At 38.6% G+C, this 63,782-nt stretch overlaps 4 protein-coding genes, 2 long non-coding RNA genes and 1 pseudogene across 12 annotated transcripts; 1 reads left to right on the top strand and 6 right to left on the bottom strand.

Moving 5' to 3' along the window:
• Nucleotides 1-4,213: 4,213 nt before the first annotated feature.
• Nucleotides 4,214-6,484, bottom strand: coa1 (cytochrome C oxidase assembly factor 1). Its single transcript, XM_067363708.1, has 5 exons — nucleotides 6,257-6,484; nucleotides 5,618-5,739; nucleotides 5,392-5,543; nucleotides 5,217-5,293; nucleotides 4,214-5,086 (listed from the first exon to the last, which is right to left on the bottom strand). Exons 2-5 carry the CDS (start codon nucleotides 5,709-5,711, stop codon nucleotides 5,005-5,007), a joined length of 405 nt encoding a protein of 134 aa, XP_067219809.1. The 5' UTR covers nucleotides 5,712-5,739; nucleotides 6,257-6,484; the 3' UTR covers nucleotides 4,214-5,004.
• A 124-nt stretch (nucleotides 6,485-6,608) lies between these two features.
• On the top strand, nucleotides 6,609-13,322 carry blvra (biliverdin reductase A). The gene is made up of 7 exons (XM_067363134.1): nucleotides 6,609-6,697; nucleotides 7,506-7,629; nucleotides 10,399-10,518; nucleotides 10,620-10,717; nucleotides 10,863-10,970; nucleotides 11,047-11,215; nucleotides 12,073-13,322. Exons 2-7 carry the CDS (start codon nucleotides 7,511-7,513, stop codon nucleotides 12,335-12,337), a joined length of 879 nt encoding a protein of 292 aa, XP_067219235.1. The 5' UTR covers nucleotides 6,609-6,697; nucleotides 7,506-7,510; the 3' UTR covers nucleotides 12,338-13,322.
• Nucleotides 13,323-13,451: 129 nt separating this feature from the next.
• Nucleotides 13,452-15,604, bottom strand: LOC137003099 (uncharacterized). Its single transcript, XR_010891944.1, has 2 exons — nucleotides 15,474-15,604; nucleotides 13,452-14,111 (listed from the first exon to the last, which is right to left on the bottom strand). It is a non-coding gene; the product is annotated as an uncharacterized lncRNA (long non-coding RNA).
• Nucleotides 15,605-16,086: 482 nt separating this feature from the next.
• wdr48b (WD repeat domain 48b) lies at nucleotides 16,087-25,501 on the bottom strand. Of its 4 annotated transcripts, XR_010891869.1 has the most exons (20): nucleotides 25,170-25,500; nucleotides 24,544-24,684; nucleotides 24,259-24,337; nucleotides 24,070-24,152; nucleotides 23,210-23,339; nucleotides 22,987-23,075; nucleotides 22,756-22,857; nucleotides 22,436-22,660; nucleotides 22,243-22,317; nucleotides 20,752-20,854; nucleotides 20,350-20,447; nucleotides 20,161-20,268; nucleotides 19,959-20,055; nucleotides 19,339-19,434; nucleotides 18,887-18,992; nucleotides 18,702-18,789; nucleotides 18,544-18,620; nucleotides 18,177-18,369; nucleotides 17,279-18,093; nucleotides 16,087-17,034 (listed from the first exon to the last, which is right to left on the bottom strand). XR_010891869.1 is itself a non-coding variant. In XM_067362159.1 (19 exons), exons 1-19 carry the CDS (start codon nucleotides 25,215-25,217, stop codon nucleotides 16,939-16,941), a joined length of 2,034 nt encoding a protein of 677 aa, XP_067218260.1. In that variant the 5' UTR covers nucleotides 25,218-25,499; the 3' UTR covers nucleotides 16,087-16,938. The 4 variants fall into 4 exon arrangements, 2 of the variants coding, with proteins under 2 accessions (XP_067218260.1, XP_067218261.1); XR_010891868.1 differs by having other exon boundaries at nucleotides 17,279-18,369; nucleotides 25,170-25,501; XM_067362159.1 differs by lacking the exon at nucleotides 17,279-18,093 and having other exon boundaries at nucleotides 25,170-25,499.
• Nucleotides 25,502-26,735: 1,234 nt separating this feature from the next.
• On the bottom strand, nucleotides 26,736-46,445 carry LOC137002651 (interferon-induced very large GTPase 1). 4 transcript variants are annotated; one of them, XM_067362431.1, is made up of 9 exons: nucleotides 45,948-46,444; nucleotides 44,846-44,940; nucleotides 44,305-44,444; nucleotides 43,089-43,418; nucleotides 35,674-36,013; nucleotides 35,029-35,137; nucleotides 34,331-34,921; nucleotides 33,796-33,884; nucleotides 26,736-31,553 (listed from the first exon to the last, which is right to left on the bottom strand). In XM_067362431.1, the coding sequence occupies exons 4-9, from the start codon at nucleotides 43,406-43,408 to the stop codon at nucleotides 26,757-26,759; spliced, it is 6,246 nt and encodes a 2,081-aa protein (XP_067218532.1). In that variant the 5' UTR covers nucleotides 43,409-43,418; nucleotides 44,305-44,444; nucleotides 44,846-44,940; nucleotides 45,948-46,444; the 3' UTR covers nucleotides 26,736-26,756. The 4 variants fall into 4 exon arrangements, with proteins under 4 accessions (XP_067218532.1, XP_067218530.1, XP_067218529.1 ...); XM_067362429.1 differs by lacking the exon at nucleotides 44,305-44,444 and having other exon boundaries at nucleotides 34,340-34,921; nucleotides 45,948-46,445; XM_067362428.1 differs by lacking the exon at nucleotides 44,305-44,444.
• A 2,926-nt stretch (nucleotides 46,446-49,371) lies between these two features.
• On the bottom strand, nucleotides 49,372-53,747 carry LOC137003738 (CD48 antigen-like; annotated as a pseudogene).
• Nucleotides 53,748-61,235: 7,488 nt separating this feature from the next.
• LOC137003531 (uncharacterized) lies at nucleotides 61,236-63,208 on the bottom strand. Its single transcript, XR_010891986.1, has 3 exons — nucleotides 62,570-63,208; nucleotides 62,106-62,159; nucleotides 61,236-61,522 (listed from the first exon to the last, which is right to left on the bottom strand). It is a non-coding gene; the product is annotated as an uncharacterized lncRNA (long non-coding RNA).
• Nucleotides 63,209-63,782: the final 574 nt, after the last annotated feature.

Raw genomic sequence — 63,782 nt, 5'->3', positions numbered from 1 at the left:
AATAAGTCCCGCCTTCTAAATAAGAGCCAATCGCCGACTGGTAAAGTCATCGCGTCACTTCAGCGGCCGTTAGAATCACCGGTTTCTATAGAAATAGTCAGATGTACGCGTCCGAAATACAGTTTTTTTTGTCATTGTTATGAGTCTGTTGTTGTCAGATTTCATTGGTGATTTCAAACATGAAATTTAATCGTAAGGTTGGCGAACAGTTTTGGAGAATTTGATGTTTCCCCATTCAAAGAGATTGCATGATGCCCAGGATGCCCGAGAGGCGTTTTAAAGATGGCTGCCGAGTGAAATGACTTGTCTTAAAGGGACTTTGCTGCTACTCTGAACGCTTCCATGATCACATGTAAACAAAGGTCGCACTTTTGACGTAGGTGCGAGTTCTGGCGCATACTGTGACGTTGGCTGCCTAAACACCCGTTTGTCACGGTTTACATGCAAAAGTGCAAACGAAGATTTTCAAAATCTCCTCTCTGGCCAGAGTTTTTAGAAAGACTCGTTTTCAGAGGCGAATTCTCCGTTTGCGTGTAAACGAACGGCGCAAACAAAGGGAAATGTCTCCGTTTTTCAAAATAACCATGTACATGTAAATGGGGCCTGAAGCTTGCTGGACCTGTTTGACTCACGGCCCTAGAGGCCTCTGAGAAATTTGAAAAAAATCGGGCGCCTTCGTGTGCGTAAATGTTTGTGTAATGCGCATACCACATGGTAGAACCCCCTTATTCTGAGAACCATTGCCTCTAGGACTGCCTCTGTCCACCAAATTGTTCGTTTAATATTGGAGATTTATTTCAAAACCAAGTTTGGCAACTAGTTCTAGGTTTTTGGCTCAACCATGATAATTGTTAAAAACCTTTTTATAAACCATAAATTTCCGATGGTAAATTGCCTTTATTGGCTGTAAATGGTCTTCTACTTCTATGATCTACAGTAAGTAGTTACATGCTTGCTAAATAAAACATAATACATTTTTACGCATGTGCTTAAAGGCCTTAAAGCGATTGAACCCCAATAATTGCTGCTCGCAGCTATATTTTATATGTCAATTTTCAAAAACCGATCATGTGGGCGTTAGTCTGCACTCTCATTGACAGTTGCCGCATCACATCGTGGCTCATTTGCATTTGATTAAATCTCTCACTGTCACTTAAAATTTACTTAGTATTTCTTGATGCCATGATATGCACTCATTTTCCCCTATATTTATAAAATGTATTATCTATTTATATGGTGTTTTTTATTACTTAAATTGGTGAGGGGTATGTAAGAAATGACAGACCAAACAGTAAAAGAATTTGTGCGCCACACCTCAGCTGTTTATCAGAGTGTTTCAGCTGTTTTTGCATCTAAGGTGAAAAGCAGTGAGGTGTTCTGAAAGTAATATATTTATTCAAAAAGGAAGTTGGTTTAAATGTCAGGAAACTTTTGAAAGGTCAGAGTGGTTCGTTCTGTGGGTCGATTTATTGACTATACTAGATTCCAGTGCTGAAGTTTTCATTATTGTTCATGTTTACATTTTAAAATAGTGTGAATGTGTGTATTATGCATTAAGATCATCATAAATCATCTTAACATGATGCCATTTAAAGGTGCATGTGTTTGTCTAATCCACATTTGATGAATCGGTCTTTTATTTTTATCTCCTAATATTTTCACAAAGGGATTGTTCACCCAAAAGTGCAACATGCAGACGATTTAATAGCTGAAATGGTTAATTTTCTTTCCTTCTTTTTTAGATAAAAGAAAAATCAGAATGGCATGAGGGTGATTTTTTTTTTTTTTCTTCAGTTTTCATTTTTGGGTGGACTGTCCCTTTTAAGTGGTGATGGAAAACTAAAGCAATCACGGCTTTGATCGTCTCTGAAATGTAATTCTCTCTGAAAGCAATTGCAGCTCAAAATGAAAAACACTTCCACTCAGCTTAAGATATTAGGAATGTAGAGAAAGTGCATTTGTATTATTTATCCCAATTAAGAAATTATAAAATGTCTGTATATCAAATGTGTACATATTTGCTTGAACAGTTTATGTAAAATCTACATTTTAAAATGTGATGAATCAATTCAACATTCAACAATTCATCTTTTTTTAAAAATCATGTCCTCCTATTACTATTTGCATAATGTTAGTTCAAAATGGTTTTCTCAGATGTATATTACTATGCATATTTGGTTGGAATTATAAGAAATGCTACTCTTTGGCGGTTGTGAAGGACGTTTCTTCATTTATCAAGCCCTGAAATGAAAATGTGAGAGAAATGAGAAGGTTCTGCAACAAACTGCCTTTCTATAAACATGGCATTCTGGGAAATGCAGAAAGAGTTGGCTCCTGCTTCAACCTCGGACATACACTAGCCTGCTTTTGTCTTTTTACACTTTTAATCTATCTGTATGGAAGAGAATAAGAGCGGAAATGTACAAATGTTTTGAATTGTGTATTGAGGTCACTTATAGCGCCTCTCTCAGGCTGAGCTCTGTAACTACAGCATTACACTGTTAACGAATGTCAATAAACAATCACTTTCTATCTCAACATGACTGTCGCTCGTGTGCGTAATCCATCGGATGTGGTCTGACATGCTGACTCTAGGAAATTGTACCATTTCTTAGTAACATTAGATAATAACACTATTCTGTGTGTATGCTGTTCTATAATCTTCTGGCTTCTCATACACTTTTTTTTTTTAGTTCCGTGATCAGTTAGAAATGTACCAAAACCACCCAGCACATTGCCCTGTGACCATAGTAATATGCAAAAATAAATAAATAAAAATATATACTAAAAACTTCATATCATTTAATGAAAGATTTATACATTTCATTGGCTAAAACACTGTGATATATAATATAAAATATATTGCAAAATCGGATCAAAACAGATTGGAGGAAGTATTCATATGCATGGATGTTTTGGCAGATGAAAGCGAGGACAGATGGTCCCCAGAGCTCTGTGGAATATGAGGATATTTCTGGAGCAGGGGCAGGGTGGTTTGGGGGGATAACAGTGGGATTTTTGAAGAGCTTGAGAGAAGAAGGAAAGTTTTAGACATGAAGCCTCAACTCGGTCTGGAACCGAGATTTAGTCAGATTCAAAACAGATTCAGAGAGATCTGAAGACTTGATGAACAGATCAATAGCGTACTGCTTACCGCACTGTACTGGATGTACTACTATGTTGTTGTTGTTATATTATTATTATTATAGCTTGAAGTGTTTCAAGATTCTTCGGTTTAACCAGCAGTTTTGGGCTCCTATGGTTCTCTGGCCTCAATCTTTGACAAAAAAGTAATGAGAAGATTTGGTTCAGATCAGAGTCGACAGGCCTCGGCTAAACTGGGTCACTGTGCTGCTGTGGATGAAATCTGCTCACTCCTGTGAATGATGATTTTTATGAACTGAGCATGGTATAAATTAATCAAATGAAAAAAGATAAGACGTACCATAGGAAATCTTATAGTACATGGCTCAAAAAATCAACAAATCATACTTCATGTCGTTTTATTTATAGTGAAAAAAAAAAAAAAATTAAAGGGTTAGTTCACCCAAAAATGAAAATAATGTAATTTATTACTGACCCTTAAGTTCCACACCCGTAAGACCTTCATTCATCTTCAGAACACAAATTAAGATATTTTTGATGAAATCCAATGGCTCCATATACAGCAAGATAATTCATGTACAAACGCCCAGAAAGCTACTAAAACATATTTAAAACAGTTCATGTGAGTACAGGTTCTACCTTAATATTATAAAGCGACGAGAGTAAAAAATAAATAAATAAATAAAAAATATAACGACTTTTCAACAATATCTAGTGATGGGCGATTTCAAAACATTGTTTCGAATCTCGATTCAGTGATTCGGATCGCGTGTCAAACTGCTGAAATAACGTGACTTTGGCGCTCCGAACCACAGATTCGAAACAAAAGATTCGAAGCAGTGTTTTGAAATCGCCCATCACTAGATATGGTTGAAAAGTCGTTGTTTTGTTTTTTGGTGCACAAAAATTATTCTTGTCGCTTTATAATATCAGGGTAAAACCACTGTACTCACATGAACTCTTTTAAATATGTTTTAATACCTTTCTGGGCGTTTGAAAGTGTAAATTAACTTGTTGGCAATAGAGGCCTCGTTGGATTTTATCAAAAATATCTTAATTTGTGTTCTGAAAATGAAGGTCTTACGGGTGTGGAACGACATAAGGGTGAGTCATAAATGGCATTATTTTCATTTTTGGGTGAACTAACCCTTTAAGAGAAATATTTTATTTTTTTATTTTTTAAATGGCACACAATTGTCTTACGTTTAATTTAACCGCATGACCTACATCACTTTGACAGAGTGCACTTGTTTTTCTGCATATATTGCAGCTTTTTAAATTTCTCAGAAAATGAATCAATTGTGATTTTTTAACAGGGTCATGAGAAACGTGATTCAAATGTCTGTAGTGACTGAGGCTTAATCTTTTACTGACACCTATTGGTAAGGTTTAGTAACTACAGTGGTACTAAACTAGTCGTGTCAATAGAATAAAGATCCCAGTGTAGGTAAACTGTATGAAAGGGTAGTATTTTTTTTTATGTAACTCTGCTTTTTCAATATGATCAGACATCTGCTGTTACTACATAAACATGTTCAACAAAATAGTTCGATTAAATTTTGTCTCATAAAATTGAGTGGATAATTTAGTGGAATTGTTAATTATTATATATATAAAGATGACAAAATGCATAAGATTACAGCGTATGACATCATCCATCTTTAATGATGCACATAAAACAGCAAAAAACTACTAAACTAATCACAATTTCTCCAAGCTGCCCCATAAAAAAGTGCATCATATGACACAGCTTCCATACATGCCAAATAAATATATATCAACATATATATAAATGCCATAATCACAGGTGCTTAAAAAAAATGCTGTCAATCATCTGTTGTACAGGAACCCTCTCTCTCTTGTCTGAGTTTAACACTGATGCAATGTTTCTGTGTGACGTTACTCCTCATTTTCTGTCCTGTTGAAAATCTCTATGGTCTCTCCTTCCCTCAGCTTCAGGAACACTTGCTGGAGGTGCCATCTAGTGACAAAAGAGGACAAAAGATAATTATATAATGTAACAACACATATCAGCATACACAAGGTTGCTTATCAAACCCATGCAGACACATTTCTCTATTCTGGGGTCTTTAGAAGTGAAAACATGGTACCTGTTCATGAGAGTGTCTCTGGTGGACGTTGTGTAGAGATAACCTCCATTCTTTGACCCGGTAACTGGGATCTTCAGCTGAAAAATTATTAATATATTGCTGACCAGTAGTAGAGCGAGTATTTCTCATGTACTGCGTGGAGGATGGTTTATGGTGAGGCTGTAGAGCTGCTGACCTGAGCGCTGCTGTGGTCCATACGGTTGTGTCGGTCAGATAAGTGAATGTTGTGGATCTTTAGAGGAGGAGCCCCCAGACTGGCCATGGCGGTGGAATTATTGTTCAGTTGTTCAAGGGCCAGACGGTAGTACTCTGCTTTTGCAAAATTTTCTGAAAGAAAAAGGATACGATTGTTTAAAAGTTTTTTTAACAGATAACATAAGCTTTAATTAACAATGACTTACTCTGCATGAGGTAATACATCATAGCACAGCCGCCGCCAGTCACTACAGTGATGAATATGGTCATCTGCTGCAGGAGGCTGGTTGATCGACTCATCCTTCCTCACTTCAGCTGGAGGAACACTCTATACAATAGTAATGATCATATAAACATAACTGAATTTATTTCCTTAAAGGATTCTTCAGAGCTTGAAATTAGTTTCATACATAAATGTAAATTGTGCCTCTCTCTAGTTTGATTTTCGTCATTTTTGGTCACTACTTATTGTCATACTGCCATTTGTTATTTCAGATTTAGTTCGGCTTTACTGTTCTAAATGGGTATTTACATGGTACTTCAGTGTCCTTAAAAGAGTCTTAGCATGGAATATTGTCAAAATAAAAATGTGTGTGTGTATATATATATATATATATAAATTAACGTAAACAGTATGATACAATATGCTACAATAGTACATTTTGTTAGTAGCCTATGAGACATTTAATTTACAAATATCTGCCTTCGTTTTAAAGAACGATACTTTAGTAAGATATGGATTAATATTGTTTAAAAACGTCCATGAATTTCAGAGAACTGAGTCGTAATTTTGTCCATTCCTGCATCGATTTCAAGGTACGGTCATAATAATAATAATAACTCACCGTCACATCGATTATTTTTATAAGACACTATCAGGAGCGCGCTATGGGCGCGGCCATGTTCGTTTTTCTTTGAAAAACTTTATTCAAACATTGATGTATATAATCTGATTAAACGCACGGTAAACATTCAGTTTTGCGATTTTTTTTTTTTTTTTTTTTTTTTTTTTTTGTCATATACAGGATAAAGTAAATGTGTTCGTACTCCGTAAAGCTTCAACTCTTGATTTTTAAGATAGATAGCCTGTTTATTTTCTGTAGCCTATTATTTGTCGACAACAGGAGCACGTGTGGCTGGAGCGCGTGACGTATGACGCATGCGCGGTTACGAAAAAAGAGTTATGAAAGTTCTTTCCTGAGTCACAGGAGAATGTCATTCACCCCTCTGATTTCCCTGCAGATGCGTTAGAGTTCCACACCAAAGGCTCTTCGGGACATTCAGAGGTGAGGACATTTATCTCTTGCTCTTGTACTTGTGCATAGAGAAGAATTAACATTATCTGTTGTGTAATCATTACTCACTTGAGCGCGATGCAGGTGCGTTTCGTTAATGTGACGCTTTGGTGATTTCATTAACGCGCATTGAAGCGTGTTAATAAACCGATTTCTTTTCAGTATGTCAATATACGATTTCTAGCATTTGAGAAAATAGCCATGTATGGACTATTTTAATATCCAAATTCCTGCTCTCAGTATTTTCTACATGCTGCTGCTGCCTGCTGGTTAGTTTTATAAACCCTGTTACATGACAATTAAGCTCAAATGAATTATATATATTATATATAAGTAGTTTTTACACAAGTTTTTATTGTGTCATTTATACTATACTTTACTACTATAACCAATATGTTTTTCCTTATGCAATCCAATTGGGAGTCCAAGTCAATTCTCAAGTAACTTTTTTTTGTAAATGTTGCACGACTCGATCTCTGGTTACTGCTTAAACAAGCCCTTATCAGACAAACACACATGCAGACACACAATTTCAGCAAACACTCTTCTCAAACCAGTTTCTCAGAAATGTGCTGCTCTGTCAGATCTTTGCATCGACTTGTTTTAATAGGATGACAAGGTCAGTGTAGATTAGGATTGATCCACTCCACGCTTGTTTAAACCTTTTCCACAGATGTTGCATTTATGTTTTTTCGTTATCATGCAGAATTTAAATCAAGTTCAGAACAAACTCAGTTGTATTCCTCTCCTATAAGCACACTTGTAACACTTAGCTGATTTTCTTCTTGTGTTCCTGCAGGAATCATGTTGGGATCAGTGGTTGTAGGTGTAGGCATTGCAGGATGTGTGAGAATGAGAGATTTACTCGCTCCTCTTCCGTCCAGCGCTGCAGAGAAGCTCAGCATCAAAGGCTTTGTGTCCAGGTCAGTGCATCATCCAGACATTCATACAGACACTTGATTTGTTTCACACATTGAGCCTGATTGGCTTAAAGCAAGTAGCATATATATATTATTTTTTTATTTTTTTATTTTTTTATCACATAGAACACAAGATAAGCTCTCTGTAACCATGTAATATAATATAGCAAATATTTACTGTTCTGTCTGTGGTGTGCAGTTGATAGACCTTGCTGATGTCTGCACTTTAAACGTGTTTTTGACTCATCATCCTGAAAGGTTCATTTTGAAAGTTTCACACAGACCAGTATTAGTTCTTGACTTTGACTTTGTATGTGTGTGTATGAATGTATATGTGTGTGTATATATATATATATATATATATATATATATATATATATATATATATATATATATATAATATATAATATATATATATATAAATATAAATATAAATATAAATATAAATATAAATAGATAAATAAATATAAATAAAATTAGGGGTGTTACGGTTTCGGTACAGTTCAGTATGTGCGATGTTCAGTAAAAAATAGGACAATTTCAAATAAAGAAAATAAAAATAAATAATCTAATTACAAGAAACAGAACAAATAAATACATGAGAGCTAAAATACAAATAAAATAAACAATGCTTTACAGGTTTTTCAGGTATATAACGGCTTTCAGGTACAGAAATTGAATAAAGTAATCAAATATATAATAACACTTCATATAAACTTCTTTTAATAATTGAATATAGTTGAAACATTATAGAAGTTACAAAAAGCTATTCAGTCAAGAGTAGGGTTGCAAAGGGGCGGAACGTTTCCGGTAAATTTCCGGAAACTTTCCACGGGAACTTAACCTAGGGAATTTTGGAAATATTCCAATTTGGAAACTTAACAGGAATTTACATGAATTTATGGGAATTTACGGGAATTAAATGGAAATTTGGGGAAATGTATAATATTTATATAAAATGTATCATATAAAAAAATATAAACAGTTTGTTTGGTCATAACATGAAATAACAGTTATTTATTTTTCGCATTTAATTAATTTTCATTTAGTAAATATGTAAATTAAATATATTTTTATTGCAGCAATTATGTGTTATTTATTTCAGTGTCACATGTTCCTTCAGAAATCAGTATAATTTTGCTGATTTGTTTCCAACAATGATAATAACAAATGTTTTAGCATGTTAGAATGATATCTGAAGGATCATGTGACACTGAAGGATAGAGAAATGATGTTGAAAATTCAGCTTTGATCACAGAAATAAAATTATATATTTATGTATATAAATTATTATACCATTATTTTAAATTGTAGTTATGTTTCACAATATTAGTTATTTCCAGATTTTTGATCAAATGCGCATTTTTTGGACTGGGGGAAGCACATTGCATGCAGGGGGTATCAATAGTCCTGTAGTAAGTAGTGTGCTGTGTGAGGAATGTGAATGGTGAAAAATTTAACTAAAATTGCATTAAATATGGTTGTTTTTCAACCAAAATTATGTTGCAAGATGTTTTTTTCAATTACATTTAAGCACCCTGTTATAGGCTAACTTGTAATTTTGCAAATTCCCTGTAAATTCCCATATATTCCCATATATTCCTAGCCTGGTAATACCAGACTCTGCTACTTCACTTTGCTTCGTAGACAGAGTCTGGAATGGCATAATAGAGAAGTGTTTTCTCTCTCGCCAGGGGGCGCTTGTCTGAAGTTTAAAATCATTGGTTACCCGTAAGCCAATCAGATACGTTTAGTTATGAGGTATGTTATGTGCCTGTACAGCCGCATCGAAGCACAGACATCATGCATCGAACTCAAATCTATGATTGAACTTCCACTGTAAACCTGTTGTAAACACATGATAAAACAAATGTTTATCAAACACTCTTCTTGTTCTGGCTTCAGTTTGAAAAAGAGTTGAATGTTCTCCATAACAGAGCGAATTGCATCCCGTGTCTCGTTTCCCATTTCCGCGGTCGTTTCGGTTTTCGATTTCTCTAACCTACAATGTAAAACTCGGCGCTTAGCATCTACGTCACGGCTCTCAGCCCGCCCTCTGTTCGTTGATTGGCCCGGCTGTTTCCAGACCGGTGGTAAACAGAAAGCTCTGACGCTGTCTCAGACTGAGTACAGAAGCGAAATGAAATTGAGCGGAAGTAGGAAGTCTGACGTAGTCAGGCTAATATATTCCCGTTAATTCCCATGGAAATTTTTTTTTTTTTTTTTTTTTTTTTTTGTCCTTTGTCATTTGATTAACATTAAAAACACAGAGCAGGAATATTCGACTGCTGTCCCTTAATGAACCTTCAAATATCCAGTACACTGATACAAATACACATGCATTGTCTGTCTCGTTTTTCTCCTAAGCCATAGCCTATTATGTTTGTTAGGTTACTCACTAAGCTGGGCATGTTGACCAGTTTAGGTGCAAGGCTTGAAAGAGAATTTGAGCGAGAGTATTTGAATGTTTACACTGACAAGGTTTAAAAGATATATATATATATATATATATATATATATAAAAATATATATATATATATATATATAAATACCAACAACCCTTTGCTCAACTTATATGCTCAAGCCGTTGCGATATGCATATTGTGATGTACATTTGCGATATTTCAATAAATTGTGCAGCCCTATATTTTTCTCTCAGGATGTAGTAGTCATGTTTCTTTAAAAGATACATATGTAATAATATATTAGCATTTCTTTTGTTTAATATGAATTTGAATCTCTTGAATCTACTGGTGTTTTGTGTTTGTGTAGGAGGACTCTTGAAGATCAGCAGGGTGTGAAGCAGATCACGATGACGGAGGCGTTGAGCAGAAGTGACATCCATGTGGCATTTATATGCACAGAAAACACCAGCCATGAAGAGAGCATCAGGTATCACACAGTCCATAATCTCTTCTGATTGGCAGAAATGATCATGTGTTAGTGTCCTTCTTTTAATATGATGGTTTCTCCCCTGATCTGCTCAATCTCAGGCAGTTCCTGGAGGCAGGGAAGCATGTGTGCGTTGAGTATCCCATGACCCTCAGCTACACATCTGCAGTGGATCTCTGGAATCTGGCTCAACAGAAGGGTGAGCTGCTGTCTTCATTAACAGCTGTGGATGCATGTTTTCTTGAGTACATTTTTGAAACGGTAGAACGTTTGTCATAAAATTAGCTAAATAATATTTTTCTGCATCATACTTAAACGTTTTAACTTCTATATGGTATCTTCAGGGCTGGTGCTTCATGAAGAACACATTGAACTTCTCACTCCTGACTTTAAACAACTGAAAAAAGACATATCTGAGAAAACACTGGAGAAGGGAACGCTGCACTTCACAGGTATAATAGCACCCAGTTACTCTTCCTTTTAAAGGGTATCACTAGGGTTTATAGTGACAGTCAGTTTTCTTTTCAGGTGGACCCCTGAAGCCAAATTTTGGGTTCCCATCGTTCAGCGGCATTGCCAGAATGACCTGGTTGGTTGATCTATTCGGGGAGCTCACGGTTACTGCTGCATCTCTGGTGGAGGAGAAAGAGAACAAATACATGAAGATGACGGCCCACTTTCTGACCCAACAACAGAAGTGAGTACACTACAACCACAGAAGAAAAAGAAAAAGAAAACAAGAAAAACTTGTTAAATTTCAAGAAAAAAGTCGAGATAAAATGTTGAATAAACTCGTTAAATTACAAGAAAAATGTCGTTAATTTACAAGAACAAATTCGTTAAATTATGAGAAAAATGCTGTTAAATTATGAGGAAAAAAGTCGTTAAATTAAGAGAACGTTAAATTACGAGAACAAATTTGTTAAATTACTTGTTAAATAATTAACTGTTCTCAAATTAATTGTTCTCAAATTCGTAATTTCGTTAAATTATGAATTTGTTCTCATAACTTAACAACTTTTTTCTCGTAATTTATTCTCAACATTTTATCTCGACTTTTTTCTCGAAATTTAACAACTTTAATCTCGGGATGGTTTTATTTTTTTATTATTGCTTGGCCCTAATCCTCTTCCCTACAATTGAACGCATCTTTGCTAAATAAAAGTATTATTTTCCAGTATAAAAAACAATACTTATTGACCCCAAACTTTTGAATGGTAGTGGATGTATTTAGAAGGTGAAACTGGTCACCATTTCTTAAATGTTTTTCGGTATTTAATCACCTTTTTGCACTTGAATTGTGTTGCAGAGTGACGCATGAGTTTTTAAAAGTACTTTTGCTTTTCTGTGTAGCCTCTCAATAAATATGAGGTCATGAAACTGCAATCTCTATAACTAGATTTTATGGGTGGTGCTTGCATTGCTATGTGATTGCTAAGGGTGTTACAAAAGTCAAAGAATCCATGCCCAAAACTACATTAATTTATTTTATTTAATCTGTTTTATCATCCAACATGGAAAATCAGATGTTAATCAAAGTTGTTTCTGACACAGGCCTCTTACTTGGATTGAAGAACGAGGTCCAGGACTGGGCAGAGCCAAAACCATAGACTTTAACTTCCAGGACGGCACTATCACAGAGCTTCCTGCCGGTCAGCGGGAGCCAGTGGGGCTGTTCATGCAGGATCTGGTGCTGTTCGGCCGAAAGCTGCAGGGTGACGTGTCTGCCGCGGAGCTCCAGGCGGAGAGGAGCCGGATCTTACACTGTCTGGAGCTGGCGGACCGCATTCAGCAGCTCAGTGAAAACGCTCAGGCCTGAACCTGTCCTGAAAGCATTCTCACAGAATTAGCCACTATGGTATTTTCGCTCTCTTTTCCCAAATGTCCCATATGGAATTATGAGATATAGACTCTGGGATAGAGACAGACATCTGCAGTATAGAATAATATTATAATAAATATACTTTTTTTTTTTTTTTTGGTAGCACTTTACTTAAAGCCTTTATATATAATGCATTATAAAAAGTTTATGATCTCATTAATAATTATAACCACAGTTATAATAGTTTATGATGCATATCTAGTCATTAAACACACCTTTAGAAAGTATAATGCATTAAAATATAAGGCAAACAACCAATTTCTGATATACCAATACATTTTAACGTTAGTTATTTATGAAAATGCATTATAATGTACATTATGAATAGCTTTATAATGCATTATACAAAAAGGCTTTAGTGGGTAACACTTTACAGTAAGGTCTCATTTATTAACATTAGTTAATGCATTAACTAACATGACCTAACAATGAGCAATATATTTTAATGCCATTTATTAACCTTTGTTAATGTTAGTTAATAAAAATGTTTGTTCATGTTCGTTCACAGTGCATTAACTATGCTAACAGATACAACTTTGGATTATATTAATGCATTAGGAAAAGTTGAAATTAAAATGAAAAATTAATGAAAAATGCTTCTACAGCATTTATTAATCTTAGTTCATGTTAAACCTTATTGTAAAGTGTTACTGTAAAGGATAATACTTTTTTGGAACAGTGAAAAAGCGTATCTAATGAGTTGTTAAGCTCTAAAAAGGACAAAAAAGAACCACCATAAAAGTAGTGACTTCTATTATTCCCAAAAAAAATGACAACTTATGGTCTTTTTGTCCTTTTTGGACCTTGACGGCTATTTTTATGTAAAATATTTTTTAAAAATCAGTATTGGGAAATTGCAGTGATTTTAAAAATATATAACATATCCGCATAAAATCAAAACTCTTTGATTTGGGAATTAAACTAATAGTTTTGTGTTTAACTAGTGGGCCGCATCAGAATATGCAGTAACAGCACATTCTTTCATTGTATCGTGCAACTAAACTCAAGTTACTTTTTTATTATTCAACAAAAAGGGATGTTTCTTGCTGACTTCTTTTTTTTTTTTTTTTTTTACATTTTTTAAATCAGTTGGCATTTTGTACGTGACTGATGCAGTGGGTTGTGTGTTTGTGTAATGCATCTGCACCAAATTCAAATACACATTTCAGACAAATGAACCAGTGATTTTGGTCATTGGTGTTCATACAGGCTGGTGCATTGCAAAACACTCTTGTTTGCTTTGATATTTCTCTTTGTCATAGTACATACTTAAGTTGCTCTGTTGACATGCTGTAGTTTGTTCTGTGAAAACTGGAGGAGCTCTGTAGACATTCATACATGCTTGACGCAAAATCAAAGGTTCACTTATTCATGAAATGCTCAAAGATTTTCTTTAATCTGATCTATTTTCTTTATGAGGAGATTAAAGTGAGAAAGCACTGAATTGAGCAGATCATGGGCTCTACCAAGGATAAATAAGTGTAATGCACATATCATAAAGAGGAATGTTTAATTTTGTTTCTAACCAAAATGCATTGTTTACATTTGTCTTCATGTGTACATATTTGTGTTATTCAGTTATAAATAAATTGTGCCTGCTTTATGGAATTAGATATTGCAGCTGATTTTCCACACAACACATTTCAACTGTATAACCTGAAATCTTGAACTTTTATTTTGTATTATGATAATGAAGCCAATTTTTTTAACCCTTATGCGGTCTTCGTTTGGGAAGTACACTCAGGGTCTTCGGGGTCTCCACAGACCCCAGGCAACAAAATGCAATTTTGTAACAAAATACTTGTTTTTTTAAAAAACATTTAATTTTACTCTTTTTATTAATGTTTTTACTCCATGTTTGTACAGTTTTTGGAGGATTTATCATATTTTTTAAATTTATATAAATAAATTTAAAAATATTTTTTTAAAATAGGTTTTTATACAAAAACAGCTTTTTATGTAAAATTCACTTTATAAAAGACCCACATTTCTAAATTTCATTCATGGGGATAACATGGATAATTTGACATGGTTTAGTGTAAGATTTTTGCCCATCTTTTGGAAAATGCAGTTTTAAAAGTAAAAAAACTATCATTTTTACCAGTAGATGGCTGCAGAGCTCCACTATATGCTATGTGCTATCTGACTGACTGAAAGACATCTTTTCATAAGTTTTTTTCAGTTGGATTCATATCTAAATATTATGAAATCACAATTATAACAATAAAGGGTACTTTTTGTCAAAGTTTAGCATTTTTTGTAATGAAAAAAAAATAGTTTTTCAATATTGTTACATTATGATGAGACTCCACTGTGAAAATGGACAAAATTCATCCTCAAAATCAACATTTTGGAAAAATTAATTTTTTTCAGTACAAAAAATGCTAAACTTTGACAAAAAGTATTTTTTATTGTTATAATTGTGATTTCATAACATTTAGATATGAATCCAACAAAAAAAAACTTATGAAAAGATGTCTTTCAGTCAGTCAAATAGCACATAACAAATAGTGGAGCTCTGCAGCCATCTACTGGTAAAAGTGATTTTTTTTTACTTTTAAAACTGCATTTTTCAAAAGATGGGCAAAAATCTTACACTAAACCATGTCAAATTATCCATGTTATCCCCATGAATGAAAGTTAGAAATGTGGGTCTTTTATAAAGGGAATTTTACATAAAAAGCTGTTTTTGTAAAAATATTAATTTATTTATTTATTTATATAAATTTAAAAGATACGAGAAATCCTCCAAAAACTGCACAAATATGAAGTAAAAACATTAATAAACAGAGTAAAATTACATTTGTTTTTTAAAAAGCAGTTATTTTATAACAAAATTAAATTTTATTGCCTGGGGTCTGTGGAGACCCCGAAGACCCTGAGTGTGACCCTTTTTTTTACACTAACATAAAAACAAGATATCACTCCGATTTTTTTTTTTCTTTGTAGATCTAGAAAGTGTTAACAACGGTACAAAGTTTCATGTCATTTGGACAAAGAGAATATTTTTTTTTATTTGAGCAAACGTCGTTTGGGGTCTGTGCAGACCCCAAAGACCCTATAAGGGTTAAACACTTTTTTTTTTTACATTTTTTTTAAGCATGTCCATCACAATTTGTTAGTTGTAAAAAAATTAATAAAATCAAGTATTCTGTCTTGCACTTAAGTTCAATTCAGTTCACATGTATTTGTATTGCTTTTCACAATATATATTGTTTCAAAAATTCAGTAAAATGTTTTTGTATTCTTTCACATTGTTTTACACAATTATCATGGGTGCATATACTTAAAAAAAAGTTAATTTTCTTAATGCAAAATATTTTTCTGTTAACGCTGTTGTTATTCACTAATTAAAATATTAGTTATGAACTAACAGTGAACTAAATGTTCACAGCAAATATTAATCTAGACTAATTACTATGTATACATTTTAAAATTTTATGTTTTATACATTAACATCAGTTAATGTAAAAATTCATGTCTAATGCATTAACAACAGCAGAACCTCATTGTAGTAAGAATTTATCTTTTGCTTTTGAGATTAAATATGATCCAGACATGATTCATGAAACCCTACATTCCTTCCTCAAAAGTGAAATAATAAACATGTTCAAGTATTTATAAATCATAAATCATGTTCAGACACCAAGAGTGAAAAAAGTTTAAACTTTTATTCAAAAGACAAGTCAGTCCTAATGCCACATTAGTTAACAAGGGCAGGGCCATATTTTTCAGAAGCTGTGGTAAGATGATGCCAACACTGTCATGTGCTCAGATTCACACACACAAAAAAAAGAACAAACATTCAGATGAGACATTTCCCTTTGGAAAATGTCTGACAATAAACTGCATCTATACATTAAAAACAAGAACTTTTTTAATTTTTACTGGCTGCATTGCTGAAACGCAGTTTCTAGATCCTCATTGGACAGTTTCGATTTCTGATTGCGAAATTTGCTGAAACAGTTTCTAGATCCTCATTGGACAGTTTTGCTTTTCTGATTGCAAAGTTTGGTTGATACAAAAAAAGCCTCAAATAAATTACAACAGCATATTAACCCTAGAAAATAAAAGCTGTACTTTGTTTATTTGTGGAAGAAAACAAAACAAAATGGAGCTTTAAAGAGCAGCTGATTTCAGTTCAGGTTCTGGTCTAGTTGAAAAGTGTCTGGAATGTTTGAGAATGGAAGTACTTGTGTGCATCATCATCATCATCATCATCATCATCATCATCATCATGCTGGACAAACACAACAGTAATAAATATACAAAAAAAGTAATGAAATAATAGCAGAAAAAATACAAAGTCCTTGTTTACAGCACATCGCAACAGCATCAATCTGCAGTCGATCTTTAGTCTTTAACCTTCAGCTGTCGGTCAGGTCTTTCTGCTGGCTCTGTCACTTCAGCCGGTGCAAAGAGAATGAGAAGAAAAAACATTCCTCCTGGGTGACTAATCAGACCTGAGAAGAGCAGGGCATTCTGGGATGCTTCTTCTGGAAGTCAAAGTGATGTGGGCTGAAGGTGGTCGGAGGGGCTCACGTGGATTTCTGTTTATAATGAAGGGTCAGGTCTCCACCGCTCTTCCAGATAAAATGCTTAACAGTCCGAAGGTCCATGTTTGGATCCAAAACCTATGAAGACAGCAGACATTTTTAACAGTAGTCTAAAAAAAAAGCATTTCACAATTTTTACTATTTAAATCAGTTTACACAATGAACGATAATGATAAATATATTAGCATTCACACCAACCCATGATACTTCACAAACAAGGGTCAATTCAACGCTGGATTTGCACAAAAGATTAACATGACGGCACATGCTAGTCGATGAGTTGAATCAACTCCACAGCAACTACATAAATTTATCCACTAACCATTCAGAAACGTCCAGTTTCATTCTAAAAGTTGTAACTTCTTCCTCTCCATCAGTGTCGACTCCGGTTTGAACAAAGTAAGGCTGAACACCGTTACTGACAATCCTCATTTTGGCTGCGTGAGATTCTCCAGTTTTGTTGTTGTTGAGCAACCGAAGCGCGAGCTGTTAAAGCTCCGCCCTCTTCTGGAAAGGGGGCCGGGAGCAGCAGCTCATTTGCATTTAAAGGCACACACAAAATTTGCATGTTTTTGCTCACACCCAAATAGGGGCAAATTTGACAAGCTCTAATAAATAATCTGTGGGGGATTCTGAGCTGAAACTTCACAGACACATTCTGGAGACACCAGGGACTTATATTACATCTTGTGAAAGGGGCATTATAGGTCCCCTTTAAATTTAGAAAGATTTTTAAAACTACTTTATCATTGTGGTTATCATCCTTGGTGCGAACGAATCTTTAGGAAGACAAAGCAAATGGTAAAATCTCGCCTGAAATTTCAATAAAATACAGTGCAGTTGAGGATTAATGCATTGTAAGGATGAAAATTACATTAAAGCAGGGGAAAGCAACCGAAACTGTGAGGCAGTTAAGGATTTACTTATGTTTTAGTATCTGTAACTGGCTTTTCACACAGTTTAACTGGGGTTATAGCCACTTTTAACCCTGGGTTAATCAATGTTGCACACTTGTAATATTGTTATGAAGGGTTATCGATGTCACAAAAGCAGTGCTACTGGACTGTGCTGACAAAGGTCAGTTGCTTAGCAATCAAAACTAAATAATGGTCACCTCATTTACATTTGTTTCAGCATCTGAGGAAAATAAAATGTTGAAGAGCAAATAATGAGTATATTGGAGCACTGAGTGCAGTAAAGAATGTGATGGCAGGTCTAACCTGATCTAAACACATGAGCTCAATCTTCTCTTCGGCCATCACTGCCACGTCTTCTTCTTTCTCCTGCTCTCCTGGCTTGTCATTGGCTGAAGAGCTGGTGGTCTGTGACTCCGTGTCAAGGTTGATGATCTTCTCATAGACGTGTTCCATCACTTTCCGCACCTGAAGCATGTCACTCGCAGACAGACGGTCTCTGAAAACAACAGGCCGGGATGAAAAAAATCTTCAAAACATTGTTGCAAATTTAGTCAAGTATCACTTTTACAATTAAGATGCCTTTATCTTATGAGATGTCAAAAATATTCAATTAGACCAAGCATAATGATTATTAATTATTCTCGTCGTGTAACTTATAGACACAACATACTTTTTGAGTGTTTTGGCTCCAGATGATGAATGAGGTTGGAGGTAGAATGGGATCTTGTTGAATTTTGGCATATTTTTCTGAAGCAGAAAAGAAAGCAGTCAATATATAATCAAAAACATTATCCATATGATGATGATTGTGGGATTTTAAACACTCACATCTACAGTGATATCAATAACCCACTGAGGTACAGTTTCATTCAGTAACATCGACTCTGTCTCTCCCCCAGAATCACGGCATAATAACCTGGAATTGGAAGGAAATATGGCTTATAATGAAGACAAGATCCAGGAAGGATGGTGAGTTTAATCTCTTCATCAGTACTGGACTCTTTCATTCTGACCTAAACAACGTCCTTCCGCCTGCTTCACCAAAGATGACAGGAGTGTGTGGGGGAACCTGGAAGTAGCCGTTGCCCTTTTGAATTCGGCTCTCCTGTTCACCGTTTACTACAGAGAAACAAACACAGAAGATAATGAAGTCAGAGACCAAGTGCATATTTACATGTTGCAAAATATCAGATGTTTTATAAATATGTAATCTGAATTCAAGGAATTAGCTCAGAACCCAAAAAAACAAAGCTTTGTATAAATACAAAAATAATTGCATGCATCCTTTGCGGATAAGGAAAACTATACTTTGCAGCAAAATTTTCATCCAAGACGGCAGATAAGAGTCAAGGAAAATATTTTTCAGTACTGAAAAGTATTACTAGAAAAATAATTTCTCCTATAAAATGAAATTCTTATTTAATGTCCATTATTAAACGATTTGTTTTTACAAAAACACATCTACCATGATTGAGTTCATTTTCCTCCTCTTCCATTGGATTTATGTGAGTTCTGGGCCAGAATTCCAACAGGGCCTGCAGGAGCAGCCCACCCAGATTCACTGGAACAAAAGAATAAACACAAAGAATAGTTATGTTACATAATTCCCACTGCTGACTTAATGTTGTAAAGTTGAAAAAACAAACACTTCATAAATCCTATTGTTTATATGTAACATTGTCTTGTTTTTCAGAACAATATTCTAAATGTCCTACAGGTACATCAAAATGACCATAAAGTAGTAAGATTTGTAAAAGCATTTCAAAGAATTGCTAAATTAAAATAATTTCTAGCACCAAATGGAATTGCAAAAATTGATGTAGTATATGAAAACAGTTTTGTCTATCGACCGTAAGTTTTTTGACCACTAGGTGGCACTGCACCAAAACTGTGCAGGTATTCTCAGGTCATGGTTGTCATAACACACACCAAGTTTGATCTGAATTGCAATTCCAAGATTATATCTCACAATTCATTACAAATTATAAAGTCTTGTAATTATAAATTACAAGATATAAAGTCATAAAGTCTGAATTGCGAGATATAAAGCATTTTCAACAGTATGTACTAAGAAGACAACTTTACACTTAGGGTCAGAGCCATCTGGGCTTGTAAAACCAGCATCTTTAGCTGCCACCCACGCCGCAAAGGAATCGCTTTCATCCAGCGTGATAGTCAGCATCTGAAAAACAGCAAAAATATATTTAACACTCATTATAATACATTTTGCCCACATTTTAATTGAAAACAAGATGCTAAAGCAAAAGGTATTGCCTCTAATACTCACCCCTGTTTTGAGATCTACAGAAAACCAGTTCGGCACATACACCATCTTGAACCTTTTTTTAATTTCCTCATCAAAGTCCACTTTACCCAGGTCTTCCCCCTTGCATGCCTACAAAACACAGAGCAAGATTACATAACAGTTGGCTAAAAGATGCCATAAAAATATTCTCATGATCTGTTCGCCTCTTACCTTGAGGACATCCCAGAATGCCACACTGTTATTGCTGTCTTTAGTGAGTATGTGCCTCTTGTCATTGAGAATATGACACTGAACGATGCTGGTGCCACCTGAAATTAAATTAAACTCAGTTCAATACAATTTTCAATCAAAAAAATGATAGATTCTAGAAATTATAGATTCTAGAAATTATAGTTTCAATCAATTATAGATTGAAAAAACAGTAGATGTTTTTATCCAAAGCCACAGACAGTACACTTGCTATAGGTACCTTATACAATTTCCCAGGAGAAACTAAGGTTTGGTGTCTTTCACAACCAGCAACCTTGCTGGTTTAATCTTTAACACAACACCACTCTGACCTCCACCTTTAAGGTCAGATGCTTGTTCTAGCATACAGTGAGGGTCTTTTACCTTTGATGACCTGCTCTGGCTGTGTACACAGAGGAGTCAGTGGGGCACTACAGTCGTTGTCGTAGTCTCCAGATGTTCTGAAGTTATGCATGCCCTTTAGAGACTGATGATGACAAAGAAAGAAAGACCAAGTAAGTTTAAGACCAAGTAAAGAAAATTGAAGGAAAAACGGTATGTCAATATGTTCTCTAAATATAAACGTCTATGGAGAAACACAAAGAGTTGTATTAGCGACACTTCAGAGTTTGAAAATACATTCAATTTACAATAAAGGGTTAGGGAAGCTTGAATCACTCTGCTCCCAACCACTAAAATATGCACACAAAAAAAAAAAAAAAATTCCTGTACCTTCTGATCACACTGCACAAAAGTTTTTTCTTAGTATTTTTGTCTTGTTTTCCAGTGCAAATGTCTAAATAAATTAAATATATCAAGATGCATTTACTGGAGAAGCAAAATTACATAAATATGAAGTTTTGCTTTTTTTATGATTAAAACAAGAACAAATATCTGCCAACAGGCTCAGAAATTCAAAGGGAGGTTTTCATACGCCTCTGACTCATATCTGTTCTTGTTTTGAGCATAAACTCGCTTCATTTTGATCAATTTTTTGAGTCTTCATTTTTATGTTTCCATCTCAAGTACATGTATCTTCATTTATTTGAAAACAAAAATACTAAAAAAGAAATCTTTGCAATGCATGCAAGATTTAATGCCATGACTTAATGAACTAAAGACTTTCAGCTCTAATTTAAGACCTTTTTAATACTTGAATTTGTGTAAAGGTAAATTAATACCTTTGTAAGACCTTTATAAGACCTACAGAAAACATCATGCATATTTAAAGTGACAGTTTAACCTGAAGTGACAATTATGTCATCATTGCTCACAATATATACAAGAAATTCTTTGTTTTCATGCAACCAGAGTACTAATAAGAATGATGTGAACTTTTAAAGTACTTTTAAGGTAATTATTAGTCCTTTTTGGAGCTTGACAGTAATAGTCCTCATTCACTAACATTGGAAAGGGCAGATTAGACATATCATAGGTAATTCCTATTGTGTTATATTTACATTTATTAATTTAGCTGATGCTTTTATCCAAAGCGACTTACAAAAGAGGTACAAAACAAACAGTTCATCTTAAGGAGACAACAACATGAGAAGTGCCAGCAATACAAAGTTACAAACATCCAAAATAGTATAAGCTAGATCAAGGAGGGGATATAAAAAATAGTGCAAGCATAGAAAAAAGTTTTTTTTTTTTTTTTAAAGTTAGCAGGATGCAATTAAGTGCTAATGGAAAAAATGAGTTTTCAGCTGTTTCTTGAATACTGTCAGTGATTCGGCTCTCCGGATAGGGTTAAGATAGGGGCTCAAGGAGAAAAATTAATTGAGCGATATGAGGCTGAATAATGACAGAATTTTTATTTTGGCTGAACTATTTCTTTAAGGAATAAACCCTCTGAATTATGATTATGTAACTCACCCATTTGTTCACAAATGATTTAGTTGTGGACACCCAAATGGCTTGAGGAGGGTCAGCTGATTTGTCCAATTCCATCTGCACAGAGCATCAGATAAGTTGTAAGAGCAGCTTTCTTGAAGGATTCAACACTTGAATTTAAGGATGACTTCATTTCTTTATTTCCGAGCACTATGCATCTCAAACTTGCTCTCACCTTTAGGACAGGAGCTTTCTCTTCACATATGAGCACACGTATGTCAGGGTTTCGCAAGTCAGTGCAGTAGATTTTTCGGTCACGTCCACCGGAGTAAATGTGCGTGAAGGCCTCGTTCACCTGCAAGGCCCACACACCCTCATCGTGGACCCGGTATGTGGCGATACATCGCTGCTGGCCGAGAGACCACAAGCGTATTGTACCGTCTGAGCTACCGGAGAGACACTAGACAGAAAAAACAGCAGGAGGATAACATTATCAAAGTCAGTGAATGGTTGTGTTCAGTTTTCGGCTGAATAGCAAAAAATAAAAAGTCCTACCTGGGTGCCGTCTCTGTTTAGTAATAATGATTTGACGTTGTCACTGTGGCCTTTCAGCTTCATTAGCTTGGCACATGTCCGTGGATCCCAGACCCTCAAGACCTGCCATAACAAAAAAATGTGACAAAACACGTTCTGTAAGTAAAGCCTTTTATTTGAACCTGCCTGCAGTCACATGAATGAACAATATTCCTTCCTTTAAATGTGAAAGTAAAACATCGTAAGACTAACCTTTTCTGTAGATCCTGAGATGATCACGGTTCCTGCCTGATTCATGGCCAGACTGTAGATGGAGTCTTTGTTTCCACTCAGCGAGGAAGCTGTCACAGAAAATATGAATGCAATACTGCACTCACTTCAGAGCAAAAGGGTTTTCACATTCATCTGCTTTATACCTACTCAGTGAATAAGAAGGAAGAATGTGTCAAGAGTTAAAAAAAGAGAGTTTTCTCACTGGTGACTGTATTATTAGAGGCCGTCAGAGCGGTCAGCGTGTTCACATCCCACAGGAAGATCTGCCTGTCCAGCCCGGCTGATGCCACCAGCTCCTTGTCTTTCGCATATGCTAAAGCTTTGACGTAGTCCTGAAGTGTAAATCACAACTATTGTCACTATCAACATAATAGTATGTCCCATATATAGTAATTTTGCACACAAAAATAGTACAAATTAGCATCAGTCTGTTTTCTGTTGTCTGGCTACCATCAACATAATAAAAGAGGCCACATTTCCAAAGTCTTGATTTTGTTTTTGGGGTCTACTAGAATAGGTTTTTAAGCTTGAATGTTTAAAAAACACATTATTATTCACATATTTTACATTGTTGCAGCACCTCTCTTCACAGTCTGTCAGTAACGCTCTGTTTAGTTCCTGTCTCTATGAAGCTCCTCCTTCTGAAAAGCACAATGTGCTCTAATTGGATGGCTGGACCAGTGTGATGTGATTGGTCAACCTCTTCTAGTGTGTTTTGAAAATGTTACGCCCTTACCATACCTGCGAGTTTCAACACACTACTAACTAACTCAACCAGGCCCGCCCCATTATTTTGTGCATACCTTGGGCAGGAATTTAAAGAGGAATAGGGCAGGTATTTAAATGAGGAATATTGTGACATGTTTTTTCCCAGAAGAGAATTCAGGACTACAATCGAGGCGTTTCAGGGAGTTCAGAAACATTGCGCACTGATTTAGAGAATAACTCTCTTCAGAGTGACACTTTTCATGCTCATGATTACAGTAACAATACAGTTGAAAATGAACAATACACAAAGTTGACAAACAATTTAGGTCTAACTAAACATAATATGAAACATACCTTATGCGTCCGTAACGTGGACATACAGAATCCCTTGTGTGCATTCCAGACTTTCACAGTGGTGTCTGAGGAGGCTGATATCACTACAACACAGAACAATCCACTGAAAATGGCTGATGCTTAGAATATATTCAATGAGATTTAAGCATGACGTTTCCTGTAAAAAGCTTCTGAAGTGCTTAGACGTACATGTTTTTCCATTACAGCAGAGGATGATGTCATTCACCCAGTCAGTGTGATGCTCCATCGAAGCGATGTATGGATCCTGCTGTAATAGTAAACAGCTGTCAGTGGCACATAAAGCTGGATATATCAAAAACATTTATCTATAAAGAGAAAGAACTTATGTTAGAAATTAAAATTATGATTTTGATGGTGATACAAAATTAAGTGATGTTGGAAATAGAAAGATATGATCATACAGAAACATGGGACCAAGTGTATTAATACTCATAAATCATGAGCTTTTTGTACTTTGTGTTGGTTGACACTCCATATCCTGACGATGGAGTCTCGACCGGCCGTGAAGAGTCTGTTGAGAGCAGGATCCAGCTGAAGAGCGTTCACACCGTTACGATTGTACTTCTCCACCTCATCTCTAATTACGTAGGAAACCTGTAAACTCAACATTATTTAAAAAAATTATTAGACAATTAGAGATTACTTACAATCAAATTACCTACTTAATAAAGTTAAAGGGAAATGATTAGAAACAGTCTTAGGAACCAGATGTGTGTCTTGTAAATCTGTCATTAAGAGACTTTGAGGCTATACAAAACCTGTAACGTTATACAAACACGTCTTTATCTAATTACTGAGCCGACAGTTGTACTCAAACAATAAATTCAATTACAATATCATATATATGTAATATACAGTGGCCCAAAACATTATTTAGACACACCGTAAAATGACTGTATCATGTAATCATCACTGTACCATGGTAACACTACAGTACTTTTTTGTAAGGGTGGAAATGTTTCGGTTTGTCGATATTAGGAATGCTACATTGGGCGACACTTTCCTGAAATACGTAAACATATTACAAATTCACTAATACATAGTTTTAAAGGTTTAAAATATTATGTGTAAATTATCACCTGGACTTTCCTCCGTCCAGCAGCGTTCTGTCTGTGATGAGTCGCCATCTTGCATGTTGACAATCAGTGAATGCGTCACTTCCGGTGCACAGCGAATACGTTCTGGTGTTTGTTAGGCCGAAATCTGTCCCTAGAGGCCGCCTTGAGTACGAGTAGAATTTTTCTCTAGTAGTTGGTAGCTAATTTGCAGGAACTGGACATCATAGCTTTTATTTAGACCCTAAATTTAAAATAGTTCAATGGTATCGAACTGCATATGACATAACAAAAGTTAAAATATAGCCTATAATTATGTACTACTATTGTACAAAACAAGATGTGTACAATCTGGGTTACACATTATGTATCCATATAATCAAACACAACTGATTTAACTCATTAAAAAAACTTCATGTCCTGAAATAGGTGTGTCAGATAAGGAAGACATCCAAAATGTGTGTTGCAGAATCAAACCCAATGCAGACTAATCTCCAAATATGTTCCAAAATCTCTCCTTTTCTCAAATTTTGAAAGGTTTTATACCAAACAAGATCATGAAATTGTTTCTACCTTGTTTTTTTGTAGCACTAGCCCTTGCTTTTAACTTATGAAATCTTTAAAAATGCCTTCAGGATGTAAGGGGTTAATAAACATAACAGTAGACTGCACACTGCTGTGTTTTTTTCTGGTTTGGTATCAATATTAGAAAAGGTGTGATTCCTGAGAATAAATGTAAATGACTGCTTTAAGAGCAGCTGACATGTGAGTTCAGCACAAGCAGAAGACATTTGCCACACCATTGATACTAAAGGGGTATGTTTTCAGCTTAAATGCTTGATATTGCTCTGTTATCTGTCACTATTAAAGCTAATGCGCATATTTTACATTATTATTTTTTTTACCCTTTTTTTACATACTCTGAAACATATGTGTACAGCCTAAGTGTTATCTAAGTTATGTGCTAAGCAAAAATCAAACTTTATTTCATTCACTCAGTTTATTCAGAATTGACATCATCACACAATTTAAAACATGTAGAACTACAATATGTCTGTGATAACCATGAGTACAAATCATATTATTTTTGCTCTGTAATATGTACTATATAAGCTTTCTAAAGATTAAAGTGATTAATTAGGAAACATGGTGCATTTTCATCTCTGATAAGTGAAACGTGGTCAAAGTTTAACATACAAGCAACATGACTCTGCAAAATGATGTCCAAAATGAAATAAACAACAAACAATTTGGATTGTCCATCACAGTTTGAATTATCTTTCAAATTCAAGCCAGGGCCAGAATGCATTATCACATTGACCAATTTCCTATATTGATCTAAAAGTCTTCAATTTAATTTTTTCAAGAAGAGGATACATTTTTGACACAGTAAATCATTAAACATTTCCCACTGGCTTTAACAGCCATGTTTGTCTCCACTTTGATGGTGAAATAAAAAGCACAGCAGAGTTACTTACAAAACATAATAATATTTTTCTGAAAAAAACACCTCCTACAAAAGCATAATGTACTGCATCTATCAGTTCAGTGAGAAACAGTATTTGATTTGGCATTTAATTTCATTTGGTATTTGTTTTTTTGTACTTTCTATTACATGTACTGTAAACTCTCCAGAGCATCTTTTTTTGTGTACTTTTTCCATTCAATTGGAATCTGACCATGTCCCTGGAATGTTTTACTGTAGTACTTTTCCAGATCCTTCTGGAATCTGCACACAAACCACTTCCAGTACGGCAGCTCAGAGTGGTCTGGGGTGATGCTCCAGTTAGCATATTTAGAACCTCCTTTTCTGTATTCTTTCCAGGGGACTTTGTCGTCTGAGGAATTTGGATAAAAACATCGATCACTCGCTACTACTGTTGTGCAGATATCAATAGACAAGTTTGTTGTTCCTCTGTAAAACCACCCATTCAGTCCAATAATGCGGTGGAAAGGAACGCTGTGATCTCCAGGATGGCCTTCCATCGTGTTGGTGCAGATGGCTTTACAGAAAGGACACTGAATCCAACAGCACTGACAGAAGTGCTCAATCAAAATCTCATCTGGTTTTTTCCTGCACATTTTCATGTCATTAATGCTTGTAAAGCTGTTCTGAAGCTTTGTCATCCCTTTCTTCAAACTGCCATTTAAAAGACTCTCAAGAAAATCTAAGTCAATTTCACTGAGATCACCACATGAATTCTCAGTGAGTTTCAGCTCATCTGTCAGGGTTGTTGTGAAGCATCTGAACCACATGTTGCCATCTCCTCTCCGACTCTTGACCTGCACTGTAGCTGCTTTAATCGCATTACTTACAATCTGCTCTTTTTGTGTCAGATTTCCTTTGAAAATGTTTAGAATCATTTTGTTTTGTTTGGTGAAGTATCTGTCCACTTCATTTTTTATGAACTGTTTGAAGTGCCCTCTGGGATTATGAATGTATTTTATGTACTGGTCAAAATCCTCCTTTTCTGCAAGGGATTTCAGAATGTGTTTCTCCAGATTTGGTCTGTTCTCACGTAATGCTTCTATGTCAGACCTCATCTGTGCTGCCAAATCAATAGCAGTTTTGTTGTAAACCGCTTGTAGGATAGAAGACTCAAGTTTGCTGCAGATGAATTCACTCAGTATGGCTGTTGATGTCGCTCCTTTGTAGTAGTTCTTGAAGATGTTCCAATACTGAGTTTTCTGCTTCTCAAGATAAATTCTTGGGTCATTTGCTTCTCTGAATTCTTTGTGGAGTTCGGTAAACTTCTGTCTTGCAATGTCACAAACATGAAGACTGAGATCTATGGTAAACTCTTTTTTCAAAGTGTATTTTTGACTCACAGATTCATGTTGCTTTATTGACTTTTGAACACAGTCTGTTATTTCCTGAATGTAACTGTCACTGTAGCCTCGTGTTCCAACTGGTGACTTCTTCATTATTTTCTCAGTGTCCTGAATAATTTTTTGAGTCAGACGCCTTATTGAGTAATGACATTCAGCATTTAGGTCCATGTTCTCTGGTGGCTTTTGAGTCCCTGTAATATATTCTATACCTGACATAATTTTTTGACCAAACCGCTTCAGTAATCCACCCTTGCTTTTCCTAGAGCTCTCACCAGTTTCCTCTGAAGATTCAGCTTCATCAGAATGCTCTAGATGCTTCTTTAGTCTCATGTAGACACAAAAATCACTCCGGATGTCTATCAGTTCATAGTCTTTCTGATTTAACCGCTCATTTACAAGAGTCAATTCCTGATTTTCAGATAAGATTTGAGTCACATCCTCCCAGAAGTTCAGGTCTTCCAGTGGAGGAGTATCTTCAGTCATTTCAGTGACCCATTTGTTCCACATTGTGTCAAACTCCTTGCTCAGCATATTTTCATCTGTTCCTGTATCTTTCAGTCTCAAAGCTAGTTCCTTGCTCCGACTGAAAAGCTTGTTTTCATACTCTGTCCTTCTTTGATCGAGCTTCTCCCTGGCTTTTTTCTGTTCAATTGCTTCATCTAACTTTCTTTTTGTTCCCTTCACAAGGTCATCATGAAGATCTTTGATTCTGGTTTCAAATCTTCCTCGCCACTGACACAGAATGTCTTTGTCTTTGTCCTCCTCAAAGTAAGACATCATTGATTTTTCTACCTGCTCTTTTGTCATCCTCATGTCAGCCAATAAGTCATTATCCTGAACCTTAATGTTTCCATTGGCAATTCTGTTGTAGAATTTGTCTTCAATGCTCAGCATAGCGCTTCTGAGGCTCCACGTCCAGTCGCTATACTTAGTTTCTAGTTTTCTGTATACAGCAATCTCAAGTGTGTTTTTGAAGCTGAACACAAAGCTTTCATTTAGCAGTGCATTCCACAGATCTTTAATACGCATTTTAAACTGAGACAGCGTAATGCCGCTAGATGTAGAAGCTTTTGAGAGAATTGTGTCCTTCAACTCTTGAATATGTCTGCTGTAGTCTGGGTTTGGTGGTGCCATCGGTGGGCTGCCTTCCCACAGCTGTGCAAAATACTTCACATCAGTCTGAACATCAAATGTAATGACGTCACTGAAAAACTCTGTATCACAGTCTTCTTCTTTAGCAGCGAGTTTCGTCATCTCATCCAGTTTCTCCTGCAGTCGTCTCCTTCCCTCCATGTTTTTCTCTCCGGCTGTAACATCTGAAACATTCTGATGCACAAACATGCAGCCTGGATTCAGTCTGATCTTCTTCATCCTCATGAAGGCCTGAACAACAATCTGAAGAATGTCCTGCATCTCAGCTGTGTTTTCTCCAAAGATGTTGATCAGTGTCATATTTCCGAGACCAACAACAAATGTGGCCATTTCATTGTCATGATTTCTTGTCGACCTTCCAGCCAGTTCTAGGGCACGAAGTCCCTCAGTATCAACAACTAGAATGTAGTCAAACTTCAGCAGTGATTTCATCTCTTTTGACACTCTGACCAGCTGCATGAAAGCTCCTCTGGTGCACCTGCCAGCACTGACGGCAAACTGCAGTCCAAACATGGCGTTCAGCATAGTGGATTTCCCAGAGCTCTGAATCCCTAAAACTGATAACACATAGACTCTCTGGTCTCCCAGTTTGTGGATGAGTGCGTCAAGAACTGCAGTAACCCAGATCAGAGGAACATGGGCAGCATCACCATCCATCAGTTCCAGTGGAAATCCAGACATCATCATCTGTGCTGCAAGACTCGGAAGAGAAGAGAAGTTAAACGTCAGGTCTTGATTGTGCCTTTTCACAGATGAACATGATTCGTAAATCTGACCGATCTCTCTCAGTATGTGCTCCAAGCCAAAGGTTGCTGCTTGTAGTTTCTCTGATACTGTCTCAAGTTGTACTTGTGCAGCTGCCAGTTGCTGTGATTTATCATGTTTCTTTTTAAGATTTAGGACTGTTGACCATTTTTTATCATACTCATGAAGAAGGGCTGAAAGACTTTCAGCGGTGTAGTCATCCAGCAGGATGCCCAGCCATTTGAGAAAATATGACACCTTATTTCCTACTGGTGAAGTCAGGTTTTGAATGAAGATTTTGATAAACTCGCTTAAGACTGATGTTTGTTGCTGTTCACGAACTTTTAGCATTTCTGATTGCTTAGAACTTTTGCTTTTTTCTATGTTGCTCCCCTTATACATCTCTCCTAATGTTGGTCGATGAAGTTCTTTATTCTTCTCACACCATTGATGCCACAGTTTTCCCTGCAATGGCAAAATTGATTCTTTGATTTCAGTCAAATCTTTACCCTGCAGTAATGTCATCATCTGCTGTGCTGACTCTTTTCCTTTCCTGAGGTCTTTATCATTTTCCTCATCTACTCTGATACCGGAGCGCTTGGCCACATCTTCAAGCTTGAAAATGGGAAATGATTTAAAAGACAAGAGCCCATTATTTATAGCTCTTCTGATTTCTTCAAATACAACTGACTGATTTCTGTCTTTTAAACCAATTTTGTATTTCCCTTCTCTCATTTCTGTGACAGCGGAATCATTATCAGTAAGGAGGCAGATGAGTGGCTTCGAGTCCTTGTAGAAGTTTTGGATCTTGGTCATGCTTTTGTCATTCTTGCCGAGTTGTGGTAAAATAGCAACATTTACAGAGGCCATTTCAGTCAGGATATCCAGCTGCTTCTCATTGGCTTCTGCATCACCATGGAGGTTACAGAACGCAACACATTGAGTAAATCTGTCTGTTTTCTCTCCAGAGGGACAGTACCAAGCGATCTCCACCAGTCCATCCATCAGGACTCTGGTTCTGCTGCTGCCTGGGCAGTTCCTGTGGAAGAAGGTGTTGTGTTTTTCATTGATCAGGCTGTTCATCAGTTGAGACTTGGAGGTCACAGGGCCAAACCTGAAGAAAGCCACCATTGGAGTTTCTGCCTTGTAGACTGGCTGACATTTGCTACAGATTTTACCTTTATCATCAGTTGTCTTCCAGCTCTTGTTGATTTGACGAAATGTCCAGAGTGGGAACTCAATCTGTTGTGTGAATGGATTTGGTACAAGCAGAGGCAGAGCATACTGACACTGTGAGAGTTTAGTCACCATGAGCTGCTTTAGGAAACTATCAGCACAACGAAACACAGCCAGCTGAACATCCATCAAGTGGACAGCATCTAATTTGTTTGTTTCATCAGAGGCTTTAGCAGTTTCTCCAAAAATATTAGCAAAGGCATCGCCAACATCTTCAGACGAGTCATTCTTTGTTTGTTGTGTGTGATGATGTTCTTTAATCTGGAGGCATCTTGCTCTGTAGTCCATCATCATCAATTTTTGTAGAAAAACTGAAGCCAGCTCCTCCTCTGCAAAAGACTCTTGGGACTGTGATTGTACAATTGGCTTAAGGAAATCTACAGTTCTCAGGTTTAGCTGTTTGCCTTCAAGATGAATCCTGTCGATGAGTTGCACAGCACCTAGCTGTAAAAAAAACAAACAAAAAAAACAGTACCATAATACATATAGTTAAATGGTATGACTAGTCAAAAAGCAATGGAAAAGAATGCTAATTATTACACTTTTTGGTCATTTAGAATTAGAACATATGCTAAGTATGAATATGTAATGTGATCCCATTGTTAACATTTTCAGGTACAAACACGAACATAGGCTATTTGTACACTTGGATAGATGCTGAAAAATAGGCTACAGTATATTTATTGACAGCATCTAAAAGTAAACATTACATTTACAGCTGTAGAAACATAAAATGTGGGCTATTATATCATAAATATAGCCTATTTGTAGCTCCATTTTTACTATTTTTAAATAGGCCTTTATTGTATATCCCTTAACCCTACCCAAAATTGAATCACTTAAATTTTAGTTACGACAGGCTAAAGTACTTTTAAGCCACTATCCCACACTTTTTCTAAATATAGCCCTATAGCCTAAAGAAAAACTTGAATCAAGTGAATCCAAAAATAGTCTATCAAAAGCAAGTACGGACGACAATATATTTCATTCAATTCAGGCTACTTGTAACACTTCTTGGGGGGGAAATTTTAATAATTTTGTTGTTTTAATGAGTGCATTATTTGATGGTTAATATTTAAACAGTTCGGTTGCTACTGAGGAGACATTCTCGCTGCATCCAAAAGCTGTAAATAGGGAGGTATGTCCATGTCCATAATCTCCATCGCTGCCTAAAGATAGGCCTATCCCAGTATTGGTTCTGTGACTGCTAAAAAAATAAAAGTGAACAGTGAACAGTTTGTGTGTACGTCTTTGACCAACATTTTCCACTGATGTAATTACTATAGAGAGAAGTATTGTAGTAGCCTAATACATATATTCTTATTTATCACAAAAGTTTTCTCTATTTATATTGCATGTCATAACCTATATGCTGCCTGCCTCAGAAGTCTGTCTGACTCCAAAATCAGTGTCGTGAGGCAGGTAGGCCAACCTCTGTGTGCAAACACTGTCTGCAAACTCATTGACTGATGGGGGGCAGACAGCGAGGCAAAAGCTGCGCCCGAAAAACTGGAAAACGCTGCCTTCGGAGGACATGTTTCAAAGTAAGAAAGCATCTAGGCATGTCCAAATCTTATGCTAGCTTTACTTCCTGTTTCCTGAGATACCTTCATCTAATCTTTTTTTGAAGGCATCATAGATCCTTCCCTGCTTTGATATCCCACAATCCTGTATTTTCCATTCTGTGAGAGTTGAGATAAAATAAAGATGGCATCTGAAAGTTGCGTTTGCTGGTCAGTTTGTGTGTAAATGGAATGGAATTTTTCACTTCTGATGTCATTTCTAGCAAGAAAATACTATTGTAGTAATTAAATACATTAGTTCTCACCAAAGTTTGCGCTATTTTGCTGTAGATCATTAAACTGTTATGCTGCCTCAGAATCAGTTTCATGAGGTGCCTTCATGCACAAACACTGCCTTACAAGTCATTGCCTTTTAAGGCAGAGAGGCAACAATCAGCTGCCGAGGTTTTTGGATGCAGCCAACAAGTCAAGTCAACTTTATGGTAATTAACTATGATGTGGTTTGGTGGCAAAGTAGAGGTCCTCTGCTTCCAAAGAATGCGGTAGCGTAAACTTTTGTTCAGACCAAATATTAGTTCCTTTTTAGGCTAAAGGCTATGCAAATTTTACAGTAGATCTGTATATGCAAAGTTGCAAAAATAAATGTAGATTACGTCTTCTAGAACCACATACAAAAACAGAATACATAGTGGTCGGTAATAGCCAAAACTGGCCCGCCAGCAATTATATCTGGCCTGTACCCAGTAATGTCAGCATCCAGTGTAGACAATATAATGATTATAACGGGTTCTATTATCTTTTGTATCTATTATCTTTTTGCATCTCCCACATATGTGTGTTTTAGCAAGGCAGTCTGTGTTGCAAGTTGGTGAATTAAGGTACTTGCCAGGATACGTGTCACTACCCTGCTTTATTAATTTATCTAGTGTAAAACCCGGACACTGCCATACAAATGTTGCTTTGTGTTAATAACTGTCCTACTACAGGATTTAACACGGAGTAACAGCTCACTACCAGTTACAAAAGACACTAACAGTCTGTCACAGTCAATTCTAGTTGCATTTTTCAATTAATTTCTTACATTTTCCTTTGGCTATGTTCTGGCCCGCCATCTAGTGGCAAAACTTTTTTTTTTTGGCCCGACAAGTTCTACAAGTTCTTACCTTTTGTTTGTCACATTTATCAGTTTGTAGTGCCAAGGTCCCCGATGGATGTGCGTTATTCTCACCGATCTTGGCTTCTGTTTCTGAACCTTGATTTTGTAAAAACAGAGGGGCGAAAATTCAATGGCGGCCAATTTATAGACTTCCAAATAAAGCAAATGCCTCTTATGAACTGATTCTTTTAAGTTGGCTAATTAACAAATATGGATATAGACAGCAATACATCCAGTGTCTTGCAACTTGACAAATATATTTTCAGTATCATTAGGATATATTAAAATTAAGGTAACATTTAATAATCTTTAAGTATTTTGGAGATCACTCATCGATCCATGCAGTTTTATTACTACTACAAGACACTGGCTTCCTCTGGTGGACAACATTTGTCTGGCTTTCACCAAGCTCAATTTAAAAGTGAGTATTATGACCTTCACTAACAACTTTCACATGAATCATAGCCTAATATTTAAATATATTGCAGTATTGAATCTTGAATGAAAATGTTAAAATGATGTAAATAAAGCATCTGTGTTACCACTTTGACCTTCACTGTTTTTCAAGCCTCTTGAAGGTGTGCACATCTCTCTGGTGTGGTACTGCTGATTATTGTCAGCGAACAGATGCTTAATCTTGTCAATCAATTCTCTCATCACTGATTGGTTGTTCATGTTCTTGCTGCAGGTGTGATATCTTCCTCCACATTTCTCCAGCAGCTGCTCCAGAACAGAGTTGTTCTTCAAGTCATCTATTATAGTGTCACACTCTTCCTCTCTCTCATAGGTGAGGAGAATAATGAGGAGAACTCTGTCACCAAATATTCTCTGTAGCCATTCAATACCCATCTTATCCTCATCTGTCAACTGTCCGAGTCGCACAACAAAGATGAAGGCATGGATTTCATTCAGTATTTGACCAATAACAGGTTCAAGATCAGTCTCATGTGAGCCAATCATGTTGATCACAGTGACATGATGTTCTGATATCTTCCTCTGTAATCGAATGATCTCAGGGAATTCTGCATTTTTTATACAGAATTGTTTCTCTCCAAGTAGAATGTTGTCACCTCCAAACTGGACTGCCTCGGAGCTTCCAAATAATGCAATAGTCAAATCAGGATCACCGTGATCTAAAGCAAACACAGAACTGTCCTCAGACTCAGATAATATAAGAATAACAGCACAATATGAGATAATGTAATGGTGCTTCTGATATAGGCACATGTCTTACTCTTACCCTTATTGCTCTGAGATGAATCATTAAAGTCTGAGCACACATGTACTGTTGTGTTTGGATTAAAGTCTGGTTCCAGGTTACTCCCTTCTTCTACTGGCTTTACATTATCCTGGAGAAAGAACAACAAAGGACTGGTTCCTTATTACCATGACTTTAAAAGGTTGTATAATTGTGCATGAGTAAACATTTGTATACATATGCCATGTGGCCGAAAGCATGAGCACATCTGAACATCACTTGAATGTTTATTCTACATCTGTGTAGGTGAAATTGCCTTGTGAAAACATGAATTCATAGAAAAATATAATGGGCCTTATATACTGTATAAAGTGCAGCAAGATATTTTGAAAACAGAAAGACTTTTCTTTTTAAATTACACTCCTCATTCTTAAAAATAAAGTGTCTTTATTGGCATCCAGCAGCATGAAGAACCTTTAAAATCAATGGAACCTTCCGAACTGCATAACATTAATTATTAAAAATGTTTTATTATTAAATGTTCTCCACACTAAGAAAATAAAGTTTTTTAAGAACTGTTCACAGAAAGTTTATTTTAGAGTGGGGGGAACCAAAAATGGTTCTTCTATGGCATTACTGTGAAAACCCCCTTTTGGAACATATTTAGGAGTGTGTTTTCACTTTTACCTTGTATTCTCCATGTGCTTTATTTGAGGTCTTTGATCCAGGGTCTTGATCAAGTGATGTGAAAGGATCTGGAGTTGGTTGCAGTTCTAAATTAGTTGTTGAATCTGTCACAGCTGGTTCATAATTGTCTTTGTTTAGGGTTTCTGTGTATTTTTCATCATGTGTCATTAGAGGATTCCCCAAGACATCATCTGGTTCTTGATTTGTTACCCGAGGATTTTCCATGATGTCGTCTGTATATTGATGTGTGACTGAAGGACTGACACAAACTGAATCTCTATATGACTCTGGAGAGGTGTCCATTTCATTATCTTCTGTATCTTGACCCATAATTATATGACTGTAAAACAAAATAAACATTAAACAGGTTTGGTGGATCACATAATCCCCAGACAAGATACAGTGGATTTTGACTTTGATTGTACTGAATACAAAATATACTGTACATAAAATATCCACAAACAAATGATGCTTCCCTTCAAAATAGGTATATATAGAGTAAAATAAAAATTCTCTTGACATTTATGCCATAACAAAGGTGTTTCATAAACACTCAGTTCCCTTTCAGTCGGTCACGTTCGACGTACGTCAGTAGTGACCGACGAATTGGGATATCGCTTAGAGAGCCCTATCATCTTCGTGTAAACTAAAACAAGCCAATGGAATTGGCGTGCGATATTTGCATAATGAACACCGCCCCCGACAGGTGTATATAAATAGGAAGCAGATGCAATCGCACTCTGTCTTTCGCTTCGGAGCCATTCACTGGTGTCCTGTTCAGAAGACTCCTTTCTTCGTTTGTTTTATTCTAAAACATTGCCTCAGAAGAGGATTTACAGCGAGCTTTCAGTGCTGGTGAAGAGGGCACGTTCAGCGAAGTCGCGAGTGTCCAAGGATCTGAGCTATAAGCTCTAAAACTGCTGTTTTCACAGCAACACAAAGAGTGTGTGTGTGTAGCGATTTGGGCCGGTTCCTCGGTGTGTCAGGGAGTGGTGTACCTGACACATCGCGTCGCTCCCTGGGTGCTTCAGCACGAGTGAGTTGACTTCCCCTTCTAAAAGAGCTTTACAGACGAACCCTGACATTATGTCATTTCGTCTGTGCGTTACTGGGTGCGGTCGTTCCCTGGTCCCTGCTGATGGGCACAATCGCTGCATCTCGTGTTTGGGCATTCTGCACGCTGAAGCAGCTTTTGTGGATGGTTCATGTTCCCATTGCGGGAACACGACCATCGCGGTGCTGAGGTCGAGGCTCTCCTTCCTGAAGTCTCAGGAAGCGGGAGTCCAATCTCCTATGCCGCGTACGACCGTTTTTTTCCGGCTCCGGGAACCGGAATGACGGTACGGCGCTGTATAGGGAGGGCGACCTGAGGATAACGGTCAGGGCTCCCCCGCCGAGCGGAAACGCTCCTCGGGCCCCTGCCGCCTCATCAGCACCGCAACCCATCGTGCCACCGTTGGTTTCCGCTGGGCCCTCTACGGACTGTCCAGCCATTACCTTTGGTGTGCCGGCGGCGGATCGGATGTCGATCGCTGCATCGGAAGGTGAGCCTGAGTCCTCGGAGGAAGATTCGGACTCGCTGCCGCCCGGGACGGTAGCGTTGCCCGAGTCGGATCCCGAGCTCATGGCTGTGCTCTCCCGGGCCGCCTTGTGCGTCGGGCTTGAGTGGAACCCTCCACCCTGTCCCAGCCCATCTCGGTTGGACGATTGGTACTTGGGGGGGGGGTCGCGCTGGTCAAATCCAGCGTCCCGCCCCAATGCCTTTCTTCCCAGAAGTATACGATGAGGTGACCAGGTCTTGGCAAGCTCCGCATGGGGCTCGTACAGGGCCTGGTCCCCCGTCCGCCTTCACCTCCCTGGACGGCGGGGAAGCCAGGGGATACACGAGGATCCCGCCAGTCGAGCGGTCTGTTGCGATGCAGTTGTGTCCAACGGCCGCTGGCTGGCGCGGTGAGCCGCGTCTCCCGTCCCAGGCCTGTGAATTCTCAGCCGGTCTGACTGAGAAAGCTTACAGTGCCTGTGGGCAGGCTGCCTCTGCCCTGCACGCGATGGCCCTTTTGCAGGTCTATCAGGCAAAAGCGCTGTCGCAGGTGCCCCAGGAAGGTCCTGACCAACAGCTGCTTGGGGAGCTGCGTGCTGCCACTGACCTTGCCCTCCGGGCAACGAAGGTGACAGCGCGTTCTGTTGGCCAGGCGATGTCTACTCTGGTAGTCCAGCAACGCCACCTCTGGCTGACCTTGGTAGACATGAGGGAGACCGACAAACATCGGTTCCTGGATTCCCCCGTGTCTCCGGTCGGCCTTTTCGGCAACGCGGTGGAGAGCTGTGCCCAACAGTTCTCCGCTGCACAGAAGCAGGCTGAGGCTATCAGACATGTCATGCCACGGCGGTCCGCTGCTGCCTCCACCCAGCCGCCCGTGGCTCAGCCTCAGCCCGCTCGTCGCCGAGGGCGCCCGCCTGCGTCTTCCTACGCCCCTGCTAAGTCGGCAAAGCAGCAGCCTACACCAGCCAAACAGCAGGGTGCCGGTCGCGGACGTGGTGCCCAGCCCGTCTCTGCCAACCCAGGTGGCAAGCGGTCGGGGAAAACTCGGCCCTGAGACGGGCGACCTGGAGCGGAAGGTTCCTGCCCTTTGGGAGAGTATTCCATCTGCTCTCCCACCCCCGGAGGAGGGCCGGGGGGATTTTGTGGTGGCTGTCCATCTACCGCCGCTGGCTCTCCGGAGTCCAGCGGTACCCACTTTGCCACAAAAAGAGCAGTTTCCTCAAACTCCAGGTCACAACTAGGTGTGTCTGCCAGTGTGCCAGGCCCCGCCTCGCCGCTGGCAGCTCCCTCCCCATTCGCCAGCAGGCGGCAGTGTGATGGCGCAGACCGCGTCCCGTGCGCCGTCTCCCATGCACACTGCTGCCTCGCAGAGTCCGACCCCACTCCGGGCCGCTCCCAAGCCGTCCGAGTCGGGTCCCTCTCTGCCTTGCTGCCCCACCCCCGGTGCGTCTGTGGTGCCTTTGGTCCCGCTGGCTCAGTGTCTGGAAGCGTGGAGAGCGCTCCCCAGCCTGTCCAGTTGGCTCATTCGTACTATCAGACTCGGCTATGCGATTCAGTTCGCCCGGCGTCCCCCGGTCTTCAGGGCTGTCCACTTCACTCCGGTGTCGTTGGACAGTGCACCTGTTCTCCGGGTGGAGATTGCTGTCCTCCTGGTGAAGGATACAATCAAGCCGGTCCCTCCAGCCGATATGAAGTCGGGGTTCTACAGCCCCTACTTCATTGTACTGAAAAAGGGCGGTGGGCCACGGCCAATCCTGGACCGTCCCCAGGATTGGTTTGCAGCAATAGACCTGAAGGACGCGTACTTTCATGTCTCGATTCTGCCTCGACGCAGACCCTTCCTCCGGTCTGCGTTCGAGGGTCGGGCATGTCAGTACAAAGTCCTACCCGACATGGTTTTAGCTCCCAGCCGGTTGGTTCTTCAGGTCAACTGGGACAAGAGCAAACTCGCCCCCGGGCAGAGGATCTCTTGTCTCGGTCTCGAGCTAGACTCGGTCGCACGGACTGCGTGTCTCACCGAGGCGCGCGTCCAGTCGGTGTTGAACTGCCTGAGCTCGCTCAAGTGCAGGACAGTGGCTCCACTGAAAGGTTTTCAGAGGCTCCTGGGGCATATGGCATCTGCAGCCGCGGTAACGCCGCTCGGATTGCTTCATATGAGACCGCTTCAACACTGGCTCCGCGGCTGGGTCCCGAGATGGGCGTGGCAGTGCGGCACGCTCCGTGTCCCCGTGACATCGAGCTGCCGTCGCACCCTTGTCCGGTGGTCGGACCCTTCGTTCCTGCGGGCCGGAGTACCCCTCGAACGAGTGTCCAGGCACGCTGTGGTCCCCACAGCTGCCTCTGCCACGGAATAGGGGGCCACGTACAACGGGCATGCAGTGACAGGTCTTTGGACGGGGCCTCAGCTGCATTGGCATATCAATTGCTTTGGGTTGCTAGCGGTTCGTCTTGCGCTGGCCCGCTTCAAGAAGCTGTTGTCAGGCAAGCACGTTCTAGTCCGCTCACACAGCACTGCGGCCGTTGCGTACATCAACCGTCAAGGTGGTCTACGCTTCCGTCGCATGTCGCAACTCGCCCGCCATCTCTTGTTATGGAGTCAGAAGGATCTGAGGTCCCTTCGGGCCACTCGTGTCTCAGGTGTGCTCAACCGTGCAGCCGACGAGCTGTCACGGCAGCCTCCACTTGCGGGCGAGTGGCGGCCCCACCCCCAGGCGGCTCAGCTGATTTGGCAGCATTTCGGCGAGGCCCAGGTAGTCCTGTTTGCCTCCCCAGAAACTGCCCACTGCCAGTGGTTTTATTCCCTGACCGGCGGCACGCTCGGCACGGATGCCCTGGCACACAGCTGGCCCCCGGGTCTGCGCAAATATGCGTTTCCCCCAGTGAGCCTTCTCGCACAACTCCTGTGCAAGGTCAGGGAGGACGGGGAGCAGGTTCTGTTAGTGGCTACCTACTGGCCCACTCGGACCTGGTTCTCAGACCTCATTCTCCTCGCGACAGCCCCTCCCTGGCCGATTCCTCTGAGGAAGGACCTCCTGACTCAGAGATGGGGCACCCTGTGGCACCCGCATCCCGATCTATGGAACCTCCACGTGTGGTCCCTGGACGGGATGCGGAGGTTCTGAGAGATCTCCTGCAAGCGGTCGTAGACACCATCACTTCCGCTAGAGCTCCTTCCACTAGGAGTCTCTATGCGTTGAAGTGGAACCTGTTCGTCGAATGGTGCGCCTCTCGCCGAGAGGACCCCCGATCATGTTCGGTCGGATCCGTGCTTTCCTTTCTGCAAGAAGGGTTGGAGCGAAGGCTGTCTCCCTCCACCCTGAAGGTGTATGTCGCTGCTATTGCTGCACATCACCACACAGTTGAGGGTAAGTCCCTGGGGAAACACGATCTGATCGTCACATTCCTGAGGGGGGCGAGGAGACTAAATCCTCCTCGCCCTTCCTCCGTACCCTCTTGGGATCTGACCCTGGTTCTCACAGCTCTCCGGGGTCATCCCTTTGAACCTTTGCAATCAGTCGACCTGAAACTAATGTCTCTTAAGACGGTTCTTCTGGTTGCATTGGCTTCCCTGAAGAGGGTAGGGGATCTGCATGCATTTTCGGTCGACGAAACGTGCCTAGAATTCGGGCCCGGTGATTCTCACGTTATCCTGAGACCCCGGCCTGGATACATGCCCAAGGTTCCTACCACTCCCTTCAGAGATCAGGTAGTGAACCTGCAAGTGCTGCCCTCGGAGGAGGCAGACCCAGCCCTAGCTTTGCTCTGTCCCGTCCGTGCTCTGCGCGTTTACGTGGACAGAACGCGAAGCTTCAGGACCTCAGATCAGCTCTTCATCTGTTACGGAGGCCAGCAGAAGGGAAAGGCTGTCTCCAAGCAGAGGATGGCCCACTGGATAGTGGATGCATCGGGTTGAGAGCCCACTCCACCAGAGGGGTGGCCTCTTCCTGGGCGCTGGCTCATGGCGCCTCGCTGACAGATATCTGTAGAGCTGCGGGCTGGGCGACACCAAACACGTTCGCTAGGTTTTATGGCCTACGTGTAGAGCCGGTATCCTCACGTGTACTCGCATCCACTAGTCGGTAGACGTGTTGTACCCACTCTAAGTGTCGGCTTGCAATGCCATTCCCGCCACTGGCCGGATACGTGCATACTTTCACTCCAGTCGTATTCCCTGTCGATTTCCTCCGCCTCCCCCTTCGGCTCGGACATTGCGGAGTCTCTGATGCCAGGCCTACATCCGTCGCTGACGCTGTCTGTTGGCTGGGGCCCATATGTCGTGACCCCTCTATGTGAGCGGTCCCATATGTGTAATTTTCCACGGTTTAAAACTCCCTACGGGCCGAGTCCGTGTCTTTCCCTTAGCAGAGCCAGCTCTGCTGTCACCTGTCAGATGAGTCTCCCCCTACCAGGTGGAGCCATCCCAGGGACTCCATATGCGTACTGCCCCCCGGGCCAGTCCATTTTTGTATTTCCCACGTAAACTCCTCCCCCATTGGGTAGGTAGTGGTCTCCGCAGCGTCCCTTACGGGTTCGCTTCCCCAGTGTGTCTAGTTTAATTAGTGGGTTTTGGTTAGACAGCAGTAGACTCTCTCGGTGTAAGCCACCAGCCGGTGCTATGGGCGGCTGAGCTTGCGCTGGGCACTGGAAGGGGTTTCGTAACTGTGGCGCTTTAGTTGGGATACCAATTCGTCGGTCACTACTGACGTACGTCGAACGTGACCGACTGAAAGGGAACGTCTCGGTTACGTATGTAACCCTCGTTCCCTGAAGGAGGGAACGGAGCTGACAAAGTTTCTGTACCCTCGCTGTAGTGCGGACACCAGTTGTCTCCTCAGCGAAAAACAGAGTGCGATTGCATCTGCTTCCTATTTATATACACCTGTCGGGGGCGGTGCGCATTATGCAAATATCGCACGCCAATTCCATTGGCTTGTTTTAGTTTACACAAAGATGATAAGGCTCTCTAAGCGATATCCCAATTCGTCGGTCACTACTGACGTACGTCTCCGTTCCCTCCTTCAGGGAACGAGGGTTACATACGTAACCGAGACGTTACAGCAGCCAGAGAACTCTTGATGCAATAAAATCAAGAGCCCAATTAAAGCCAACGCTGACCTCAAAGATGGTAACATCAAATGAATCTCAATAAATCATTAACATCTAAACCTCTGTTAATTCTCATACGAACTTATATAGGCTAGATGTATGACAGAAGTCAATCTTGTTAGTAATGAGTGAAGCTGGTAATGTATTGTAAAGCTTATGGAGTTGTTTAATCAGATTGTGAAAGATGTAATGTCTTTTATCTTCAATTGATTTCAATGAAGGCTGTGACTGAAGTTACAAGTTTCTCAGTGATTCTGCTTGTTAACAGCAGGTGTTCATCATTAATGTTCAATCATCACTTAATTATCTCATTAACTCTGACACTGCTTCAATGGTACTTTAACTCAGTAGTGCACACACACATGAACACTTAGCAGTGTTATATAACCCAGGCGTTTTTCTGCATACTATTACATAAATCTTACCCATTTCATTTACATATGACTTACAAATATGGATCACACTAAGTTTATTAGTTTGTTTATGTAAAAACTATGTAATCCAAATGGTTGAAAAATTTGAATGTAATTCGATTACATAAAACTTAAATTTAGATTTTTTTTTTATTTTTTTTTGAGTGAGGATGGGTGTATTGGCCCGGATGCAGTCAATGACTTGTGCTGGGCCACAGAAAGTTTATTTTCCACAGAAATGTTTATTTATTTATTTATTTATTTTGGATGAGGGAATCAAAAATGGTTCTTCTATGGCACTACTGTGAAAACCCCTTTTGGAACATATTTTAAGAGTGTGTTTTCACTTTTACCTTGTATTCTCAGGTGCTTTATTTGAGGTCTTTGATCCAGGGTCTTGATCAAGTGATGTGAAAGGATCTGGAGTTGATTGCAGTTCTACTTTAGTTGTTGAATCTGTCACTTCTGGTTCATAATTGTCTTTGTTTAGGGTTTTTTCATCATGTGTCACTGGAAGATTCCCCAAGACATCATCTGGTTCTTGATTTGTTTCCCGAGGATTTTCCATGATGTCATCCAGATATTGATGTGTGACTGAAGGACTGACACAATCTGAATCTCTATATGACTCTGGAGAGGTGTCCATTTCATTATCTTCTGTATCTTGATCCATAATTATATGACTGTAAAACAAAATAAACATTAAACAGGTTTGGTGGATCATATAAACCCCAGACAAGATGGTCCCAAACAGTATTTAAACATTTTGACTTTGATTGTATGGAATACAAAATGTACTGTATATAAAATATCCACAAACAAATGATGCTTCCCTTCAAAAAAGGTATATATAGAGTAAAATAAAAATACAAGTTTTGAATGCTGTTAGCTTAAGTACATGTCAGTACATAGAAGATGAAAAGGGCAACAAAATAAATATTAGAATGTGTCCTGTTTAATTTTATATACATGATTTACAGAAGACACCCATTGAAATGTTATTCAAAGTGTAACAATAGTTTATACCAAAATATTTTTATTTAAATCATTTGATGACAAATTAAAAGACTCATTTTAAGGATCAGAGTTCAGCCCCTAAAATGCTATTTAATTGCCTTTTTTGAGTCTTTATACTTTGTCACTATCCTTAAAACCAGTAGGTTTTACCCATCTGTCAGCAAGAGGTTTTTGTAAGGAAGTAAACATCATTTGAAACACAATAACATTTATGATCTCATATTATATATATATTTCAATAAGTACAGGTCAGATTTTTTTTTTTTTTACATAAAATATATCTATTACATTATATATGACCATGATTTGGTTCTCTGAATGACGTTTTGCCAAAAAGGGAAAGAATATTGTCATTGTTCCCATTACTGCAATATTTTTAGTATTAGTATGTATCAGTCTGTATTGAGTAAATGACGGCAGAAGCAGATGTTGAAAAATAATAAGCATTTTATTTTATTGTTCTGATGCTCTCTGCTTGCATAGATTGTCCCTTTGTTTCCGACTTGCTTTGCCACAAAAATGACTGTGTTTTTGTAATTTAGGTTACCACACCGTGAAAAGGTGACACTGTCAAATATTTAAGAGCAATCTTTGCTGCAGCACCACATGGTCTTCCGGGTGCCTTTTGATGATGTCACAAACTGTCGAATGACTAACAGTTTTTTATATGATTTCAGAATGGATTCTTGTTCCTGTTATACAATGATAAGACAATAAGACAAAAAACAACAAGACACAGTCCTTTAAATACAACTCCAATGTATTGTAATGTAATAAAATCAAGAATTTGTTAATTTTTTAATTTTTTATTTAACTTTTCTTTAACTGAAAAAAGCACAAAGGGAAAAAAAATCCAATATTTTCTCTGACCACATTAATTGTATTCTGTAAATATAAACAAATTTTGATGCTGATGGCTGCAACACACTTCAAAAAAAATAAAAAAATAAATAAAATAAAATGTGACAGAGGCAAAATAGTAAAAGTAAAAATTTTGTATAATATTTTGAAACAATCCACAACATGGTAATAGGTGAAGGGTATTATGTTTGGGTATAAAAGGAGCATCCACCAAAGACGGGCCATGGCTTACCACTTTGTGCCAAATTTCATGAGAGAATTGTCAAACAATTCAAAAATCACATTTGTCAATGCAAGTGTGGCAAGGGAGGCATGGTTCAGCGAGGTCTGCAGCGGGAGAGAGAGACAGGAGATGTGTGGTTAAGCGCAAATAACAAACACCTCTCTCTTGTTTCAGAAATTGGCTTGGAGAGAGTATAAAACGCCAGGAGAAGAAGGAGTGAGTGAGAGAGAGAAGGACTACTGGCTGCCACACTCCTGGATTCCTGCCTGATTGTCTGGAGTGATTTTTGATGCTTATTTACAACTGTTTTGTGCTGGTCTGCACACCTTTTCTTTTATTATTTCTGAATAAAGTAGCCAGTAGTCAAAGCTGTCCCTGTCCTCTTCCTTCCTAAACAAACGAACTCTGTTACAGCAAGATTGCAAAGTATTTGTCTTTCAACATAATATTGTGAAAACATTATTTCACCCATATTTTGACATTTTAATTTCACAAAAGCTATTTGAAACATGAAAGTTTAAACACTATTAAGAAAGTATAGACTTTATTTAAATGATTTTTTTTTTTTATGTATAATGTATCTAAAATTACTTTTGTAAATTTAATTTGATGCAAACAACAAAATGGCAACAAAATTTCATAGCTCTATACTGCAGGGAATAGACCATTAAAGACCAACTGTACAAAATAAGTTTTGTTTATTGGTTATTTTGAAATAGTAAATATATAAAGTAACAAAGGTGAAGTCTTATGAATCATTAACAAAGAAAAAAGGTTATATCGTGCAAATGAACATGATGTAAATCTTCCAACAAAAGAAAATAAATAAATAAAAAATAAGGACATTATGACCAATCAATGCATCTTGTCATTAATGAAATAAAGGTTTATCAGAACACCAAAAATCAACACATACACAAAATAATATTGCGGGCTTTCAACCAACAGCATGAAGAAAATAACAATAATATAATAGCTGCGAGCAACAAATAAGAATAATAAATTACTGTAGTTGATTTTAAAATAGCTTTTAAAAAATGTCTGCATGTGAACATCCTGGAGAAACACAGACAAACTTCTCATAAAACTATTAATTAAAAATAATAATCACCTGTTGTTCAGCAACTGGAATCCAGCTTGAAAGTCAATAGGATTAAAAAAACTGAAACACTTAAAAAATGACACACTGCTTATGAAGACAGAGGGTGATCAAATCCTTACTAAGAGAGTCTCAGACAGCCTCATATAATCATAAAGATCCAACCTCTCAACTACGTAGCTCATTCTGATTATTTTATTCTCTCTAAATCTTAGAACAAATCTGGTTAATACCTAACTTTAGACTGATGGTCATTGAACTGGTCAGGTTGAACTGGTAAAAATGAAACTTTAATCTACAGAGTTTCTAAACAGGTCACGTGATTTCTTGTAAACTGAAAGTATGGGATCAATTCCCTGTCAAAAGTAATGCAGTCACAGATCAAAAAATAATAAGCGTGCATCGGTCACAATTTTGTTTTGTTTAGTTAGTTTACTTTTCATGGACTTTTAGTTTTGTTTTCCCTAGTCATGTTTTTTGTCTTTGTTTCCCACCAATCATTAGTTTCTATGGATTCTCACAGCTGCTTGTCACTGAATTAGTTGTTCCAGGTCACGCCTTACAGAGGAGGGAGTAATGCCATGTTTCTGTTTAGTTAGTTTCATTTTCATGGAATTTTGCTTTTGTTTTCCCTAGTCAAGAGTTTCTTTGCCTTTGTTTCTAGACAATCATTTTGTAAGACTTCATTTTCCTTCTAGGACAAAAACTGAGATCAAGTGCCCTGCAATAAAGCAATAAAATTCACCCGATGGGCGATCTCAAAGAAATAGCAAAGGACAACGCCTTGCCCTAAACTGTCCTCATACGTCTACAGTATGAAACCCTGCCTCTGAAAAGATATACACGCGTTAACCTTCGCCCAGGCAGTCGGATTCCTTTTTGGGCCGATGGGGGGGTTCCCTACAATTTGTTCACTGATTATTCTCACAGCTGACTGTCAATGGGTCTCATTCATGAAACAAGAGCAGAACGAATTTTTGTGTAAATCGTGTGTAAAGTGGTTCTGGCGTAAATTTTCGGATTCATTAAAATGTTCGTATTTTCCAAATGTTAGTTGGTACGAAAGAAATCTACACCTGCTCCCAGCTATGCGTAAATAGTGCGTTTAACATCCGAACGTTTTGCTCATTATTAAGGCTGCATTTTAATTCACCTTAATAAGGTACATATTTACAGCATTTTGAAAAAATATATATAGTAATCACATACGTTTTTTCTTTTTACTTTTGTTTTGAGTGCCAGTAATAAGCTGCGTTCACGTCACCTTGTATTTACCGCTATCTTGAAATGACGTTATATTCGGAGCTGTTCACGTCCTTTTGGTCCTTGGACTGGAAATTATGCGTTTCCATGGCACCACTATCAACGCCTAATAAATCAATCTACATCGGTCAGGTGGTATAGTGGCCACATGTTACATGTGGGAGCTTTCAGAAAACACCCAGCTTACAAACTTTAATTACAAACTCTACGAGGACGTGAAAGCTTTTTACAAGCTAGAATCTTGTAACTACAGGAATTACGAGGCTGCGTGAACGCACCTATAGCATCTGCAAACGGATAAACTAACAAAAGTAGTCAAAGGTTCAATTTTAACAATGTCATCAATTTGTTTTGATAATTCCAGTTAGCATCTTGTGTAGGTACGTACTGCACACAGGCAGCACTTCACTATATTGTGAAATACTGGTAAATAAAATAAAATGTTTACAACCATAAACACTATACCCTCACTCCAGTCCTCTAAATAAAAAACTACATAAAAATGCTCAATGAAGAGTCTGATTGCATGCAACTATATTCAAGTGACATGAGAGAATCAAAGAAGCACTCGTTCATAACATCTGCAGTAACTGACTGAAGTTCATTCACAACAGTAAGAGTATCTGTACATTTCCACAAGAGTTAAATGAAGACTTTAAACTCTGTTCAGCAGTCATGAGCAGATTATAATCTGTGACGTCTGCAGGAATAGAGATGAACAGACATTTGAATCTCACCTCAACATCATCATAGTCTGTATCATCACTCTGTTTGACACCTGAGAGTCAGAATGGAAGTTGTATTGGATCATGTTTGTTTGATTTTGATTGCTGTCAGATTTTAGCATCAAAAAAATTGAGATTTCTTTATTTTTAAAGAAAGTCGAAAGAAACTGTCATCTAACATGGACAATATACACTTGCACAATGAGGAATTCAAGGAGACAGGCTTTAATAACAAATACTTAGTAATGCAATGAGATCCATGCAATCCAGCAATGATTATTTCAGAGATCAATATATTAAAAAAAAAAAAAAAAAAAAAAAAAATATATATATATATATATATATATATATATATATATATATATATATATATATATATATATATATATATATATATATATATAATTTAAAATATGAATAAAGACATTATCATAAACATACACCACTTAGGAAACAGGATTAAAGGATTAGTTCACTTTCAAATTAAAATGTCCTGATAATTTAAGTGTTTGGACTTTCTGTTTGCATTTTGATTTGTTCCTGTGGTCCTTTGTTAAGTTTCCCGTCAGTACTTTGTTTCTATGGTTACCTTCATGAGTTTAGTAGTGTCAGCTGTTCATCATTAATCATCTAGTTTCTGTTTATTATTTAACCTCCACTGCAGGTCAAGTATATAACAATAGTTCAAACTTTGACCTGTGGAGGGCAGTAATACACTTAGCAGTGTCTACACTGCCGGAATTCTAATAGAGGAGAAGAAGAGAGCTAGTTCAAGACAAGCGTTTATGGTTAAACGTATGTTATTTGTAATTTATTTAGAAAATGACTGATTGTTACGCTATAAGACCCTTATTCCTCGCCTGGGATCATGCAGAGCACTTTGAAGCTTCAATGAAACTGTAATTTTTACCTTCAACCGTTTGGAGTCAGTTGAAGTCCTCTATAAGGAGAATAATCCTGGAATGTTTTCATCAAAATCCTTCATTTCTTTTCAACTGAAGAAAGAAAGACATGAACATCTTGGGTGACGTAGGGGTGAGTAAATTATCAGGAAATTTTAATTTGAAAGTGAACTAATCCTTTGGAGAAATCCAAAAACACAATGAAACACACGTAACAGAAACCTGGTGGTCTGACTGTAAAAAATTGCAACATGTATGAAATAAGAAGTAATGTTTTGAGTATTTGTTTTCAACACCTAAGATTTAGTGTAGTCAGAAAAAATGCAAAGATTTAACAAATGAATCTATTTTTAAACAAAAATAAAATATGGCTAGACAAAAATAGATGATGATGTATCTTGGTTTATATTGACTGTCAAAATACATATTGTTTCTCTATGTAAACTTTGATGATTATTTCACCCCATTTAATAACTTCCATATTCCAACATCCTTTCAGTACAAAAAAAAAACCTTTTCAGTTTTTCGAAATTAGCAAGATACCTTTATTATTCTTGCAGCAACAGAGTAGGAGCAAACCACAAAAACACAAATCACTCCCACAACACCAAACACAATAAACACATGTATGTAAGATGAACTGTAGGAGGGATGGTCACTTCCAAACACTTTCTGAAAAAGTAAGAGATGAGGAACTGCATTAATCAGTTTATTTATAGTAAACTTTACATTTAATTACAGTATCTAACGACTTGACGCTTGCAGTTTGTAAAGCAAAAGAAGTTAGCATTGTGAGAATAAAAATGAGTAGATGATGCTCACTGTCTTGAATAGAAGCAGATATTTACCTTCACAGAGCTGTTTGATGTTTATTCTGTCTATTTTGCTGCTAACTGGGTTGCTATGGTTACAGATGATGGATTCCTCACTGCAGTACAGGATGAGAGTGTAGATCTCATGTGATGTCACTTCCTCTGGAGAGCATCTGTTGTTCTGATAGCTGGAGTTTATCATGAGGTCATGAGCTCTGCATGTGAAGTTCACAGTACAAGAGTCACTGCTGGACCAGTTTGAGTTTACAGTCAGAACAGGAGCCTCCACAGCATCTGAAAGACACATTTACTTCAAAATCAATCACATTCACAGTAATACTATGCATTCAAATCTAAACACAACACTGTATTATAAATATAAAGTATTTTATATATAGCAACTTCATAAATTAATGACAATGTGCCACAAGATGGTTTAAATGGGCATGTTGTATATAAAACTAAAAAAGTGAACAAATTACTCTTGTGATTTTTCTTTTATGCAGGAACAAATTAAAGCACACAATGAAAAAAAGACTCACCTATAACAGATACTCTGTATGTAGCAACAATTTACTCTGTTTCTCCACTTGTTCTTGCTGTATAGAGTCCACTGTCTGTCTTCTGCATGTTCTTCAGTGTGAGAGAGAAGGTTTCATCGTTGAAATACACTCCGTCGTTGAGGGAAGAGTAACGCTTTACTGTTTTAGATGCATGTATATATTTATCTATATTCTCTGATTTATAATTTCTCCAGAATAAATCATCAAACTCTGGTAGTTCATGTGTCTGTATATCCAGTTGAACAGAATCTCCCGTCTGAACAAACACAGAGATCTCAGCACTGAACCCTGAGGAGAGAAACACAGTTCAACAACTTTTGGATTTGGATCCATCTTATACCTTCATCTTACTCCATCATCAACTCACACTTACATTTGATTAAATAAACAAAGTTCATGAGGAAATAAATGTATTGTTTGAATCAAATGTATTTGATTCAAAGTATTATTTCTTGTTACCTGTCATCATCAGACATGTCACTTTGACATTTACAGTTAATTAACTAAGTAGTTAATAGTTGTTGTAGTTATTGATATATATTAACACCAGTGTTGGGTAAGTTACTCCAAAAAAAGGAATTAATTACTTGCTACTAATTACATCTTCAACAGTTTAATTACTGTACTAATTACACTCTTAAAAAGTATTGCATCAATTATTACTAATAACTTTTTAAATCCCATATCAACCTTGACCGGTTGAACAATACAAGGATAGACATTAAACTGCTCCTTTAATTCTTTCAAATAAATAATATGAAATAGCATAAATTATTCTTGAACTGACCAAACTATTTAAAGGGAGAAAGTTACATTAAAAACTTACATTTTAACATTGGATGTAAAATTTTGATGTTAAGCCCACTATTGTTTTAAATAGAATTGTTCTATAGTTTATGCAGTATTTAGTGCAATTACATCAGAAGTAATTGTAATTAAATTACAGAAACTGATTAACACACACAAAAATGAAAACTTGACAAAAGTCAGTTAATTTGTTTTTAAAATTCCAACATGCTGGAAATATGTACGCTAGAGGTATGTGGGATCTGTAGAGCAGGAGACAAGAATCCATGGATATAAAATAAAGAAACAAGCCCCAAGAAGCCGTGGTTTACAGTGAATTGAAAACAGCTAAGCACCGTTGTTAGGCACAATGCAGAGCAGAGTCCCTAAAACACCCTTAGCTGTTCTAATGTTCTAATGGCTTTCATTAAAAACAGTCCATTTTTTATTATTTAGTTTGTGTACATTTGTAGAGTAATTTACAACGGCTTAGAACACGGCTCAACCAATCAGAATCAAGGACTAGAACTATCTGTTTCTATAATTTTGTAAGATTGTTCGTGTATCACTTTAGAGGCTCTGTAGCACCAGCAGTATCACTTTGTGCATTAATTCCTAAAAAAGCATTAAAAGAGTCTGTAGACAGATGTACATTTGGTTTTCTTTCTCTAACAGAAATTATTCTCTAACACTATTCCACTCTTTCTCTCTAGTGCTTTAGTTTGTCATCAGGAGCAGAAACCGTTCATGATATAGCAGACTGAACATGACGCTTGAAACACTTGCAACACTTGAAAACGTCTCGGGTTACGAGTGTAACCCCTGTTCCCTGAGTAAGGGAACGAGACGCTACGTCGAATGACGTGATGGGAACCCTCTGTATTTTGTGTTCGTGAAGCACCTCTGTATCCAACCAATGAAGAGACGTGACGTCAGAGGCGGGTGACGTCACGGATCAGGAAGCTATAAAGCACACCTGAACACAAAGCACGCCAGCTTCTGTAAAATGTCTGAAGCAAGCGCACCAGGTATGCAGGAGATACGGCCACGTGACGTAGCGTCTCGTTCCCTTACTCAGGGAACAGGGGTTACACTCGTAACCCGAGACGTTCCCTTTCGTGGGAACTATCGACGCTACGTCGAATGACGTGATGGGAACGCAATCCCAACTACGCCGTGTCTCCGAGTGCCTGGCTGCTATCTTGTAGGACCCTGGCCCCCGAAGTGATATTAAGATTAAGATTATAAAATCTGATGAAGGTGTGCTGGGATGACCATCCAGCCGCACCACAAATGTCGTCCATGGAGACTCCAGATAAGAGAGCTCTGGACGCGGCCATACCTCTCGTGGAATGAGCGCGCACCACTAAGGGACACGGACATCCCACTGTCTCATATGCAAGTGAGATGGCCTCGACCACCCACTTGCTTATCCACTTTCTTTCCTGATCCGAACTCGTAAAAGGAGGCGGGCAGAAAGCCTCGAGTACAATGGGACCTGGGACCCTCGTCGGAACCTTGGGAACATAGCCCAGCCTGGTATGCAGAAAGGCTTTCACCATACCAGGCGCAAACTCAAGACAAGATGGAGCGACTGACAGCGCTTGTAAATCACCAATTCTCTTCAAAGAAGAGACGGCAAGAGAAAGATAGTTTTAAGTGTCAAGAACTTGTCTGACACCTCCTCTATTGGCTCGAAGGGAGCCTCAGCCAGCCCTTGGAGCACAATAGTGAGGTCCCAGGTCGGGGTCTTTGTGCGCACCACAGGTCTCAACCTGAGTGCACCACGGAGGAAGCGTACTACTAGGGGGTCTCGACCCAGCGAGGAGCCCCCTACAGGGATATGATGAGCCGAAATAGCGGCCACATATGCTTTCAGCGTGGAAGGGGTTAAACCTTCCGAAAACTTTTCCTGAAGGAACTGAAGCATGTCAAAGACAGAAGAATGGACCGGGTCCAAATTATGCTGTTCACACCACACAGAGAACAATTTCCATTTACATAAGTACAACTTCCTCGTGGAGGGAGCTCTGGAGTGAAGGATGGTCTCTACAACCTCGGTTGAGAGACCAGTTCCTATGAGCCTTGCCCCCTCAGGGGCCAGGCCCACAGTTTCTACATTTCTGGGCGGGGATAGAGAATCGTGCCGCCCGCTTGAGACAGGAGATCCTGCCTGAGAGGAAGCTCTAAGGGAGAGCCTTGAAGTAGAGACATTATGTCCGAAAAACCATATTCTGGTCGGACAGTACGGGGCCACCAATATTAGGTCGACCTTCTCCTGGCGAACCTTCTCCAGAACTCCCAGGAGCATTGAGACTGGGGGGAACACATACAGACGTAACCTCGGCCACGTCTGTAGCATGGCATCCAGCCCTAGAGGTGCTGGGTGCTGAAGTGAGTACCACAGAGGGCACTGAGCTGACTCCTCTGTGGCAAATAGATCGACTTGAGCTCGACCGAAAGTTTTCCATATCAACTCCACCACCTCAGTGTGGAGATTCCATTCCCCCGGTCTCGCGCCCTGCCTCGACAGGGCGTCCGCTCCCACATTCAACCGCCCGGGGATGTAAGCTGCTCTCAGCGAGAGGAGCTTTCCCTGGGACCAGAGGAGGATGCGACTGGCCAGCCTGAATAACAGGCGAGACCGCAAGCCCCCCTGATGGTTGATGTATGAGACCACCGCAGTGTTGTCCGTGCGGCCCAACCCATGGTGATCTCTCAGGTCTGGGAGGAAGTGTTTTAATGCAAGAAACACCGCCATCATCTCCAGCCGATTTATGTGCCAGGAGCACTGATGGTCCTCCCAGAGACCCTGAGCCGAGCGACCACTCATGATCGCCCCCCAGCCAGTGAGGGAAGCATCCGTCGTAAGCATTACGCGACGACGAGAAGTACCCCAACATGGGTTCTGGGACAGGAACCAAGGCTTTTTCCACATGACCAGAGCACGAAGGCATCGCCGCGTGACTTTGATCATGCGAAAAAGGTTTTCCCCTCGGGGAAAACCCCTTGGTCCTGAGCCACCACTGTAGGGGTCTCATGTGCAGAAGGCCAAAAGTAATAACGTTGGACGCAGCTGCCATCAGTGAGTTTTACAGTGAGTGACTGGCCTAACTTCACCCCTTTCACGGCCCCGAGAATGGAACTCAAACGAGCAGGGGACAACTGCGCCTGCATCGTGGTGGAATCCCAGATTACACCTAAGTAGTTTGCAACCTGACTCGGGACCAGCACACTCTTTTTGGCGTTGAGCCTCAGCCCAAGCCACTTCATGTGCGACAGGACAACATCTCGATGTTGAACTGCCAGTTGTTCTGTTTGAGCTAATATCAACCAATCGTCGATATAGTTCAGCACGCGGATGCCCTGGAGTCTCAGCGGAGCCAGCGCTGCATCCACGCGCTTCGTGAACGTGCGGGGTGAGAGGGATAGGCCGAACGGAAGAACCCTGTGTTGGTAAGCTTCGCCCCCGAAAGCAAACCTGAGGAACTTCCTGTGTGAAGGATGGATGGATACATGAAAGTATGCGTCTTTCAGATCTGTCGCTACAAACCAGTCCTCGGACCTGATCTGAGGATGATCTGTCTGAGTGTAAGCATTTTGAGCTTCCAGCTTCTTTATGGATCGATTTAGCACACGTAAATCTATGATCGGATGCAACCCTCCATCCTTCTTCGGAACAATGAAGTAGCGGCTGTAAAAGCCCGACATTTTGCTGGGAGGGGAAACCCTTTCTATAGCCCCTTTTTGCAAAAGCGTCGTTACTTCTTGCTCCATCATCAGAGACTGCTCTGGGGTTACCACCGTAGGAAGCACCCCATTGAACTTGGGCGGTCGTGAACCAAACTGAATTCTGTAGCCCTGTTCTATCATGAGCAGCACCCACTTCGAAACATTCGGGATTTTTCCACTCTTCCAAATATTCTACTAAGGGAACCAGTCTCTCGAGACTGGTCTCTGGTGTTTTTTGAGCACTTGGCTCGTCTATCTGACGCGGCGCACCAGCAGACAGACGAATCACGTGCTGGCCGACTCTCCTCGGAGGATCGGTGGAAACTGCTGTGCCCTGACTCACGCTTGGTGGCAGGGTTGACAGAACGGTCCCCTGAGGGCACCGAGGAGGACCCGATATCCGAACCCCCCCGGAGGGGGCTGCCCTCGAGAGATCCTGCACTATGTCAGGACCTCTTATTTGAAGCCTTCCGAGAGATAATGACGGTCCTCAGATCCATCCTAGTCCGGAGGCTTTTAAATTCCTCAGAATTTAATGTATTCAATATTTCATTTAATCCTCAAATTAAATGCAGCCAGTTCTTATATTTTTGAACAGACTGAATATATTTAGAATACAAAAAATAATTATAGCTCGTAATAATTCGCAAGGTATTTTAGGGAAATAGAGAAAGGGAACTCCCGTCTACTCAGATCCCTTAATATATACATACACATACACACACATGCATAATTACGGACACGTGCTATATGCGCAGCCTCGGCAAACGCAAGACCCGAGCCGTATTTTCATTCTTGCAGACTTAATCTACGCGCTGCCTCGGCAAAGCGAGATCCGAGCCATATATTCTTTAATGAAAACTCAGTCTACGCGCTGCCTCGGCAAGCGCGAGATCTGAGCTATATTCTTTAATGAAAACTCAATCCACGCGCTGCCTCGGCAAGCGCGAGATTCGAGCTTTGCAATAGACTTTTATTCCCTCGAGAATAAAGCCAACAGGAGTGGAGCTACAAAACTCCCGCTAGTGCATACTTTTCTTCGGGTAATTTTTATGAATGAACACGGTCGGTCACTGTCAGTTGTGAGCTGACGTGCACGCTCCACTCCCAGCAAACAACACATAAATCGTGTGTATCCCAACTCGCTTTGTAGTGTAGCACAGGGGGAAAAATCAAACTGCTGTTCACGATTGATTTGTTATAAACGTGTGATTTTGAAACACGATATGTGTGTGTGACTGTGAGGTGGCGATCCTCAGATCGATATCACAATATACACCTCCTCAGAGCTGGACATGTGAGTATCGGTGCCTCAACCCGGGGGAAAAAACCGCAGAGCGTGCTTCCACCTGGGAGACGGCGCTGAACCTGGCTGGTGAGGGCAGAGAAAAGGCGCGCCCGTCTCTAATCCCTCTGTCAGATCTATTGTGAACCCCATGAACGGAGCCTCCGCCCTGCCTCAGCAGAAGCGGGACCCGATCCGCGGGGAACACTGGAGCAGTGTCCTGAGAGCGAGTTTTTACAGTGCACACAGACGCTCCCTCGAGAGCTGCCTGGGCTCACTCCCATTTCACTGCTGTTTCTCGCCATAATACGTGTCTTTTTTATATATAAATATATGGATTGGTGTGAGATACTCTTGTCCTCAGACGAAGAGATCTTGACTTGTTTATATGTAATAAGACAAACAACACCAAATAAGACACACAAGATACAGAGAGCGCTTGCTGAAGACAACAGAAGCTGGCGTGCTTTGTGTTCAGGTGTGCTTTATAGCTTCCTGATCCGTGACGTCACCCGCCTCTGACGTCACGTCTCTTCATTGGTTGGATACAGAGGTGCTTCACGAACACAAAATACAGAGGGTTCCCATCACGTCATTCGACGTAGCGTCGATAGTTCCCACGAAAGGGAACAAGACATTTCAGTTATTTATACACATTTAATAATTGACTGCATTGCCTGTGTTACTGATGAGGAGAAGAATGAAGGATGTGAGCAGATGATCTACTGCCATTGTAACAAACATCAAGATGGCTGAAGTTGTGTTCTTAAAACAGGAAGTTGAATAAGTGAAATGACACTTGTGTTACATATCTGTAAATCTCCACCACAAACAGCCCAGATCATTTTTTGACCCTCTGCTAGCTGGACAATTATTAGTTTAGATTAGTTAGATTTGACTAAAACTAAAAAATAAAGCAAGAGATGTTTACAATTTAAGCAAGTTACGTCCCTTTAATAACAGTAAGAGGAGGAACATCACTGTGTCAAACTTTTTTATTTTCCTTAGTGTATTGACTACTGTGATACATTAAACTTTTAATGGGTGGTTTTATATTTTCTTCTGGTTTATTTTTTTTTGTATGTGTGATATTCTTGCTCTTCTGTAAAGCACTTTGGTCAGCATGGGGGCTGTTGGAAATGTGCTATACAAATAAAATTGAACTTGAACTTGAATCACTGTGTCACATTGTTCCTTGAGAAACAGCCTCTTACCTCCATATAGATGAGACTAAACTGAAAACAGACATTAGTTTGAACCAGTGACAGAAAACACTGCAGCGTCCAACAATAAACTGAACAAATCTAAATGAGTAACTGTACATAATTGTTAAATTGACATTGTTATTGTTGGGCTTTCAAAGAGACTCAGTTTATCTTGTTAGCACGGCCTGTTTGCCCCTGCAGGTAGAAGGTGTAACTACTCTTTCTCCATTGACAGCCATTCAAAATGATCAGCGTAAAAAAAAAAATATTTTTTAAAAAAAAAAGTCAGATTTCTTCAGTCCTGCAGCACCTGAGTAACTGTCTTTGAGATGAATACTAGCTTTCTCTAGAAATTATAGAGCTCATAAGAAAACATCAATCGTTTAGTCAGTTTCAGCAGCACATTTAATTTATTCTGTAGAATTACAACAATTGACCCTTCACAAAGACCTGCCCTCCTTAGTTACTGTTGCTACGTCCGACAAGCCATTGGCTCTCACGCCACACATCATGTTCTCATGCAGTGAAAAATACATCACAGAGCAAAAAGGACACTGACAACACACTGACAGACAAGATAGAGCAGGTTTCTTTTAAAAGAAAGTCAGAGAGTTTGAAGAATGCAGTTTGCATTGATACATCAATGACTCAACATTGTTTCAATCATTACTTGCTATCTGGGATCTCAGCACTGAACCCTGAGGAGAGAGAAACACACAATTCAGCAGCTTTTTGGGGATTTGAATACATTTTACACCTCCTTTATCAACTCACACTCCTGTATTTGGTTGGATAAATAAAACATAAGGTTTATAAGAAAATAAATGTATTATTTTCTGTCGACTATCATAATCAGAAACATAGCAATTCAGTTAAAATAATAATAAAAAAGTGATTATTCACATTATTTGTTGTTAATGTGTCAAGGCTGACAATTCCTGGCATAGTCAAAGACATGACATACATCATATAAAGTTGATCATACCAATGCAATGCTCGCATAAAAGCCACAGAAAACATGCCTTAGAACAGACTAGATATGGAAAAATATCAAGCGTAATGTGATTAGTATGGTTATATAATAATAGTAATAAAGTAAAGATTTACAGTAGCACAGATATTGAATGCAGTGTGATCTCTGTATGAGCAATCACTGTTAATGCACACCTGAACTGAGCCAGACTCTCTGATACAATTACAGATCTGAGCTCATACCATAGACTTCTGTTACAGCTATTATAATTACTGAAAACTAAATATATCCTTTAACTCTTTTTTCAAATAAGAACATTGCCAAATGTCTCCAATGGAAGGTTTTGGTACTATTTATCCAGCATCTCTACACACACAAGCTGATAATGCCTGTTGCCAAAGCTGAAGCAGAACACAGAAGGAAGGACTGACCACCAGTCTCACCACAATAACACACGTGGTGTGTGTGGTTTGAAGTGCTGCAGTCAAACACCATTTGCAGTCATAAACAAAGACCTTATCTAGTTTTTTTTTTTTTTTTTTTTTGTCTCTATGGGGAATCAATGATAGAAATCTTTACAGCTTGAAAGTCACAGCTAGAGTTTCAAAATAAACCTTCATGTCAGTTTTGAAATGGGTGATATTGGGTTTCCTTTGAGACCATTTATATTTGTGTATGCAAAACTTACCAAGCAATATGATAAGATTTAAAATAAAAATATGACTCGTTTAAATCTTTTTGCCGTAATAAAAAATATCTCTTTTCTCTATGTTAATTTCCAATTAACATATCCATATTACAGAATACACAAGATTCAGAAATATTTATATCTTTTTAGGAATTGGTTTGTTCAATAAATTATATGTATAATTTTGAAGTATATTTCATGAACTTTGTTGACACAGTTTTTGTTATTATTAGTCAATTTCCAATTAATATTCTCAAAATGGTTATTCTAATAGTATTATTACAGAACGTTGCAAGACAATGAATCAAATATCTAAAAAAAATTTTTTTATTGTATTTGCTATCTTTAATACCATCACAATTTAACAAAACCTCTTTTTAAAAATAACTGTTAATAAATTTCACTGTTGCTTTGCAAAAGTCTCCAAAAACCTGCTGGTATTACATTGAATACAGTGCTACATTTTCAAAAAGGCAAAATGGTCTTTAAAAAATTGTCACATGTATACTCCTAGAGGAATGACCAACACACGAAAAGAATAGGAAATATGAAAAAATACATATAGCTTTTATTTGGGTACAATATAAAATCAGCCACAATGCAAAAAAATAAATAAATAAATAAATCACAATGAAGGGGTTAAACACACACACACACACACACACACACACACACACACACACACACACACACACACACACACACACATACACAGATTATAGCCCTAGTCCCACTGAGATTTCAAAATCTCTTGTTCAACAGGGACCTGGTCAAGAAAGGCAGCAAACAAATTCAAAAAGCACAAAACATGAGGAAATAAGAGAAGCACTCGTTCATAACATCTGCAGTAACAGACTAACATTCATTCACAGCAGTAAGAGTATCTGTACACTTCCACAAGAGTCATGAAGTCAGAGAGTTTAAATGAAGACTGTAAGCTCAGTTTGTGAATCCAGTCAATCATTAAAGACTTTGTATCCAGTTGAGTCTGATCTTCAGCAGTCATGAGCAGATGAAGGTGTTTGGTGTCCTACTGTACAGTAGATGATGGTGGTCCAGGTATCTCCTGTCATCTTCTGCGTCAGAGTCTGAAGAGAAATAAATCAAACCATCACAGAATGTGACACACAGTTAATATTCAGTATTGTCTGACATGACATTTATAATCTGTGACGTCTGCAGGAATAGAGATGAACAGACATTTGAATCTCACCTCAACATCATCGTAGTCTGTATCATCACTCTGTTTGACACCTGAGAGTCAGAATGGAGCTTTATTCACAGATTACAGCTTGTGTGGAAACATGTTTCTTTGTGTTTGATTGCTGTCAGATGTTTGATTTCTCTCATGTATCAGACTGACTGTTCTGGATTCATTAGACTGATATTACTATAGTAGGGCATGTTAGACATTGTGTTGAGTTTTTTCAAAGCTTAAGTTATTGCTACATGTATAGAAATTCTTAATAATGTGTTGAGTATTCAAGTCAGAACAATTTTTTAGTACTAACATTTTTTTTTTTCTCAATATTTAAGAGATGGACATACCTTTATTATTCTTGCAGCAACAGAAAAGGACCAAACCAGCAAACACTATCACTCCCACAACACCAAACCCAATAAGGAGCACATGTATGTAAGATGAACTGTAGGAGGATGGGATTAGAAGTATCTTATTCTCTGAAAAGTAAAAGATGAAGAAATGCAGTAATTAGTTTATTCTTAGTAAACTTTACAGTCACTTTATTATCTATTTAAATACCATGCCGCTTGCAATTTTTAAACCAAAAGCAGTTTGTTAGACTAAAGAAAAGTAAATAATTCTCACTGTATCTACACACACACACACTTCTTGAATAGAAGCAGATATTTACCTCCACAGATCTGTTTAATCTCTATTCTGTCTGTTTCACTGCTAACTGGGTTGCTATGGTTACAGATGATGGATTCCTCACTGCAGTACAGGATGAGAGTGTAGATCTCATGTGATGTCACTTCCTCTGGAGAGCATCTGTTGTTCTGATAGCTGGAGTGAATCATGAGGTCATGAGCTCTGCATGTTGCTGGACCAGTTTGAGTTTACAGTCAGAACAGGAGCCTCCACAGCATCTGAAACACACATTTACTTCAAGATCAATCACTTTCACAGTGATACTATACATTCAAACCTAAACACAACACTGTATTAGTCTAAATACAAAGGAATATTATATGAGCAACACTTTGTTTTGCAGTTGTTGCAGTAGCAAATAAAATCATAGATTATATATATAATATAAATTAAAAAGTGAACAAATTGCTCTTGTGATTTTTCTTTTATGCAGGAACAAATTACATCCCAAAAAGAAAATAAACTCACCTATACTGTATGTGGCAACATATGTATCTCCTACTGCTCTTGCTGTATAGAGTCCACTGTCTGTCTTCTGCATGTTCTTCAGTGTGAGAGAGAAGGTTTCAGTGTTGAAATTCACTCTCTCCTTGTAATTAGTGTCAAATATTGTTTTTTTTTTTATTTGACTTATATAAGTAACTATTTCTGTTGAATTGTCTTTGTCCCAGTACAAGAAAGGTAGTTCATGTATCTGTGTCTGTATATCCAGTTGAACAGAATCTCCCGTCTGCACAAACACAGAAATCTCAGCACTGAACCCTGAGGAGAGAAACACAGTTCAACAACTTTTGGATTTGGATCCATTTTACACCTCCATCATCAGCTCACACTTACATTTGATTAAATAAACAAGGTTCATAAGGAAATAAATGTATTGTTTCCATTAAATTATTATTTCCTGTCATCTGTCATCATCATGTCACTTTAAAATTGACAATCAGTTAATTTACTGAATAGTTAGGCTAATTGTTGTAGTTGTTTATATGTATTAACACCAGTTTTGGGTAAGTTACTCCAAAAAAGTAATTAATTACTTGCTACTAATTACATCTTCAACAGTGTAATTATTACTGTACTAATTTTTCTCTTTATAAAAAGAATTGCAACCAGCTGAACAATACAAGATTAGACATGAAACTGCTCTTTTAATTCTTTCAAATAAACAATATGAAATACCATAAATGATTCTTGAACTGACCAAAGCATTTAAAGGGAAAAGGATTTATTAAAATCTTACATTTTAACATTAGATATTAAAACTATTGTTTTATATAGAATTGTTCTATAGTATTTAGTGCAATTTCATTAAATAATTATAATTGACATTATGATGGTGTCCTACTGTATAGTAGATGATGGTGGTCCAGGTATCTCCTGTCATCTTCTGCATCAGAGTCTGAAGAGAAATAAATCAAACATCACAGAATGTGAAACACAGTTAATATTCAGTATTGGGTGGCATTGTAAGGGAGCTAGGAATGCAGATGAAAATGGAGGATAGGTGCAGGAATGAATTTAATAAAAACGAAGTAAACCCAAAACAGAGAAACACAGTGACCACAAACATGAACAATACATTCAACAACTGACAAGAACAAAGAAAGCACAAGGGCTAAGCTAGCAAGGTTCATCATGGGAACAATCAGACTAATCAACAGGCAATCCTACAAAGGACTATAAACATGGCACTTGGGACAGGAAGTAATACAAAAGTCCTAGACATAGGGAACATACAGTATAACAGACATGACATTTATAATCTGTGACGTCTGCAGGAATAGAGATGAACAGACATTTGAATCTCACCTCAACATCATCGTAGTCTGTATCATCACTCTGTTTGACACCTGAGAGTCAGAATGGAGCTTTATTTCACAGATTACAGCTTGTGTGGAAACATCTTTCTTTGTGTTTGATTGCTGTCAGCAGTGTTGGGGAAAGTTACTTTTAAAAGTAATGCATTACAATATTGCATTACAAATGCAGTTGAGCAACTTCCTCTTCCAAAACAGCAGATGGCGCTTTGCTATGGGTTAATTTACACTAGTCTCAACTCATCTGTTCACTGCTCATTTTTGCAACTTATTTTCTAAACGTGATTATTTTGTTTTATATTTAACTATATATGTCTTGAAATGTGTTTTTATGTATGTTTCTATCTTTTATTTCCCCTCCACTCCAATGTGGTTTTTGATTTAATTAAAGTTGTAGGAAAAACCTGATGAATTAAAAGAAAACTGTGTCACAAGCTGGTTTCAGTCCCATAGGAAAAAATATTGCTCTGTGGTTGCTTTTCCTAAGCTCATGAGGCTTAGTTATCATATATCCCTCATTTTTACTATAGTTTCAGATGTTTCTCCTAAAATTCCTTTAGGAGAAATAAGAATAGACAGAAATTAGACATGATAAATATCTGAGAGAAAAGGAGTTAAAACTCAGAATGTGGTGGAATTCGTAACATAGATAATCTCTTTACTGTCTTGCTGCAATCTCTTTCAAGACTCCATTATAAGAAAATTTAATTCTTTGTAAGCTATAGTTAGACTTAGTTTTGATTCTCATATATCTCTCAATGTAGTATAAAGTGTTTCAGATGGTTCTCCTATAAATCCTAAAGTAGACACAACTGAGACATGAGAAGAGAGATCTCTTTATTGTCTTGCTGTAATCTCTTTCAAGACTCCATTATAAAAATATTTTCAGAGGTTGCTTTTTTTGGATGACATTGGTTTTTTTTAACCTTTAATGGAAAAGACTGTTTGATGAGAGAAAGGAAACAATGGGAGAGGTGAGAAGTAAAGTACCTTTAGTTGTGACTCGAACTTGTGCTGTTTGAGGTGCCTCAATGTTGATGTGCTGCCCACAAGGCTATTGACAGAGATTTCTCTAAGCTCAGGAAGGGCTGATTATTCTCTTTTATGTCTCATTTAGGTACATTAATGCCACATTAATTTACACGATATTCTGATTCACGACCTAGGAAGCTATGGAGCTGATTGAGATGTAGGGAAAACACAAT

The sequence above is a fragment of the Chanodichthys erythropterus genome, chromosome 16 (assembly GCF_024489055.1).
Source record: "Chanodichthys erythropterus isolate Z2021 chromosome 16, ASM2448905v1, whole genome shotgun sequence".
Taxonomy (NCBI): domain Eukaryota; kingdom Metazoa; phylum Chordata; class Actinopteri; order Cypriniformes; family Xenocyprididae; genus Chanodichthys; species Chanodichthys erythropterus.
The sequence above is the reverse complement of the archived record's forward strand: the minus strand, read 5'-3'. Positions and strand labels throughout refer to the sequence as shown.

What these genes read in the sequence shown, in the direction of transcription:
- coa1 (XM_067363708.1), bottom strand. Translation starts at nt 5,711, where the DNA reads ATGAGTCGATCAACCAGCCTCCTGCAGCAGATGACCATATTCATCACT. An exon ending in TGGACCACAGCAGCGCTCAG is followed by an intron (nt 5,294 to 5,391) that starts GTCAGCAGCTCT and finishes ATAATTTTTCAG; the next exon opens with CTGAAGATCCCAGTTACCGG. An exon ending in AGAGACACTCTCATGAACAG is followed by an intron (nt 5,087 to 5,216) that starts GTACCATGTTTT and finishes TTTTGTCACTAG; the next exon opens with ATGGCACCTCCAGCAAGTGT.
- LOC137002651 (XM_067362428.1), bottom strand. Translation starts at nt 44,865, where the DNA reads ATGAAATTTGGCACAAAGTG. An exon ending in TTCATCTCAGAGCAATAAGG is followed by an intron (nt 34,922 to 35,028) that starts GTAAGAGTAAGA and finishes TGTTTGCTTTAG; the next exon opens with ATCACGGTGATCCTGATTTG. An exon ending in AAACAGTGAAGGTCAAAGTG is followed by an intron (nt 33,885 to 34,330) that starts GTAACACAGATG and finishes TACAAAATCAAG; the next exon opens with GTTCAGAAACAGAAGCCAAG.
- blvra (XM_067363134.1), top strand. Translation starts at nt 7,511, where the DNA reads ATGTTGGGATCAGTGGTTGTAGGTGTAGGCATTGCAGGATGTGTGAGA. An exon ending in ATCAAAGGCTTTGTGTCCAG is followed by an intron (nt 7,630 to 10,398) that starts GTCAGTGCATCA and finishes GTGTTTGTGTAG; the next exon opens with GAGGACTCTTGAAGATCAGC. An exon ending in AGCCATGAAGAGAGCATCAG is followed by an intron (nt 10,519 to 10,619) that starts GTATCACACAGT and finishes GCTCAATCTCAG; the next exon opens with GCAGTTCCTGGAGGCAGGGA.
- wdr48b (XM_067362159.1), bottom strand. Translation starts at nt 25,217, where the DNA reads ATGGCGACTCATCACAGACAGAACGCTGCTGGACGGAGGAAAGTCCAG. An exon ending in CTGGACGGAGGAAAGTCCAG is followed by an intron (nt 24,685 to 25,169) that starts GTGATAATTTAC and finishes TTGAGTTTACAG; the next exon opens with GTTTCCTACGTAATTAGAGA. An exon ending in GGAAAATGAACTCAATCATG is followed by an intron (nt 18,993 to 19,338) that starts GTAGATGTGTTT and finishes GTTTCTCTGTAG; the next exon opens with TAAACGGTGAACAGGAGAGC.